The following is a 72,089-nucleotide window of genomic DNA, read 5'->3' as shown; positions in this document are numbered from 1 at the left end:
CTATCTTCTCCCATACATGGCTTGTTGCCGAGGAAACAGGCCAGAGAACGGTGTAGCATTTGCAGCTTTGCCTGGTGAATCAACTCACGCTGACATGCATTTGACAAACAACATACTGTATACTCGCTCTGCCATGTTCCCAAAATGTCACCACAATTTTACAAGCGCCTGTGGTCTTGCATGCAAAAAAAAGGTAACATTGCAGATGCAGTGTTGTGCTTGGTATGATCTAGTCCATCACAGTACAGTGAGATGAAGCTGTGCCGCTTTGGCTTGGTGGAGCAGAAAATCAACAATGGAGATGAAACTGCTGACACTAAAGGCTCCTGCTGTTTTACATCTGTAGGATGAATGACTGTGCTTGTCCAGCAGGGGACAGTGTGCGTGGCACAATACAAGTGCATCACTGCTTGTGGCTTGAGGTTAGACCAGCTTGATGAGTTAGAGTGGAACAGGGATCTGCAATCAGGCGCGGATTTAGAAGGGGGTGTGGGGAGGCACCCACGATTTTTTTTGCCTGATTCTGATGTATGTCCATAGGGACATGCATCAGACATGCATCTGAATTATGGGCGCGTGGTGGACGCATATGCCAGAATGCAACCGAGACGCATGCTATTCCTGAACCCACTGTCAGGCTGATAATTTACACTGGACATTGAACGTGTGCTGTACATGGCTATTCAGGTGGAGGTGCAAAATAAAGGTTCTGGCATCATGACTATAAGGAAAACTATTGTCTATTCTCAATGAAAATTAACCAGAAAAGCGATCCTCAGTGACATAAAATTATACTAAATATACTAAAAATTATACTAGTACCAGTAATTTTATGAATAGAATGTTTTGCAAAAACGATATATTCCAAGGATAAAAATACCAACAAACTCTTGAAATTAAGGGCATAAAATTGGCCTCAGATATCACCAGATTGCAGGAAATGAGGTCTAATTTTAAAAAAGTGCCCCCAGACCCTGCGCTCCATTTACAGCGCTTCGGCCTATGGCCGCGGCCACACCCCCCCTTTTCAAAAAAGCTAGATCCGCCCCTGGCAACCCGAGGCTCCGGAGCCGGAAGCAGCTCTTCAGCCTTGCTAATGAAGGTAGGCCACATAATGTTGAATACAGAACCTATATTCACTTCACAAGAAGTGCCTTGTTGAATCTTCCTAATCTTGTGACTGTATGCACATAACGTGTATGGAGACATATCACATTGTATTACTCCCTATACAGTACGTTACTATGTAATAAAACAACCTTGCATATATTTACATTTTTAGCTAATAAGATTTTTTGATGGTCATATTCTTGTTCAGCAGCCCAAAATTGACCAAGGGTGATATTTTTTTTATCTCAGAAGCAGACATTTTTTGAAAATTTGTAGACCAGTGTAACAGTACACCCCCCTCTTATAAGGTGACCCCTGGCAACCCCAAACAACCATTTTTCTGGCGTAGTGATGCAGCGCCTCATGCTGCACCGAGAGGTAGTGGGCCCACTCCAAAATAATGCGATAAGAGACCATTCTGTACTGACTAGGACACAAGAACAAGCATATGAACAACTACGAATAAATACGAATAAGTATTAGCCCACATTCCATGTTTTGTTTGTACACGGTTAGATGAACTGCATTGTGATATCATGTATGCACTCTATGTATCACAATCAATATCACGCTGACTTACTCGATGGACAGTTGTCTGTCTGGTCCAGCTGGTCTGGGGCGTCTAGTCAACGGACTAGTCAACCTCCACAAAAAATTGCAAAGCAGGATTAGGGTGAGTGACAATCCAAGCACTGGTAAAGAACTTATTGAGCAAGTTAAAAGCAGCCTCTGCTTCTGGGGTCCACACAATAGGTACTTTAGTGGATGTAAGCCTTGTAAAAGGTTCTGCCTTGCTACTGAAATTGTGACTTAAGCGCCTATAGAAATTGGCGAACCCCAAGAACCTCCTTGTTGTAGGAGAAGACCAATGGACCACTGCTTAAACCTTGGCAGCATCCGCTGTCAACTTCTTGAACTGTCAACTTCCCTTCTCCATGAAAAACCCCAGAAATGGGGTGGAAGTGGATACTTGACCGTAATTTCATTTAAAACCCTGATAGTCAAATCAGGGACGTAAGGATTGTGGTGGAAAATTCCTGATAGCACAATTGGAGAGAAGAAATAAACTGCTCAACAACAGATCTGTCTTTTCTGGTTATTTATTCTGCAGAGGGAGACCGTTGACAGTAGATCAGACAGGAGTCTGACACAAGTGTCTCCCCGAAGGGTGGGGAGGAAGTATAGTTATACAAAATCTATCAGGAAAGGAAATCAGGCGCAAGGATATATGCTGCCCAGTTAGCCTAAAGAATACCGCCAGACAAAGTTGTTTATGACAACTGGAAGCCTTGTTTTGAGGACAGAATGATTGTTTTCTCAGACAGAGAGATTTGTTCTAAGACAGAATGTCCCTCGCCTTGAGCAATGGATAAATGCATTATAATCCTTTCTTCTGAAAGCTAAGGCTATATGAATATGCACTACAGGAAGACTATCAAGTCATATACTGTAAGTATCTTAACACAGGCTCATAACTAACACTGCTAACTTTGAACGTTAATACTGATAGAACCTAAGCTTGCCACCTCAGCATTTATTATATCTTTCTATTCTACAAAGAAAAAACCTGTGCCCACCAGTGAGGAAGATGACCAAATGAGGCCGGAAGCAAGAGACGAAGAGATATAATCTTTTAATGCCTCTTGTTTTGGACTGGACACATTGTAAAGTTTGGCACTCGGCAAGGAGGCATCAGGAAGTAACTTAATAGCACAATAAGGCCGGTGTGGAGGAAGGGTTTGCGCCCGTTCCTTACTAAAAGAAGCAAATTGTGGTAGTCAGTTGGCACACCCAATAAATTAATGGCCTCAATATTTTGTTTGGAAGTTGACGTAGTAGGTACTGCAGAACACAAACTGGCATGACAGAAGGTACTCCAGTTGAGTATGTCAGTATTACTCCAATCAATAGACCGCTTATGTAATTTGGGCCAAGTGCGTCCTAACACCAATGGCACTGACTGAGACGGCCTAATGAAAAACTGAATAGTCTCGTGATGGTTACCAGACAGTTGTAAGGAGGGGAGTCAGTCTGGTAGGTAATGACCGCCAGGTGGCGCTCATCTAAAGAGTGAACCACCTTGGGGGAGTGAAGCTTGACTTTAGCAAATTTATGAAGGTGAACTAGAATCCACAAAACAATCAACTTCCCCAGAATTAATTAAAGCTGTTACTCAAATATTACTCCCTCCCCCAGGAAGTGTTCCATTAAGTTGCAGTCTGACATCAGTCTGACATCTTGCCGCAACTAGAAGTAAGTTCGAAGTGCGAAGTACTCACAGGACAAATCAGAAGGACGAGCCTTGGAGTCGATGCAGGGTCAGTTTCTCTAGAGATGTCGGGGGATGTGGAGCCGGACACTTGGAGATTTGGTGGTCTGGTTTCCCACAGTACAGGCATAAGTGAAGCTACCTGCGTCTAGATCGCTCTGTAGATGTGAGATGTCGTCCTCCAAGCAGAGTCGGCACCTCTGCGAGTTTCACCAGCTGGCTAGCAGGCAAGGAATCAAGAGGAATGATGACAAGGTCGACCACGGTGGGCGTCAATACCATCAATGCCGGTAAGGCGGAGAACGGCAACCTTCCTGAGCATGTTCCCTCTGACGCTCCCGTAGATAGTTATCTAATTGTCACGTATACGCCATCGTAACCGCTCTCAATGGCCAAGACTGTAATAACCTGCAACAGAGCGGTGCTACTGGGGGGTGCTACTGCCAATCATGCTGGTCAGAGGAACAGTGCTTGCCAGACTAATATGGGCATGAGCGTGCTCCATGTGCTGGTCGAGGGCTCCCACATTGGCCGTCAAAGGACTTCAATTATTTCCTGCAACGACTTGTCGTGGCCTCCAACTATATGGCCTTGGTGTGACAACGCTGAGCAAAAGTGCAAAAAAAACATTTATTTGAACAAAAATTAGCAAATTTGCGGGGCCATGCATGATGAATTGCGGATGAGCTGGGATCCACTGCAAACACTCTCAGACCACAATATTACGTACACTAATGGCATCTAATGGCCATCATGTATTAATGTACCTGTACTCTATATTTACATGTGGTAGTGTAGAACACCATAGTTTATCTCTGTACAGCTGCAGAATGTTTGATTGGTCCATTAAACTGAAATTAATTGATTTTTTACAGGAAGTTTTCTGCTGGACACAACAATACCAGATTAAAATCACTCCTTGTCTGGGATTTGACTGTACGTTGTGACATCACTATTATACTTAAGGATGGTCAATGAACTTGATGTTCGTGGTTGGTGTTCTTATAAGTGCACTGAATCATTGCTTGTGTTTCTTTATGAGTAAAAATAGATACAGATGTTGTTCCGCATGAAATGACACTTCCTCTTCTCTGCACAGACTTTATCAATATTCATTGTCAGTCATTGTGTCCCAACTGGGGCACACTCATGACATGACTGCGTATGATGCAATTCCTTGTAATAAATGATGTGCTGTAAGACAATGCAACTCAAGCAGTGCAAGTTAAATGAAGCTTTTTGGATGAAACCAATACATGCGTGAATATTATTCTTTTTAAAAGGCCTCATTAAGCTGTTTCCCTCCTCCCCACCTTCATTGTTGGACTTGATAACAGGCCCAGGGGTCACCTTTATTGAGATGATTGAGATGGCCTTCCTCATTGATCACCTGTCGCAGGTATAGATTAGAGCAGAGATCAATAGAGCAGTGTCGGGCTGTCTGAAGTGTCGTGCAGGGAGGCAGTGGCTGTATTTGATAATGGTCTGACCCTTGAGGTCCATCTGTCTGTTCTGATGTGGGTGAGCGAGTGCTTTTTGTGCCATGCTGCCTCTTAAGTTGGGCAGTGTGCTGACTGACCATCCTCTGTGACAGAAGGTTGACAAAGTGCCTTTGTCTGCTGGCTGAATGTTTTACAATTCCTCTTAAACACTAAGTTTATTTGTGGATCATCAGGGTCACGGGTGAGCTAGAGCCTATCCCAGAGGCCGGTTACACCCTGGGCTGGTCTTCAATTAACCTTAAGTGTATATTTTTGGAATGTGGGAGGAAACCAGAGTACCCAGGAGAAAACCGACACACGCAACATGCAAACTCCACACGTCCAGAGATTCAAACCTTTGATCTCCTGACCGTGGGGCCAACATTCTAAACACTGATCCACTGCGGCCCCGCCTTCCCCCATGCAGTTGTTTTGGTAATTTACTATAGGCATATACAGTGGAACCCACTGTATATACGCCTTGTATATATATATATATATATATATATATAGATTCAAGAGAGTTTTAATGTCATGTGCATGGTAAAACAGCAGTTATACTATGCAATGAAAATCTTATTCTGTTCATTCTCCCAAGAAAAGAAAGAAAACACAAGAAAGAATAAGAACACGAGAAACATAAACATAAATACCAATAAATTAAGCAACAACAACAGAAGAGACATTAATACAAATAAATAAATAAATAAATAAATAAATGAAAAAAGTGCTATGAGTGTGTGCGTGTGTTGTGTGCGGCGTGTGTGAGTGCTTCGTTGAGAAGCCTGATGGCCTGTGGGTAAAAGCTGTTTGCCAGCCTTGTGGTCCTGGACTTCAAACTCCTGTAGCGTCTGCCTGACGGTAGGAGTGTGAATAATGAGTGTTGTGGATGTGTGCTGTCCTTGATGAGGTTGTGTGTTCTGCGTAGGACTCTAGTTTTATAAATGTCTTGCAGTGAGGGGAGGGCTGCCCCAACAATGCTCTGTGAGGTCTTGATCACCGCTGGAGTGCCTTCCTATCACGTGTTGTACAGTTACCGTACCAAACAGTGATGGAGGCTGTAAGGACACTTTCGATAGTGCATCTGTAGAAGCAACTCAGGATTGAGGTGGACATGCCAAATTTCCTCAGTCTTCTCAGGAAGTACAGTCTCCTTTGGGACTTCTTCATAATTTGTTGGGTGTTGTGAGACCAGGTGAGGTCCTCGCTGATGTGTGTGCCAAGTATATATATATATATATATACAGTTAGAGTTAACGGAAATTCCCACTTTTTTGTTGACGAACGATTAACAGAACCAGGACACTCTGGCAAGAAATTGGCTACTGAAACAAGAACAAGACATTCCTGGAGCAGGGCGGAAAATATGTTATTGTTGGAGTGCTACTAGGGAAGAAACCCCAGCGAAAGAGTAAGAAACAGATACTCACACAGTGTTCAAATATTCGTAATAAGACGTTGCTATCACAGTCGGAGATTGATGAGGTACAATGTACTAACGTATAAAGATACTACGGCAAGGTGGACCCAGAGCAACAGATCAATATGGGGGTGGTTTCACCACCAAACATTAACATTGGGTACCAAAGACCAGGAACTTAACACAAGGGCAATTGACCTGAGAGAAGATCATAAAGTTCTGGGAGAAAAAAAAACGTCCTGGAAAAACCCAAATACCTCCTCCGTGCCAAGGCTACAGAAAGAAGTATCATCAGAATCCCTACTGGGCGATGTCAACAAAGCATTACTAAGTATCCCTACCGATAACATAACCCAGACCAATCAGCTGATATATGCAGTGGCATCAGTCATCCTAGAGATGGTTGGCTACAAAATGAACAGCACGAGTATTGTTGTGGATGGCAGTCTGAAAAACACTAACCCTCAATGTCCACAGTCCCAGAACTCAGTGGATGACACCTTATTTGAATATAAATGAACACCCAAGACAAAGTACGTTTTACCTTTTACTGATATATCGGGATACCAACAAGTTTACACACGCACCAGCAGGACACCCTGTCCTCACTGAAGTTGGTATAACTCGAAGGAAAAGAGAGCTCTATTTTATACTGTTTCTCTCCCGTCCCCTCCGTGTCTTCAGGAATGTTGTCTACTCCTCTCTTATCTGCCGTACCCCGCCATGACTGTCTGAAACCTGCTCGAAGGTCCTTGACCCATCCTGTTTGTTAATTACAGCTGCAGACACCTACGCATTCCTCAGAACACAGAGAACATCCTGTTTCTACTGAAAAGAAACTTAAAGCCTAAACTCTTTGGGATTCTCACAGTATCCAGAAGGAGGACAACCTCCATGGAAGAAAGGCTAGAGGCAAAAATAATGGCAACCAGGAGAGAAATTAGCTTCCTAACAGAGCTAAGCAAAGATGTGACTCTTAAGGGAAAGCTGCCCAAAAAAATACATCAAGATGTCCACAGCTGAGGCACTCGAGACTGCCAAACAAAGACTCCCAGCTTTAGCTACCCGCCTGAAGAGGTACACGAGAGGTAGAGACTCGGCGAATAAAGGTGATGTTCTCCAACAACCCACCTAAGGTCTGCTTTCAGTGGCAGGGTAGAAAGGCTGTAACAGACCCACCCAAGGCTGAGATTGAACAATACCGGAAGAGTATCTGGGAGAAGGAGGCGTTGCACAACACCAATGGCCAATGGCTGTCAAACATAACATGTGGAGTACAGCAACCTCCCAGAACAGGGCCGAGTAATCATAACAATGGCAGATAGCCGAGCAAAAGTGACTAAGATGAAGAGCTGGACAGAACACATGACCCAGATTCTAACATTCGGGACCCACTCAGAATTGTTAACCCAAGGTCGGAAGGGCCTCATCATGAAGGACTTCCAGAAGGGAACGGCAACATCAAACAAACCAATAACCTGCCTCAGCAACACATCGGAACTCTTATTAGGCACCATAGCGGCCAGAGTGAGTAGGCATATGGATCAATACATGAGCAAAGCACAGAAGGATATTGGCAGGTATCGGTTGATGGGGCAATCGTACGAGACTGAAGGACCAGAAGCACCAAACTGTGCACTGCCCGGATTGATTACAAGAAAGCTTACGACTCACTGCCATATACATGGATAGTGGAATGCCTGAAACCGTATAATATCAACAGGATGCTAAGAACCTTCATCATGAACTCAGTGGGGCTTGGAGGCCAACTCCAAGCCAATTGCACAGGTGAGCATCAAATGTGGCTTATTCCAAGGAGATGCTTTGTCCCCGCTGTTGTTTTCATAGGCCTGAACCCCCTCAATCAGATTATAACCAAGACTGGCTTTGGGTAACGATCATCTACCTCCTCTACATCGATGACATCAAGCTGTATGCCAAGAATGAGTGTGACATTGACTCCCTGATTCACCTCAGGATATACAGCAATGACATCGGTATGTCATTTGGACAAGGTAAGTGTGGGGAAATGATATCTAGACGAGGGAAGATGATCACTACTGAAGAGGGTGAACTGCCTGAAGGCAGCATAACGGCTGTACAGGACAGCTAGAAATACCTGGGGATCCCACAGGCAAATGGCAACCATGAGAAGGCAGCTCGGAGGGCAGCCACAGCCAAAAACCTACAGAGGGTGAGGCACATCCTGAAGACTCAGCTGAATAGCAAAAATAACATCAAGGCAATTAACACCTATGCCTTGCCAGTAGTCAGATACCCCACTGGCATATCACTGGGGCCCTGTCCACATGGGAACATTCCTGAGATTTATTTTTTTTTGGCGGGTTGAAAAAACTCACGTCCATACTGTGCAGGATTAGTAAATTGGTGCATCCAGACAGGAACGAATCACTGAGTGAAAACAAAGTAATACACAAGCACACCTACATGTGGCGCTGTGAACAAACAAGCGGGTGGAACTACGTGGCACACCAAACCATAGAAGAAGAACACATGCACATAAGTCCGTCTTCCGCTTTTCAAGACTTACGAAAAGTGGAATTACTGCCATTGGTAGTTCATTACTTCATTATGGAGTATAACACAACAAAATATGAGGAGAATATCGACTGGGTGAGTCATGTCTGTGGAAATATTCAGATATTACGTTGGTTTGTCGTCAAAGCTCACTTCTTGTCATGTGATGGTGACAAGCCGGCGGTGACGTCATCATTTTTGTATTACTTGTATACACGGCAAGGACAAGCCTGCGTTCTTAGATTTTCCCCTTCTGGAAGCCGTTTTCAAAAAATACCGGCAGGCCAAAATCCTGTGGGACTTCCAATTGCAGACAAACTGGTGATGACCAACCAGCCTGACATAGTGGTGGTGGATAAACATCAGAAGACAGCAGTAGTGATAGATGGAACAATCCCAAATGATAGCAACATCCTTAAAAAGGGACACGAAAAGTTGGAAAAATACCAACGTCATCTTGGAACTCTCCCATGCAGGCGGTTTTTGCCCAGTGTCTTTCTTATGGTGGAGTCATGAACACTGACCCTAACTGAGGCAAGTGAGGCCTGCAGTTTTGTGACCTCTTGGATGAATTGTTGCTGCACTCTTGGGGTAATTTTGGTTGGCCAGCCACTCCTAGGAAGGTTCACCACTGTTCCTTGTTTTCGCCTTGTAGATAATGGCTCCCACTGTGGTTTGCTGGAGTCCCATCCATCCATCCATCCATTTTCTACACCGCTTCTCATCATTAGGGTCGCAGGGTTATGCTGGAGCCTATCCCAGCTGACTTTGTGCGACAGGCGGGGTACTCCCTGGACAGGTTACCAGCCAATCACAGGGCACATATAGACAAACAACCATTCACACTCACATTCATACCTATGGACAATTTAGAGTCGCCAATTAACCTAACATGCATGTTTTTGGAATGTGGGAGGAAACCGGAGTACCTGGAGAACATGCAAACTTGGCACAGAAATGCCCAATGGAGATTCCAACCCAGGTCTTCCCGATCTCCTGACCTATGACTGTGTGGCCAACATGCTAACCACTAGACCACCATGCGGACCCGCTGGAGTCCCAAAGCTTTAGAAATGGCCTACAAATAACCTTTTCCAGACTGATAGATCGCAATTAATTTTCAAATTCTTACAACTTTAGTAGGCACATTTTTCCTGAAAATACTGGTTATATTCCAAAACCTAACAAGCATTGGACCTCATGTTCCTGTGTTGTTCTGTTTTTGGAATCATTTTTGTGATTGTTTTTGAATGTTCTTCCTTTGGAATTTGTGTCTTTGGTTATAGATATTATAATATAACAATTTTCTAACCATACAGAGGAGGCATACTTAAAACGTATTGAAGTTATAGGGCATCTTAGAGTAAACTTCGAGTGTCATTTAAGTATCTCATTGCAGGGCCAAGTGCCCTGGTTTTCCGTCATCAAAATAAGGTCACCCTATCACTGAAGTCTTACAAAAATCAAAATTTGACCAAACCTCCATGATCGCTGAGTTGAGAAATGCACAATTGTTTATTTTAATGTTCCCTAAATAACAAAATTACCTCAATCGAGTTGGCAAGAATTTTCCGCCTAAGCCAACAGCTAGTCTAGATTTTCCTCTTTATTTTCTGGGTTCCTGGCAGCACACTGCTGCCTCTTACAGGCCAGGCCAGGTACTACATCAGGTCATACAACATCTAGGAAAATGTGTTTCATCTTACTGTAGATGTGCCACTATATTTTATATTCTAGAGTGGTCCTAATAGATACATAGATGTAGATAGAAAGATAGATACAGTGTTTCCTCGTTTATCACAGGGATGGGTTGCCAAAATAGCCTGCAATAAGTGAAATCCGTGAAGTAGCCAAGTAGCCAGTATTATATGTGTTTTAAGGCTGTAAAACCCCTCACCATACACTTTATGCACTTTTCTCAGATAGGCATTAACATTTTTGCACATTTCTCTCTTCTTTAAACACTCTCAAAGTTCAAATTTCGTTTGAATTTTAATGATCAGTCTACTGGATTGGACACAAAATTATTAAGTGACTCACACATATTTCACTCCTCTGTCCGTGCCTCTCCGTCCTGCCGCTCCTTCGGCTGTAGCGTTTTCATATCCTTGTTAAAGCATATTGCTCCTGTTGTCGTATTTCACTTCTTCTCGTCGTCCTCCATGAACCTAAGATTCATTTACAGTATTCCATAGTGGCGCCCTACAGCCGCGTAACTTCTGCGTTCCTTCTACATGCACTTTTCATGTGATGGCTGGCTTCCTCTCCCTTCCGGGTGCAGAACGTTTCGTCGACATTATGGATTTTGTCGGGGAGAAAACTTGCAACCATCCAGTGCTCAGTCACACACAGTTAGCTTCTTCTGTTTCTTCTATTGTTTACAGTATTGGCGGTTAGTAAGCAGCTCACACGGTTAGCTCGTTTGCGAGCCATGACCACAGCAAGAGACGGCGCAAAGGAGATTGATTGACAGTGGTCTACAGCCAATCAGGACGCAGAAGACAATGGGCGGTGCAGACAGAAGAGAGAGAATCAAGAGACACCGCCCCCTCGTGCTAAAGCACAGAATTACAACACTCAACTTCCCACAATGCAGTTCTTCTTAAAGGGCCAAACTCGGCCTGAAACAGTGTTCATACGCTGTAAAAGGACTAAAATTGCAGTAAAAAAAAATTTACAAAACAGCGAGTCAGTGAAAGGTGAGCCGCGATGGAGAGAGAGAACACTGTATTGGAGATTTTATAGTTGAGATCAGGATCGTGTCCAAAGTATGACCAGGGGGCCATTTTTAGCTTGCAGTTTGTTTTCTGCATATTGTAAAAATAAATTAATCCATTATTAATAATATAATATTATTCGATATTAAACAAATTTGCTTTGTGACCTATAACACAGCTGAGATGTGGATGCTTTTTTCAGATAGCTTAGCATTTGTTGACCTACATTGGAATGGTTTTAGCATCTTTAATGCACATTATGTATCAAAGTGGCCCCCTGCATCCTTCCATTTTTATGTATGCGACACTCTGTGGAAAATGTTTGGACACCCCGGGTCTAGCAAAGTACATTCCAGTGTCTGTTCCCAATGATAACATTGTTCCTTGACTCAAAAGCTGTTTTTAATACAATTTTCAATGGGCAAACTTTTTTGTGTCATCACCAAAAAGTAATTAATTACTAGTTACTTTCCCAAACAAGCATTTGAATTAGTAATGGAATGACTCCTTCATAAATGCAATTAGTTACCAGAGAAAGGAATTAGTAATCCCTCATTTAATTGGTTCCAGACCCAACCCAAGTGAATTTCCATGAAGTAGGATTCCTTATTTATAAATGGAATATGTTGTAGAGAATAGAAAACAGCCTTCTATATACAGTTATTATTATTATTTTAATAATATATGTATATTTTTTATTAGAGCCCTCTAGACAACACCCCTATAGTCACCTTTACACTCCTATTACCAATATAGTGAACATAATAAGACGTATACTACATAAATAAGACAAACATGCAAAAAAGGTCCGTTGTTTTGGCAACCAAGTCTGGTGCCTGAGTGTCAAACGTTACAGTAACATTACTGACACCTAGTGACCAGTGTAGAATACTACATATCACAACATATTTGAATGCCTCAATGTCTTATAGTATTTCAGTTCATTTAGCCATTTTTATGCTTGAAAATGCTTAAGTTAGGCAAAAACATTTTTAACTTTGCTCACATATGCATATTTTTTCACTAATTCAACCATGAAACAGCAAATTTGAAGCTGAAAGTGGCGAGGGATTACTGTATCTTGATACTTTTTGAAAAACCTTCAAATATTTGAACGAATTAGAATTTAGCTTTGTCGTGGTGTGTGCCGTTGAGAGATATTTATAAGATTAGAGGGCTGAGCTCGTGACTTGCAATTATTTACCAAAACTCAATGGGGCAGTGTTTTTCTGAGAGGGAGCCACCACAACGCTCATCGACTAGCTATTTAGCTTCCGTGTAGTAGTAGTGACCAACGGCGACTGAAGCAACATCCAGCTCGTGGCTTTATCAGTGCATAGCAACGCATCGTATTTCACCATCTATAATGGTTTTAATGTGTCTTAACATTTGAAATTGTAATTATTTAGATTTCCCGTTACTGGAAATACAATAACACTGCGTGATTTTTAACATCGCTCCTCCCAACACTGCCCAACCCAAACCCATTTCATGCAAATGATATTTGTAATCGAACAACAGATAGAACACAACACGTAGACCCCACAAGATCTCTTGGTAAACATCACTTCCAGTCACAGAATGCTGTGAATGCAATCATTAACATAATCAATATGCTCCCATATTGACTGGCAGTGTGGATGAACGTGCACACATTCCAAGGAAGGCTGGCAGCATCCAGGAGGGAGACACCAGTGCAGAGAAACTACCTTTAGGACCCAGTGCGTGTCCTCCTCACTCAGCCTTTATAGTTTTTGTGTGGAGATGAGGGGTACTCAATGTGCTTCTTCTTGCTTATCACGACTCATATCGAGAGCTTCTAAGATGATGCTGCACAAGACCTTTTGAAAGCAGCAGCGGCGGCAGCAGCAGCATCTCTTTTCTTCTTACGTTTCCAAGCAGCGCGTTGACGTGGTGGGATTTTGCTCATGATGGCATTCCATCTGACCGGGAGTAGGATGTGTTTGTTCTCATGACACACGTTCATCATATCGGCACACAGCTGTCAATTGCTTGTCACTTTTTCTTTTCGGCGTCTTCGACGGTTTGAGTGGTTACTTGGTGCACTTGAGGTGAGTGTGTGTGCGGTGACACAAAAGACACACACATTCATTATCACGGCGTGGGTGAACGGAGACGCTTCATTTCTCTTTCTCTCTCTTTTTTTTTTTACATGTAATTGTTTAAATTATATTATTTTGTATGTATATTATAGCCTCATTTGATGAAAAATGGCTGCACTGACATGATCCATTATTTTTGGCAACAGCAGTGAGTGTGTGCGTGGGACGTGTCACGGAATACTAATTACTAAGGGTGGGCGGGTCGATCCAAATATCGGTAATGTGGATACCAACGGCGGTTTAATTATCTGATCGATACTGGCGTGATGAATTTGATATTTTTTAATATTTTTGCTGTATTTATTTGCATGTACTGGATGAGTGTTTTTTTTTGTTCCTTGGACACAGAGGGCTTTGAAGGATTTGATCCAATCGTAGTTGAGTTATTTTGCACTATTGACTTTATTTTGTACTGTTATATTGTGTTACATTGTTGTCTCGATATACTTGTAAGGTATCCTATTGTTTATTTCAGGGGTGTCCAGTGTGCTGCCTGGGGGCCATTTGTAGCCCACAGCTGTTTTTTAACGGCCTCACATTCTAAAAATAAAATTAAGCTGGAAAAATAAAGTATGCTACAAAAGAGCAGTAATTTTACAAAAATAATGTAAAAATATTAGAAGAATAAAGTTACAAGATAAAAGTGCTAATCTTAGGAGAAAAAAGTCATAATTTTGCAAGAATAAAGCATATTCGACGCATAAAGTTGAAACATTTAAGAAAAAAGTACATTATTTTTTCAAAACAAAACGAGAAAAAATGTGCAACTAGGTTCAGAAAAATGTTTTTGAGATAATAATTCTGAGAATAAAGTCAATATATTTTGGGATAAAGTAATAAAATATAATTTATATACTGTAATATAGAGAAGTTGAAATATTTAAAAAAATGTAAATGCTAAAATGACCAAAAATTGTATTGTAAGGAGAAAAAGTTAATGTTAATAATATTCTTCACCTATAACACAAAGCTTCAGACAGAGCCTGCCGTGTGTCAGAACCTTGGTTAGCATCATTAATTTGCTCCAGAAGGTCTGACTCTAACTGAAACAGACACTAACCGAATATATATTTCCCATAAGACACAATGTAAATCCAATTAATCTGTTCTAGAAAGCCAAAAACGATAACACGAAACCCATTTTTATAGTTTTTCAATTACAGTTTCACATGCAGAAAACGATTTTAAATGCATAAAAATACATATAAATGATGAATAAAAGAGATGAATAAACATTTAAGGTTACTTTTACCTCCAATGAAGATGTGATTCTTGACAACTGCGAGATCAACCACCACCACCTTCCTGTTTTGACATTGGCTGTTTCTTGAATTCAATAGTGTTTCTCACTTCAATACTGTAACCCAAAATGGAGCCAAAGGAAGTTGCGAGTGCCACAATTTTGATAAAGAAGTTGAGAAACACTATTGAATTCAAGAAATAACTCATGACAAAACAGGAAGATGGTGTCCATGCGGTGTCTTGCTGCCACATCGTGTCTTTGTGAACAGTAGTCTTCAATGAAGGTAAAAGCCACCTTAAATGTTCATTTATCCATTTCATTTGTCATTTATATGCTTTTTGAATTGCTTAATATATGTAAAACTACAATTATAAAACTATAAAATGTGTTTTGTGTTAACATTTTTGAGAGTCAACCACTGATTACGTTGTTGAGGGGCAACACAACTTCCGGTTCCGGTTGCCATTTTGTTCGCTAGCTAATAGGATGCTAACAAGGAGGAACGTTTTCTGATTTTTAAAAAAATATTAAGAATACAAATTGACTCAGGCACTGTATTAACAACATGACAAGACGCGTGTCATATTGTACACTAATGGAGAATGCAGGCAAACCAAGGCAAAACTGTGGCGTAAATTTTTGACGTTAGCTAAAAAACACGCTCACCTGCGTGGACGCTAACCGAGGTTCCACTGTATATTAAACGTCTTAGCATATCTAAATGGATTGCGTTACAAAATATACACACAAGCATATGGTGGGGGTCACGGTGGAAAAAGTCTGGGCAGCCCTGGTTTATTTGTTTTGGACATCAATGAGTTACATTGTGTGGTTACATTTGCACAATTCGACATGTTGGAAAAGGAGATCGGAGGAAGCAGAGCTTATTGAATCCTTCCCCTTTCTCCATATCTATTACTAATAACTCATTCCCTCCATATTTATTACATATTGACACTTATTTTGTCATTTAAAGGTTGTTCACTTCCTGTGTTTCTAATTAAAGAGAAACAGGTAAATAAACAAGTAAAGAATAAATTAAATATATTCAGGATAAATATGGCTCTTAAATTGTTGCATTTCTTACACATAACTTCATAAACATATTAATTTTCTTGTGTGTGTTTTTTCTGACACAAAACCATTCAACGAGCGTCACAAATGTCAGTATCGGCATCAGTGTCGATATCCGTAATTGTATCGAACCGATCCCAAAATGTGCAGTATCGGCCAAACCAACTAATTACCGCCAGTCGCATCTCCTCCTCCTCGTCCTCCTTCCTCTAGCTAGTTGTTTTCTGCATTGTTTGTTGATGAGCCGCATGCGATACATGAAAAGGATTCTTCTCGTGCTTCCAGTGGGCGTCCTAGTCGTGTCGGTGTTGAAGCAGCCATGTGGAGCAACAGCGCGCCTCTGCTCCTCTACTGCCTGGCGCTCACGGCTCTGTGGAGAACCAGGTGAGCCTTTTATTATTTCGAAAATATATCATTTAAAAGGGAGACACCTTGAAGAATGTGTTTGTGTGTCTCTGGGGACACGCAAAGGGCCGTCCTCCTTCCTCCTCGTTCAATATGTGTAGTCTCAGTCTGGCCATAACCTGGTCACATGCTGCTAATAAAACAGAAGGGACGTGTTACTGACTTGTTGGAAATGGACAATTAATCATGCACATGATGTCTAATAGTGTCTAATAGACTCCTGGATTTAATACATAACAATACATTCAAGTGAGACACAAATAACATACGTTTACTGTGTAGAGTATGGATATGCTTAACTGCAGAGAGTAACGGATGTTTAGGGTAAGGTGTTTATTGCAGTGGAACCCGCCTCTTGTCTTTGTGGACCGGACTGGTCCACCGTTTTGTTCGTATTACTAAAAAGTCTTTTGGCAATGTAAAATTTGTCGACATAAAATTTGAGAGCCAAAGGCAGATCAGTTAATGTTGACGTGGCGTCATCATTATTGCCAAGCTGCCTGTGTCTATGTTGACCAGTCCCGCTCCACAGTGTTCTTCTTATTACTAAAAAGTGCCTGCTTAAGTTGATGTCGACATACAGGTACATGGTCAATTGCTTTTGTCGACATAACATTTGTAAGCCTAAGGAGTCATTTCTCTGAAAAACAGGTCCCTTTATGTTGATGTGTGTTTAGTATTGTTAACTTAATCATTATTGCTAAACTGCCGAAGAGAGTCCTGTTTATGTCGATAACCTGTCAATATCGAACAAATCATCAAGTCTCGGTACACCGTATTCTTACTATTTTTTAAACGTGGTAAGTCGACATCAACATACAGTACATGGTCGACCGTTATTGTCGACATAAGATTTGAGAAACAAAGAGGTCTTTTCCATGAAAAACGGGTCTGTTTATGTTGACGTGTTGTAGTATTGTAAACTTCACCATCATTGCTAAGCTGCTTAAGACAGTCACGTTTATGTTGATAACCAGTCTGTGTCACACAACTGATCAAGTCCTGGTCCACCATGTTCCACCTATTACTAAAAAGTGCCTTATTTTGTGCCAGGAACACCAACCTGTCAAGTGCATCAGGCTTAGCAACTGTCTGACTTCATTGTATGTTTATGGTTTATGGAGTTTCTCGTGCAAAGTACGAGAAAGCTTGCTGTACATCCAGAGTCCATTGTTTTCAACAGGTTTTTAAAGGTTTTCCCACTGTTGCAACGGGGACTATATCCCTAGCAATGCGATGGGACACCGCTTTAGTAATAGCACACCACTTTGCACTTTTCCTTTCATGAGGAACGCAACGGGAAAAAGAAGCAAGCAGTGCGCTTTGTGTCGTGGCAGGAGTTTTGTAGAGTTGGAGTCTGTGCCAAGTTTTAAGATGGCGAAAAATATTTGTAGTGCTTCCGCACTTGACAGTCACTTTGGAGGCTCTGAATCCAAAGTACCTCCAAATTACTGAGCCACTGCTTTTTCCTTTCTGACCAGTTCTTCCACCGCAGACGCTGTCGCTTTCTTCATGTTTGTTGAAGACTGCAGGAGCCCCGCTCATTGGCGCTCACACATAGCGCAGAGTGATGAGTGAGACCTCCGCGTCAAATACCAAGAGTTACAGTACAAATCCAGTCTATATCGATTTGAACGATATTTTTATTTTGATATCGTGCTTAAAAGAAATATTGATATATTAATAATATCCATATGTCGCCCAGCTTTACATGAATACATGTGTCACTGTGTGTTCTTTACTTGCGTATCTTGCTTGCTGCTGTAACAAGTGAATTTCCCTGCTGTGGGATAAATAAAGTACAATACAATACAATACAATACAATAGTTTTAGTGCAGCTTAACTGTAAAAATTTTTTTTGTCTGACAAACACTATTTTAAAGTCATTAAGGAAACACAACATCTCACGTCTCTCAGGTACATCCAATCTATTAAGTAGAAGCATAACAAAAATAAATATTTAGTGTAGTGTTGTAGTCGTGACGTAACCATCGGAAAGAGACAGAGAATGACCCGGATAATGTTGAGCAGCGCGACAATGTTGACAATAAAGGACGTAAACTAAACACACGTCTCTTGATTGAATAACACAACATTTGGCATTTGAATAGAAAAATGATCACGTCTCTTACGAGGCACAGTTTTTTCTGCGAGAGTGGTGACGAACGAGGTGGCTTTGTTGTGTCGTCCGTGTGTCGTATTTTCGTGAGCCGTTTTGTACATCATGTGAAATCCAGCGTTGTCTCATCCATGCTATAAAAGCCAGAGTGAGTCCACGCTTGTGATTTCAACTATGCTTGGACATCTTTCACTTTTACTTCACCGCCCGAGTCCACCATAACGCGACATTGGTTTGTTTCTTCTTCTTCTGCTCTCTTTTCTTCTTCTGTGAGTTCCGCCCAATTTTCTGCCGCTCTTGGGAAGAGCTCCTCCTGAATGAGATGTAAAATGGCAACTCGGTGAGGAGGCACGGAAGACGTTTATAGCTGCTGTATTTTAATAATAATTTTAAAAAAAACAATACACAGTGAGAGGGTACTGATAATCCATCCTAGGGTTAAATATCATGATAGTTTGATATATCGATATTTCGTCACACGTACTGTTAACGTCATTATTGTCGCTGAGCATCGTGAAATGACAACAGCAACATAACTGACTCAGTCTCTAAATGGATGGTGGTTGGACACTATACACCAGGGGTCACCAACGTTTTTTTCTTGCGAGAGCTGCTTTGAGAAAATGAAAATGGCCACGAGCTACTCATTTTTGTAGAAATGATTTTCATACCTTATTTCAACCCAAACAAATCAAATATGCTTGTTTTACCAAAACATTCACAAAATGCTGGCATCCACAACTCACATTTTATGTTTCAGAATACTTTTCTTTCTAGTGTTCTCACATTATTAACTGAAAACCTGAATGAAAAGCAGGCTTGCGGGCACCTCATGTGGTCGTGGGGGGCTACCTGGTGCCCGCGGGCACCACGTTGGTGACCCCTGCTATACACAGAGTCCGGCTAGGGAATCCTTTAATCATTATTATGTGTGTGTGGTTGATTTATTTGTTCATAGAATGCACATGAACAACTCGGATCTGTCTCCTTCCTTCCTCCTAATATGCGCGCTGATTGCTGGTGAGGTGTTCAGGCGCACTGCGTATTTCTGAGTCTTGCTAACTCGCTGCGTCATTAAGTAGCACTCGCTTTAAACTCTGCTATAAAACGTCAGCTTTACGGATGCCATGTGGCGGCTGTCTCTTGTGTCGCTGCAGTGATCCTGTACAGTTGCACATTGTGGTGTAAACAAAGAATGATAAGAGTGTAAAGGTGACTATGGGGGTGTTATATCATGCCTACAGGACGCTAATAATGGTAAAAATTAGGGATGCTCTGATAGATCATCCACAAATCAATATGGGTTGATTTTTGGAAAAGCATGTGCTCGGCATATGCCAATAAACGCCTTTAAACGCTGATCACAAAAGCCGATCACCTCTGGCTAGTGCTATTGCAGCCTGCAGCCTTTCTCAATCCCTGTCTTGGAGAAGCGTCCCCCGCCCACTTTTCTTCACACTACGCAGGCGTGCCAAAGCCAAAACAAACATGTATGCCATGTGGAACTTACCTGCCGCCCGTATGTGCGTCAGAAAGCAAAGCAAACAACCCGAAAAATAATTTAATTAATAGGACTAGATGACCAGCCTTCCTCAGTGGTGGAAGACACCAGGTTCGCCGACTGCTCTCTCACTTGGAGACTACCTAAGTACTACCTGGACGTCCATCAGACATGATGTAATCTCACATCCAGTCTCCTTAAAGAAGTTGTCTTATCCTCTGTAAGTTTCACAAGTCACATACTGTATGTTCTCTTGAAAAAGTAAATGTGTTTTTTTCTAAATTAAGGTGAGTTTATGGTTCCTTTTTCAGATCGTACAGCCAACACAGAGTTTCCCCTAGGATTTTTTGAAGCAGTTGTGGTGGGCTGCATGGGAGCCGCGAAACAACAATTTTTCTGACTTATTTATTTATTAACTTATTTATTTATGTTTTTTCAACAACCAGCAGAACATGAACCGAGAACATTGCAAAAATGTAACGACAAAGTTGCTGAGTTCGGCAAAGTTACAAAGTTACCTGACCTATTTAGTCCAATCGTACTACTGTATGGGACTAGTACAAAAGTACAACATTTTGTACTATTTGACACAAACCTAATTTAATTTGATGCCTGTTTTAGAGTTTTAGAGTGTCCTGTATAAAGAGTATAAATTCAGAGTCCAAGGTTTTATAGCACAGGTGTATCCAACTTGCAGCATTATTAAAGCTACAAAATTTTATGTGACTGCCAACATTGAAATTGTACTTTATTTACAAAGCACATCTCCACTCAGTGTGCTCATTTGTCATTAAATACAGGTGCTATGTTTGAATAGAACACTTTAATACTAAGAGGCCAAGCAAATATTCTTTGGTGAACTACTCAACAACAGCTGGTGAGCTAATGCTAGCATACGAGCTACCTGTTGGAGACCCCTGGGACAGCATCAATATCTTAAAGCTGGACACACTACGTGTTTATGTTGAACAACTTAGACACACAACACGACAAGCCATAAGTATTATAATGACAACAAGAAGGCAAGATTGTTAAGTGACACTGTAAAAAGTTAGCATGTATGAACGTGATCGCCACGTGGGACAAAACCGAGCTAGCTAGCTGCCGCCGCAGAGGCAGTGAGAGCCAGGCAAATTGTGTAAACAAAGTCGAATGAGATTGAAACGTGAGCGATAAGCTTAGCCTGTGACAAGCTGTCGCCAGTTGACTAAACATTTTACGGATTATGGTGGTCGCTCCCTGCATGTGTGCACTTCCTGTGTCTTCTATAGGCTCGGAATTGGTGAGTTTTAGCACTGTGGGGGTAGGCATTGACTAGACGGCCCCGCGAACTCCCCCCTCCTTTCTGATTGGCCACTTTAATTGCCTAGTGTCTACAGGCAGACAAGGGCAGGTCATCATGACCGTCTTTCTCCCTCATAGTATATCTGTAAACCATCACGATTACTCCCAAGTTGTTCGTCCATCCATCCATTTTCTGTACCGCTTGTCCTCACTAGGGTTGCGGGTGTTCTGCAGCCTATCCGAGCTGTTTTCGAGTAAGAGGGAGGGTACACCCTTGACTGATCACCAGCCAATTGCAGCCAAGTTGTTCAATAAATTCGTAATGTAAATATGTATCTGTTCCATGTCTGTTCCATCTCAATCCCAAATTTTCAATCAAATTCTGCCACCATGATGACCTACCCTACTCTGCCTCGGATTGGCTGTGACCTGGAGACAGTTGGCGTTCTCAGAAGGAGAATTAGAAATCGGGGGGTTGTGGGGCCGTCTAGTCAATGCCCACCCCCAGAGTGCCAAAACTCAGCGACTCAGAGTGTGTAGAAAATACAGGGAGTGAGCGTGCGGGCGAAGCGGCAGCGAGCAGTTATTAGACAGTGCACGCGCAGAGAGTGGGCACAGAGCAGCAATGAGCAATTCAGACACCGCCAGCGTGAGGAGAGTGGTCTTTATGCGTGCTGATTAGGTTTTTTTTGCGCATGACTTTTGGACCGATTTGACGTCATATACGACGCACAAAGAAGTGTCAAGTTGAGTTATTTTCATATAAGGAATAGAATGAATCCCTGTTCATCCGCAATTCACCCCACAAACCCCACAAATTGTTGGCTCAAATTAATATTCAAATTTTTATTTTTCTCTCCGAAAATTGGCCATTTTTTTCCTGCATAAAACACATCTCATTCACCATAAGTTGGCAATAAGTTATAAATATGTGGTAACACAGGTAAAATCTACAGCATACACACTGTTGTTAAAAAAGCCCACAATTTTGACATGTTTATGTCTTTATGTCTCACTGATCATTTCTTTTTGTCGAGCGTTGAGATTTCGCACCTTGCTCAGCGGTCCTTCAATGCACCATAGTTGTGTGCTGTGACTGGCTACATAGTGACTCTGATTCCATCTGTTCTTTGATCATATACAGTATCATTCATAAGTGTTGAGTACTTATGTATTTTATACTTCAAATACGTCTAGTAAGTGTGTTAGGCATATATACAGCTTCGACCTGGATTGTGTATTTAGCATTCAGGTTGTTGGCATTTTGTCACTACTGAACAATGGCAATTGAATAGAAAGGGTTCTGTAGCAGAATCTAATCTAATAATGACAACAGTCACTTTTATTACAAATGTTGATCTGATATCGCAGGAGAACGTCAACGTCAAGCTAGCAGGAGGGTTTGGAGGGGGAGGCGTGAGCAGTGTGTCAAAACAGTTTTATGACCGTATCGATAACTTTTTGCTGTTCACTGGTATGTGTGTGACTCTGCCGTATGTATTTATTTTATGCTCACCAAATGTAACATATATATAACATCACACATCTGTGACATTTTTTCGAAAAAACATCACATATGTGTTCCGCTTGATCCGTGGTATATTCCCCATCACTTTAAGCACAAATTGGTCGACTGGTTATTATTTTACACTACAGCATAGGTACATTGATGACATAATTTGAGGAAAAGAATCATGAGCTATGCCAGAAAATACCTACTGTAGATGTGAACGATGATTCATTCTGTTTATACATTTCATTTTCCCTGCTTATATTAAAATATGCCATTGACCCAAGGCTGTTATTCCCAAGCTGACAACGTTGTTGATTATTTTTAGCATCAATGCAACACCTTATCTGAATTCATTTACCATGAATCCTCAGCTCCATTTACATATTATTCCATTTTGGCTCCAAGATGAGATGGTTTGTAAATATTGTGCCTTGAAATGGGTGGTCCATGTGGATGTATCATAAACCACCTCTTTTTGTTTCACCAGTCAGGTCTTTGGGGAAATTGTGGAGTCTGAATACATTGCAAATTCGCAGTTCCAACCGGTCACGTTGTTATCATGTGTGTGTTAACCAGAACGGTAAACGCCGATGCCACATCTGATGCCTTCAAAACCAACATCACCCTGTTTACGCGCATCCTAGACAGTCTGCTGGATGGTTACGATAACCGTCTACGCCCTGGTCTTGGAGGTAAGAAAACACTGGATCTGTACGTATGCATGTTCATAAATCAGCTCAACTCTAGCAAAAAATTTTGGATGATTCTGTCTTACTAACCAAACATTGTGAATCCCCACTTGTTGTGAAATCGTGTGTGTGTTGTTAACGGCTGATGGCTCATTTGAAGCGAATACACTTCAGTTAACATCAGTGTTCGTAGCATAGATAACCTTTGGCGTTAAATCCCCCCGCCCTGAATGAACTGACAAACATACCGCATGCACACAACAATGAATTATATAAGACCTCATTTCCTGGAAAGTAACACTTGTTAAAAAAAACAACATGTTTAACCCCTCTTTAACTATCAAAATGTGCATAAAATATATGACCTATATGGCAAGAGTGTCCAAACTTTGATAAGTATTGTGCATTAAAGATGCTAACGCCAATCAAAAGTAGGTCAATATGTAACGCTCCACTTGACATGTTGGAATCTTGTTTTTTGGGGTTTTTTTCTCTGCTCCGTCATTATTTCTGGTCTGTGCTTTTATTTTGTTATTTCTGTTTCCTGTCTGGCACCTCATGCAGGACCTGACCCGCAGCAGCTGAGAACTCGCCTGTTCGTGATTTGTAATTAGAGTTCTATGTAGTTCACCTGGGGTTTCTGCTAGTTGCTGTTTCACAGGGGGTTTTTTTGCCTGGGCTTGTGTTTTTGCTCTACCTTTCCTGGGACTCTTGTTACCTGTGTGTTGGATGCGTTCCATTGCATCTTTGTTAGCTGTTTACTTGTTTGCTGGTATTATTCTCCTGCTCAGGTGTATTCTTGTTTCCACCTCCCATGGTGAGTTTATGTTAGCTCTACCTGTGCCTCCTAGCCCACTTTGTTATTGTGGTTGTTGGTCTTTTTGTGTGAGCTGATCTTGTGTTACTAAAAGACTATTTAACTTTCCTGCCACCATGTCTCGGCATGGAGGGGTAGCGCATAATCAAATTATAGCAGAACGTGACACAATATATGCTAAGCTATCTGAACAAAACGTCCACACCTTAGCTTTCTGTTATAGGGCACAAAGCAGTATGTCTCATCGATAATACATTTTATTTTTACAATATGCCGAGGGCCAATAAAAAACATGCTGTAGGCCGAAAATGACTCCCAGGCTGCACTTTGGACACCCTTGATGATTCTTTATTCAGCTGATACTTTTATTACATGATGTATTTTTAGAGGAGCAGTTTGAGTAAAATGATGTGTTTAAAGTTTAATGCTTCTTTTAGTCCTGTTTTCAATCAAATATTATATGATGCAAACATTTATTAAATTCAAATATTCTCCTGTGGCGCGGATGTCGCCTTATCATGTAATGCTCGCCCCATCATCACAATTTTTCACGTCCCACTTTGCAGAGGAAGCAAAAGGTTTTGCATTTGGATAATTGAGGAGAGATTCATCTCCTCCAGCATGCCTGCTCATCCTCACCTCTTCCGTCATCTTCTCTGTTTGGCATCTCATTTCCAGCCGTCCCTTCACCCCAAAGACGAGCTCCTCCCTCAGGATTTGGTGCCATTTGAAATTCAAATTCCTGGGGCCATCAGCCCAGAAGCTGCCATATGGGGAACAGACCTTCTATATGGCCTGGCAGCATTCATGTACTGCTGCTTCGAAAGTCATACTGTATGTGCTGTTAGCATAGTTACTTTATATTTAAAAACGCTTTTTTTGGTTATGTTGACAACTGCTTACGTTGATGTGACATGCACTGTAGTATTGTCAACTTCCTCATCGCTTTTGCTTTTTGGCAAAAGCAGATTTGTGTTTATGTCAAAATCAATAAAAACCAACAAAGATGGGCAACAGGAAAGGAACACCTGCCTTCAAAGCTTTGGAAACGGACCAGTGGTCATTTAAAGAGAGAAGGGGAGTGTTATTGTGAACTAATCAGTGTGTTACAATGCTCACTTTTATTGCTCTGAACGAGTTGTAGACGCAGGTAATAATGTAAAAAATCTGGCCAATCAAAGCCTTTACGGTCCGTGTTGCTGCAGCGTAAGGTTAGATTTTTTTTTTTGGAGGTGCACATCCTGCAAGAGGGTTTGCAGAATAAGGAGCGAGCTGGTGTAGAGTATGCTGGTGCTAGAGAATAGCTAGCTTCGGTTATGTCAACAACTGCTTATGTTGATGTCAGTCAACCAATCCGAGGGATGTTGACCTAAACAGGTTCAACTACAGTCTTTTTAGTGCTCTGAAGTGTGAGGTTTGTTGATAAGTGTGTCATGTTTTGCAATGATTACAAGGTTTCTGCTACATGTAATTGATTGTGGCGGTGCACCACTACAAAATAAAAGCTGCCACACCTTAAAAATTAGTTAAAAAACGAAACAAAACTTGAACGGATATATGCTATACAGATACATATATAGATTATTATTGACCACAATTAGTTGGAAAACAATTTAAAATATCATAAAAATGTTTCACTATGCTTTAATTTGATAAGCATACACTGGAAACGACTGTCTACCTTGCTGGCACTTGCCCATCTGTGACCAGATACACGACACGTCTTGTTGACTTTATTGGGAGAATGAACAATAGCCCGTAAAATGTGTAGTCACATGCTAAGCCTTTCTATGCCAACGTGTGTGATTGCTCACGTTTCAATCTCATTCCACTTTCTGGCATTTTTGTCTACATGCCTGGCTGGCGGCATCCAGCTAGCTCGTTTTTGTCCCACTGGCGAGCTACAAGTACGAGCTATGATCATCATCACAACTTAATTTTTTAAGTGTTACTTAACAATCTCGCTCTCTTGGTATCATTATAATACTTAAGGCTTGTTTTCAAAACACTAGTTGTGTGTCGAAGTTGTGCAACAGAAACACGAAGTACAGCTTTAGACAGTGACGCCGTCACAGGGGTCTCCAACAGGTAGCTCACCAGCTGATGTTGAGTCATTCACCAAAGAATATTTGCTTCACGTCTTAGTGTTTTTATAAGTGTTCTATTCAAAGATGACGCCTGTATTTAATGACAAATGAGCACACCGAGTGGAGGTGTGCTTTGTAAGTAAAGTGCAGTTTAAATGTTGGCAGTGCTCTCTGCAACTTTGCCATTAAATGAACAATTTTGCAATGTTCTCGGTTCATGTTCTGCTAGTTGTTGAAAAAAGTTCAATAAATAATAAATAAGTCATAGAAAAATGCTATATGTTACTTGAAAAAAATGAAAACGCAGCAGTGGCACGATACAGCAGCGGCGGTCCACCCTCCCATGCAGCCCACCACCACAGCTTCAAAAATTCCTAGAGAGACCATGGATTTTGCTAGCGTCACTGCACGATGCGGAGACAGCTCACACAGAGCGAAATGGAAGAACAAAGTAGGCTAGGAGGTACAGGTAGGACTAATATAGCTGGAGCTGTAGCTGGAGTGAGCTTAACCAGCTACAACTCAACACCAGCAAGACAAAGGAGATGATCATTAACTTCCACAGGAAAACATCCCATTTCACACCGGTGAAGATCCAGGGTGCGGACATAGAGTTGGTAGCTACAAATTCCTGGGTGTTCACCTTAACAACAAACTGGACTGGTCTGTCAACACCCACGCCCTCTACAAGAAGGGCCAGAGTCGCCTCCACCTGCTGTGGAGATTGAGGTTCTTTGGTGTGTGCAGGACTCTCTTACGGACCTTTTATGACTCTGTGGTGGCCTCAGCCATTTTCTATGCTGTAGGCTGCTGCAGAGGGGGCAGCACGGACAGGGACAGGAGCAGGATCAATAGACTGATCAGGAGAGCGAGCTCTGTCCTGGACGGTCCTCTGGACTCCGTGGAGGAAGTGGGGGAGAGAAGGATGTTGGCTAAGCTGACATCTATCATGGACAACACCTCTCACCCGCTACATGACACTGTGGGTTCCCTTAGCAGCTCCTTCAGCAGCAGACTGTTACACCCACGGTGTAAGAAGGAGAGGTTCCGCAGGTCCTTCATACCGACCGCTGTCAGGCTCTACAACACCTGCACCACTTGAATCATGTTGTAGTCACTATGTATTCTTTACTTGCGTATCTTGCTTGCTGCTGTAACAAGTGGATTTCCCTGCTGTGGGATAAATAAAGTACAATACAATACAATATAAACTCACCATGGGAGGTGGAAGCAAGACTATGCCCGAGCAGGAGAAAACAGCTAATGATGATGCAACGGATTGCATCCAACACGCAAGTAACAAGAGTACCAGGAAAGGTCAAGCAGAAGCTAAAGTCAAGGCGAAAAACAACGGGGTGCATCAAGTACGAGCAAAAACAACAAACCAGCAACTAGCTGAATTACATATCACAAGCAGGTGTGCTCCAAGCTCCCTCAAACTAGTGTCAGTCGCATTTCTTATGTCACAGTAAATTCCATTTCTGGTTCCAACCTTACTGGGGTGTTCACCCTAGTCAAATAATCCATACATTAGGTGATGCACTGTATTGTATATTTGTGTGAATGCTGAAAATTCTACATCATTTTTCTTTTTCTTATTCTGACTTTTTTTTTTTCCTAACTCGTCCCACATTTCTCAGCTGATTCAAACCAATCAAACGTCAAAATGTTCAGCTCATTACATTAACTGTAATTTCCGATTTCCTGTGACAATTTTCCCATTGAAAATGAATGGGCAGTTAAACTAGCTGAGTGGTTTGTATGTTGGCCACACAGTCAGGAGATCGGGAAGACCTGGGTTCAAGTCTCCGTTGGGCATCTCTGTGTGGAGTTTGGGTGGGTTTTTCCCACGCCGGGTACTCCGGTTTGCTCCCACATTCCAAAAACATGCATTGGCGACTCTAAATTGTCCATAGGTAGGAATGTGAGCGTGAATGATTGTTTGTCTATATGTGCCCTGCGATTGGCTGGCGACCAGTCCAGGGTGTACCCGGCCGCCCCCCCGAAGTCAGCAGGGATAGGTTCCAGCATACCCCCGCGACCCTAATTAGGATAAGCGGCATAGAAAATGGAGGAGGAGTTTAACTAGCACCCTCTACTAGTGGAAAATAATTTTACATTACTGTAACATTCTGCTCATTCTACAGGGTGACGTGGCTCTGGAGGTAAAGTGGTTGCTGGTTGGATCCTCATTGGATCCTCATTCCCGCTGTAATCAATCCACTTATTTATACATTTCAACATTAGGTCTGCATTTGTACTTTCCAAGATTTCAAATTATGCCATTTTTAGTCCGCTCTTTCAGGACATGTAGGCTGTCTATCAGGACTTTCCTAAACATGAATGTACAGTTCCAATGTCACCCCTTATTGGTGGAAATTCATTTTACATTTAACATTACCTGTACCATTCTGCTTATTCTGTGCATGTTGGCATGACTTAGGTAGTAGAGTCTCCAACCTGATGGCTGCTGGTTCGATCCTCAGTTGGTGAATAGATTTCATTTCTAGGATATTTCAACACAGTTTACATTTCAGTTCAGCTTGAGCACGTCATCATTCACATGCAATTTCTACTCAAACCGCCTCCTCCTAACTGGGTATTTTTTGAAAAATGATTCTAGCAATTTACTACTTGGCAATACAATGGTTACAAAATTCATACAGCTTTTTATTCAAAGTGTGCTTACAGCCCCAAGTGCCTGTATTTGTATCACATTAATAATTTTTGGCCCCTTTACTCTATATGGTAAAGCCTTTTCATGTCGCAGTGCATAAAATTGACATCAGATGGGATTTTCCACATTGTAAACACATTAGATGCGTTTGTCTCATCTGTGGGAAAAGCACGTTAACGCTCCACCAGACTTTGGTTTATAGCATGTAATAGCTTAAAAACAGCCTGTCCATATCGCCTCGTTCTTCACATCAATCATTTATTCAGCCAATCTATCATTTATTCTCTCCATCATCACTTATTATTTCTTTACACATGTACTCATTTGAAAGTCTGACTGTGTTGTCTCCACTCTCGTTTTTTTTCATCCAAACATCCATTTTCCCAACGAATCCCAATGAATCAGCCGCAGGGCTGTGATCTAAAATCTAAACACAAGCTGTTGTTTGGTCATTGAGCTCCATTGTGTCATCTAGCACAAAACAACATGTATTAGTCAAATCATTCCACAGCTTTGAAGCTTTGACTAAATAATAAAGGTAGAAGAGAGAAATCTAGGGCAGAGGTTTTATAGATGAACCCACGTTTCCCCTTGAGGCAACTGGGAGGTTTCAAGGGAGAGAATGAAATGTTCTTATTTCAGCAGTGAACTGTGGGTCTAACAGCACTCATCGCTCCTGAATTCACTCACAACAAATACAACATATCAGGCTGGGAAATACTCCTCAGAAGAAAAGACAATTATTTATTTACGCAGCGTATTACTTTGGACTAAACCATTATCAAAATGCCTGCACTTGTTCTCCCCTTGTCTTCCGTTTCAAGTAGGGATTTGTGCTGACAATACCAATCAGCCAGGGCTGAAATCAACCGACACCCATACCGATCACATGGATTAATTATATATTTTACTAGGGGTGCTCCGGTCAATCGGCAACCGATCAGTATCGTCCAATTTCCGTGAAAAATCACAAATTTGGCATGTGCCGATACTTGCTTTTCAAAGCCGATCACAAAAGCCGATCACTATTGCAGCCCGCAGTGATCCTTTTGTGCAGTGTAGTGTCTTGACCTAACTAACATCTTTGGCAGCGTCGTCCCCCCATCTTCTCCTCCTACAAAACAATAACAAATCATGTCTGCCGTGTGGAACTTACTGTCTTGTGGGGGTAGCACATTAAAAAAGCTTTAATACGGCATTTAAATAACAAACAATTGACGGAGTATGATGAGTTTTGGAGGCTCACGGTGTGATCATTAGTCAAATGGCAGCTAATGCAGCCATGTGGACAGAACTCTCCCGTATGTGCGTGACAGTCAGAAGGCTAAGCAAATAACCACAAAAATAATTGAATTAATCGAACAAATTCGAACGAATTCACACACAGCAGACATGATTGTTTTTGTTTTGGCAGTGAAGGAAAGTGGGAGTAGGACGCTGCCCAAGACGTTAGTTAGAGCAAGACACTGCATGCACGCAGGGATCGCCGCGAGCTGCAATAGTATGAGCCACAGGTGATTTGTGATCGGTGTTGAAAGGCATTTATTGGCATATGCCGATCAGGTAATTTATCACAGAAATCAGCCGATGCTGATCGGTGGCCGATCGATCGGAGCATCCCCAGTTTCAAGTGGAAGCAACAGCAAGCTCCTCTAAGATGTGGTAACTGGTTTCAGCCACTTTAATTGATATGAAGCGGGCTGAGAGGAAATGCTGAAAGTACAATCTATACTTGCTGAGGCTGTCTGTAACATTGCATATCTATGAGCATAGACATCCTTAATGTGTTTTTAAGTGCTGTCTTTCCACACCCACATATTACATGAAGCTTCCAGTAAGAAACCAGCTTCATGTAATGCTACACGTTTCTCAAATTGGTGTCCAGGCTTAGTCATCCTTCAGCTTCAATATAGTCTTCACTGTACTGATACCATGGTTATGGTTTATTGTACATGCTTATATTATTTAACCTTGCAAAGCTGGTGGATTAACAACACTGCAAGGCTAATTCCATTTTGTCAAGCATTTGGCTGTTTTGATGGGGGTGATTAATTGGGGAACGTGGATGATCTTTGTAGGAAGGAGCAGGGATGCACATAGACCTGGTTATGCTATAAAGCCTGAATGGAAATGTTTTCAGTTATACAGTGGATACCTTTTATATTTGCGATTCAGCATTCACGACCTTGCAAATTTGCAGATTTGAAACTTTATTTTTTAATTGTAATCACCATAATTAGGCAGTTTATTGGTAGAAAACCCATCTCATTTACCCTACCTTGAAAAAGCCTGAGTTGCACAGAAAGTAGTCAGAGGCAAAGTTCATAATTTTTTTTTTTGTTGACTGGAAAGGACGTACATGGCAATGAAGATCTCTGCTGTTGATACTAGACTTTTGAACTATTTTGGTGCTTTCCTGACTACACTTCATGAACACAAGATCAGAACAGCTTGCTGACACCCTCAACTTTAACTCAGGCAGGCGAGACGTACAGATTCCTTAAAGTAAACAAGTCACAAGTGCTGACAGTTGCTAGCAAGCCAAGCTAACCGGCTAAGTTCAAAGCAGTTGCCTAGCAACAATGCTAAACACAAAGCGAAATGATGCCAAACCCTGGAAATCGGGGTTAAAAATCATAAACAGGGCTAGTCTGGATGTCAGATGAGGAGGATGGCACCTAGAATGTAAAACCAGTTCCAGAATTTGAAGATCTTTTCAAGAGCAATAATTTGATGTTATTTCGAGCCTTGAAGCGGGAGATGAGAGAGCTACAACAGCAAACTGCAGCATAAACCAAACAATATCTAAGAGGCCTGCTAATACAGATTGGATCTGTACAATCGCAGAAGCCTCTACAAACTCATGGAGATCCATGATGAAGTCACAAACCTTCAGGAGGAAAATAGAGCACTGCGCAAGGATACCAAGGCACTATGAGATGATATCAAGGTGCTACAAGATGGTAATGCTGCCTTGCGCGCTGCTCTTAAGGAGGTTAAAAACCCCACCAAAGGAAATAAGAGCACTACACAATGATATCAAGGTTCTACAGGATGATATGAAGACACTATTTGTTCTACTCAAAGTAAAGGAAAATATCACTGAGCAAATGAAAAATATAATTGATGAGATGGATCAGAATGCACGGATTAATGATGTGATCCTCACAGGGCTCTGAATTACACACAGGTCAAAAGACAGAGGAGAGGAGAATCAGATGAAATGGATGTTCCTTCAACAAGGCAACAAATTGCCAATTTCCTACAATCAAAGGAGCAGGGAAAGATACAAAGCACTTGGAGCATCAACGGCAAAATATACATCAAGCTAAATTGAGGACCAGCAGAAGCAAGAGTGCTTGTTAGATTGTCAAAGATATCAATGATCTGGATAAATATTAAAGATCATATTACTATGACAAAAAGGAAAAAGGAGTATACAACTCACAAAGGTGCAGTGAATCTGTCATGTCTTGGCTTTGACATTGTGCAATGCTCTGACAAACTAAGGCGCACGCACCTGAACTAAATATAACAACTAAAATTAGAAGCTGGTGCCGGAAAACAGAGAAGCAAAGTATGAGAACACAGAATGGAGCAGAAACGGAAGTAAATACAAATAAGGGCACACAAACCAGGCATCAGAGGAAAATAAACCAAACTGTCACTCATGGATCGTGATAGACTCAGCTTGATATTTACACCCTTACTCACACATCACAAACCAACAGTGAGCATATCAACCCCAATGCCCACCTCATTCACAGTGCAATATCACAGTATCAGATGTGGAACACACAATGTAACTGTACTACAGGGAGTATGCAGGTATCAAAATAGATGCTTACACACTAATATAAATGCAAAAATATACTATGTTATACAAATTTATAACCCTCAAGTCATTCTGGGAAGCTCACACGCACACCTCTGCAACAGGAAGTTAACCACAATGCCTTGCAAAGCATTGTAAATTTTTATTTCGTATCCGCTTAGTATGTGTGGTGCAGTTACAATGTGTGTTTCACATGTTTTACTTGTTGTGTTATTTTTGGTTGCACTGTGAGCCGGGCCCAGCCCGAAGAAGCCACACTGTAGACCCACCACCTGCGGGGGCGACCTGTTCTTAGGCGGCCAAATCTGGTTCTTGGTCAATGGAACATCACTTTGCTGGTGGGGTAGGAGCCCGAGCTTGTGCGAGAGGTTGAGACATTCCGACTAGAAATAGTTGGACTCACCTCGATCCACAGTTTGGGTTCTGGAACCAAACTCCTCAAGAGGGGCTGGACCTTGTTCTACTCTGGAGTTTCAGCAGAGGAGAGGCCACAAGCTGGTGTGGGCTTATTAACAGCCCGTCGGCTTGGTGCCTCTGTGTTGGAGTCATCCCTGGTGAACGAGAGGGTCACTTCCCTACGCCTTCGGGTTGAGGAAAGGGTCCTGTCTTTCGTTTGTGCGTAGGCGCCTAACAGCAGCTCAGAGTACCCAGCCTTCCTGGAGTCTATCAGAGGAGTGCTGGAGAGCATGTGACCTTCAGCATTTACTGCAGAGGTTTGCAGCTAAGTGTGAAGCATCTTTGATAAGACTCAGCAACTCCAAATCGGAGGCAATGGTTCTCAGTCGGAAAAGGGTGGATTGCATCTTCTGGGTTGGGAGTGAGATCTTGCCCCAGGTGGAGGAGTTCAAGTATCGTGGGGTCTTGTTCACAAGTGAGGGAGGGTTGGAGCATGAGGTCGACAGGCGGATCGGTGCAGCGTTTGCAGTAATACGGTCATTGTACTGGACTGTTGTGGTGAGGAGAAAGCAGAGCCGGAAGGTAAAGCTCTCTATTTATCGGTCAGTCTATGTTGCCACCCTCATCTAAGGTCATGAACTTTGGGGAACAAGCCCGTGGATACAAGTGGCCGAAATGAGTTTCCTCGATAGGCTCCATGCCTGGACTCACCCTAAAAGATAGGATGAGGAGCTCGGTCATTCGAGAGGGGCTCAAATTAGAGCCACTGCTCCTTCACATCAAGATGGGACCCAGTTGAGGTGGCTTGGGCATCTAGTCCTGATGCCTCCTGGACGCCTCCCTGGTGAGGTGTTCCGTGATACCCAGCCGAGCAGACCTAGGACACACTGGAGGGATTATGTCTCACAGCTGGCCTGGGAACACCTTGGTGTCCTCCCAGTGGAACTAGGAGAGGTGGCGAGAGGTGGCCGGAGGCCGGGACGTCTGGGCTTCCTTACTGAGACTGCTGCCCCCACGATCTGGACCCGGATAAGCGAAAGAAAATGGATGGATGAATGGATGTGAGTAAGGGACGCATTCGGTTTGATCACCTCTTGTTGGGTTGTGTCAGACATTTTTATGGATGTCTCAATTGCTTCCAGTTTTTTGCCATTCTCGGGTGGTAAGGAACATAAGGAACCATTGTGGAATGTAAGTCCCTCAAAAAGCCTGGCTGGTTTGTATTTAGTTTAGTTTAGTTGGTTTCGTTTCGTACCTGTTAGGGTTGTGAACCGATGCGGTTGGATATCCGGTTTGACAAGTGAATGTTGTCTTGCATTGATAAGAATCAGCCTTATCTTTAGATTACTTGACTGTGGAGACATGCACCGGATATCGCGAGAGAAGCAATCGGTTGACAGAGTGTTTTTAAAACAACGCGAGCGCCTGGGGTGCCGGGAAAAAGATTGTTGCACATGCTCCATAGCTGAAGCATAGCATACGTGACAATCCTAGCATAGCTGAAAACGAGAATGGATGTAAATAGTAGTAGGAGCGTTAGTTAGTCACCGCGAAAGATGTTCAGCACACCAGCAAACAAACAAACAAAAAGATGCTCATTCTGCAAGTCTTTTTTGGTCTGTGTCTTAATGTATGTACTTTATTTATCCCACAGCGGGGAAATTAACTTAACAATATACATTTGACATGTTGGGGATATGATTGGGGATATGATGTGCTCTTTTACAAATGTGAAAATACTGTAAGAATGACACTTTCGTATAATTGGCATCTTTATTTTATAATGTAAGATTAATGTCTACATCAACAAACATTAACCGCAGAATTGAATCGAATCGCATCGTTTGTATACTGCATCGAATCATATTAGATCGTTCATTTTTTAAAATATATTGTTTTTGAATCGTATCGTAACCTTTGTATCTAGATTCAAATCGAATCGTCTATCACAAAGAGATTTACATCCCTAGTACCTGTTTAAGTCGACAACCCATCTAAGTTGACCAACTCATCAAGTCCTGGTTCACTACACTCTTGTAGTGATTTTTCCTCAACCTTCCATGTTGAGCCAACGCAGCCTTTCTGTACTCTGTAGCCAGTCTTAGTTTTTTCTTTAGCCTCCTAGTATTTGTTTCTGTTAGTCATGCCGGTTTTTGTTAGAGCCCCTTTTTGTGAATAAGAGACTCTATTAACTACACCTACCATCATGTCTCCGCATCCTGTGGTAACGCACCAACAAACAGTAGTAAAAGGTGGCACTCTGGTTCGTTTTCCTGTTTGTGTAGTTTGTTTGGTCACGTACCACAAGTAGTAAACACAAGAAAGTGGTGACTTACAGAATCCATCTTGAGTGTAGCATGGAAGGTGGTTAGCATGCAAGTCAAAATGATCTACAAAATGATCTACAAGTATTTCACATTCACATTTTCAAACGTTACAAGTCATCAAAATAGTTTATGTCATAATTCAATTCAATGTGGCAACAACAATAATTACACACAATTCCTCAATGTACTGTTCATTATGCATACAGTTTATATACAGTATTACGTCCAATTAGCATTTGCTATTAAACATTACAGATCCATCCATCGCGGGGGTATGCAGGAGCCTATCCCAGCTGACTTTGGTCGAGAAGCAGGGTACACCCTGGATTGGTCGCCAGTCAATTGCAGGGCACATACAGACAAAAAAAACATTCACACTCACATTCATACCTATGGACAATGTATATAGATACTGTAGATAGTTTATTGATCTCCAAGAGAAATTAACATTTCCAGCAGCTTTGAAAAAGTTTTATAATGAACTTAATCACTTAAATCACAAAATAAAACGAAACAACCCAGGCAAGACATGAGAGACAAGAAAATAAGAAATAGAATAAGAATAAATAAACAAGTAAATAAATATGGGACAAATCATGTCAAATTTGTAGTGCAATAGTACATAATCAATAATAATAATAATACATCCATCCATCCATCCATTTTCTATGCCGCTTCTCACATCGTAATACTAATACATCAAAATTTAAGTCCAGTGTGTTATTGATGATTTGAGTTGTGCCGTGACTACTGTAACTTTTATCGTCTAGAAAATCAACAGCATTTAAACAGCTTGTGTAGCGGGCAACTTCCTGAGAAACTTTGGACATTTGGTGTAAAATACAATCACCTGCAAGGCTGGGATGTAGTCATGTGGAAATGATGCAGTGTTTCTTTCTGCATACATTATATCTAGATGAAAACAATGCTAGCAAATGTGGACGAAGGAGCCTTGCTCCTCTTCTGACCTGTTGTACAACAATAGATTGGTATTCTCTTTTCCTCAGTGAACGATAGTTAAATTGACATTTGGGAAGGTTCACAGTGGTCCCTGGATGGAGGCAGGTTTCAGCTGACCAATAACACACGATTCAGCACACCCATCTGTACCAAGAGACGAGGATTTTATGGAAAGACGTTTGACTGTTCTTGCTGAATAAATGAATGTACTGTAGGTATTGTCCTTGTGTTCCTAAAAATAACTGCTCCTGTTGTCCTCAGGCATTAAATGCACTCTGGATAATTTCAATTTGAAAACATTTTACTCCAGGGGGCCTGTGCTTTGATACTGCACGGGAGCACTGTTGGTTTGTTATGACAAGTGTTGCTATATGATGGATCTGGTTTTCTGCAGGTATTTGTTTATGCTCTAGTCTACTGTCCCCAAATAGGCAGCATCGGGCCTGTGAGACAAATATTTGAGGACCCTGATTTGATTCCTTCACATTCAGAGCATATATGAACTGGAAAATGGTGGATTTTGACCATCTACTGTAATTAGGCAGCTATCAATGCCAGCCACAATGTCGTGTGTGTAATTAAAACAGAAACATAGTATTTAGTAGGGGTGTCACAAGATCTCGCGAGATTATAATGTGACAAGATTTCTCATTCAGAAAAAAAGGTCTTGTGCGCACTAAGCCTGGGAAGATAATGAATGAATGAATCGCACAAAAAATGGAGAAAGAACTCCATCATTTTGCTGGCCTCAAAATATTGCCATATACGTGCATGTTTGTTTTGCTCTTCTCTTGCCACCAAACAGGCAGGAATAGGATTCACTCTGTGCATTGGTTTTAGCACTTTGGCGACTTTATTCCATAGAAAAACAGCATGAATGTAGTGAGCCTTTTTGTTAGTCATACAGTCTCTTTGTCTCGGTGAGAGGCTAGTGTACACCCAGATTGCAGAAGAGTGTAATGTAGTAGATTGCAATATATTGTCATGTTTTTTTTTTCATTGTACTTTTCTTAAAAGAGACCTATTATACACATTTTCGGGCCTTTGTATTGAGTTCTCGACTCCTATAAAGCAGCTACACACGATAACCCGCACGGAAAGCGTTTTAGATCTTCCAGACTCTGCACCTCTTCCTGCAGTGTTTGCTTGGGTTTCCTGCCTCCCGCCCAAACGGTCTGTGTAATTTACTCCACCCCCGGCCCTCCTCTAGGGACGCCTTCCGCCGAGCCCACTCCCTCCGCTCACAGTATGCACACTCTATAATGCTACACAAACAACCGCTTTTGTCCGATTACTTACACAAAATAAACAGTTAGGACTCGGATAAATTGTTACGTAGAGTTTGCTCTTCTGACTCTTCAACACCACCAATTAACTTTGGAAAGGCGTCAGACTTCAGCAACAGTTCGGCGGATTGTCCAGCTTTGTATCGGCCCATGTTCCCAAAACAGCCCCGTGTGAAGTGCCATTGACAGATGAGCATATTTTTCTCTTCCTGGCTGGGAATCAGCAACTCCAACTACTTCTGCCTGATGCTTGCCTCTTTAGGCACACCCGAACAAACATTTCCTGGGAGCCTTACGTGCTAACACGGTGAACAGAGCAGAGGGAAGCAGAGCGGGGGGAGGCTTACAGCGGGTGCCTAGGTATGCCCATATAAGGAAGTCCGGGTTGCGTTGACGTCAGTGGAACTCGATGTTAAAAAAAACACAGCGGGCAGAGCCATGCAAAACTGCTTTCAGGTCTCACTTCTAAATGCGCAAACCTCATTATCTGACACTCTGTCATTGTTTAACATGAGAATACAACATTTCTAGGTCAGAAAAGAGGAAACGCATAATAGGTCCCCTTTGAAAGTAATGATAAAATCTTGTCTCGGAGACCCAATCTCGTGTATCGTCTTGTTCCGGAAACTGTCTCGTGATACTCCTTGTATTTAGTGTTCTACTGAATTGAAAGCCCATTTTGTTGTTGTGAGTATAACTGTTATGGCATTTGACTTGACCAACTGTAATAAATTGATCTTTGCCTCATTGAACATTTTCTTTGCGGAGTACCCCTGATCTAGTCTCTACATACAGTACCCTCCAGAAGTATTGTAACAGTGTAGACTTGGTATAGACTGAAAATATTTGGGTTTGACATCACAGATGACTATGATACCAGAGAAACATTTCAGCTTTTATTTACAGCTATTTATATCTGGGTCGGATGCACAACTGAGAATATAGCACCTTGTGTTTGAACCCAACCCATTTTCCATGTGAGCAAAAGTATTGGAACATGTGACTGACAGGTCAGTTTTGTTGCCCGGGTGTGTCCTATTGCATTGCTCATTCAGCCAATAAATAGCACTGAATGTTTAGCTCAGTTACAGATTGGGTAGGATAAGATCTACAGAAAAAAATGGTCTCACTGTTACAATACGTCTGGTGGACACTGTATATTAATTCACTCATTTTCTACCACTTCATTTTCTACCACTCTGTCCACTTTTATGCGGAACTGAAGAATCCGTTGTGGCTGGTTGTTGTAGAGATGCTAGTCCGCTTCCTGAGTACTCTCTTAGTGACCTACCTCAACCCTCCACCCCATTCAAAAGTTGTTGGGGACATAACACTGTAACACACTAACCTTGGTTAGCGTCATTACAAAGGTCGGGCTCTAATCAAAACATCTAACCAAATCAATTTCTTCTTTAAGAAATAATATAAAGGTAATTAATCTGTTCCAGAAAGCCCAAAATGTTAACAGAAATCACATTTTTATAGTTTTACAATTATAGTTTTATAAATGCATATGAAAGGGATAAATAAACATTTAAGGTTACTTTTACCTTCATTGAAGACTTGATTGTTGCCAAAGACACGATGCGGCAGCGAGGTCAACACGCACACCATCTTCATGTTTTGCCATGAGTTACTTCTTGAATTCAAGAGTGTTTCTCACCTCAAGTCTCTGCTTTTCTTTTGATCACGGCTGCTAAATAACCCAAAATGGAGCCAAAGAAAGTTTGCAAGTGTCATCATTTTGATAAAGAAGGTGAGAAAGACTATTGAAGTCAATAAATAACTCATAGCAATGTTCTGAAATGGCTGGAAGCCGGAATAGGACCCCAAAGCAGCGACACACACAAAAAAAGGTTTTACTTTAAAAAAGGTTTTACTGAGTGGATAAAAGGTGAAAAAGGAAAACAAGAGTACAACAGAAAATGCCGGATGAAGCCACAGGTAAGAGGTAACTAAAGGAGCAAAAAAGGCAAGAATAGTTAATGCTAACAAAGAGAATTCACACAGTCCAGGAACAATTGTTGGCCAAAAAAGAACGACAGTCTGGCAACAAGAGTGAGTCCAAGCATGGCTTAAGAAGGCCTGATGAGAAGATTGCTCCCCGGTATGACCAGATGGCTTCGCCCCGGACGTGCCCCTCAGGTGCACTACAACAAAGAGCAGACAGGCGGCAGCTGAGTAGCTCAAGCAACACGTAACGAGCAAAGCACAAAGGTGGTGTCTGTGTTGATCTTGTTGCCACAGTGTGTGTTTGGGAACAATCACCTCTTCAATAAAGGTTAAAGTAACCTTAAATCATTTATCTCTTTTCTTCCTAATTAGTATGTATTTTTAATTGTTTTATGAATGTAAAACTATAATAGTAAAAATAGTCTGTTTTGTCTTAACATTTTTTTAAACTTGTGGCGTAACTGTATTAGTTAGCAAAGAACTACAGAGTCAACCACTGATGACATCATAGACGAGCAACGGCCCTGACTTCGGTTCCTGTTGCCATATATTAGCAACCTAATAGGATGCTAACAAGGACGTTTTGTGATAAAAACACATTAAGAATACAGTTGGACTCACACATTGTATTAATAACACAACAAGACATGCGCCATACTGTACGCTAACTGGAAAATTTACGCAAACCGAGGCAACAATTTAGCGTACATTTTCTGTGTCCTGTTTTATTTGTGGTGGGAGACAAATAAATGAATGTATGGGAAACACTGGCCGTCATATTTAGAATATTCAGGTGTTGCTGAAATGAGAGTAGGCAGCCTCCATAATTAGCTTCAAAGTAAATCACCATCCCCTTCAATGAAATGTGGGCCATCCCATTCAATGCTAAACACAATTAGTAGAATGCATGCTTTTGATGCAATGTTTCTTGTGTGCTTCACTCTCACCAAAGTAAATTCATCTAATGGAGGTCCCTAGTGTTACATCCACAAATCATCATATCTTTTGAGTGGGGCTGATTTATACACAGAGGTCTATATAAATAAATGTACCTTGCATTATGTCAACATAATTGGAACAAACCTGCGAGCGTCTATTTTCTTTTGATTTTACTAGCTTATAAATAAGAAAGCAAGCCATAATAATATGTCTTCCTGGAGGGATGCAGTGGTGGCTATCCTCGCAATGCATGAGAGCACTTTACTTTGGAATAATGATCTCTTTAGATTGTACGAGATAGAGTTTGCTGTGTAGTGTAGAGCGTTCGAGTAAAAGGGAAAGCTTTTTAAATTGACCGAGCATGAGAGATCGAGCTTCAGTAATTATTGAAAGAGACAGAGTGTAGAGGAAGCAAATGGACTTGATGTAGCAGCGCTGATGCAGTAGCACATTATCACATGAATAGGAAGCATATGAGGATTTGTTCGTCCTATCTGTCGCATCGATGTGAACATTTAGGACAAATTTCTTACGCTTAAAATCATAGTTGCGTGTCACTAAATCCAGTCCTGCAAGACCTGCTTGTGCAGAGTTTTACTCAGGTCAAATAAAGGTGACACAAGTTGGTACATAGTTTACATGAATCTGTGCCAAACAAATGCAAGATGGAAACAAGCAACATCAGCAACAAAGATACTAGAAGGATAGGGGGATATGCAGCTGAACCTGCTTAAGTTGCTCCCGCTGTCAACATACATAGTCGACGGCTTTTGTCGACATATAATGTAAGAGCCAAAGGGGACATTTCTAGGAAAAGGAGGCCATTGATGGGTTGCATGTGACGTCACATCCGGTCGCAGTTGGCACTGACTCAAACATTTGTGGCAAACAGGTGTAGTCGTAGCAAGAAGTCAAGTTCTCGCTTGTGGAAATTGTTCATTTCAGTAAAAGTTATTACAGAGTTCCGAAGACAGTCCATCACAAAAAAAAACTTCAAGAAACAACCGAACAGTTGGATGTTGTTTTGCTATATTTTGTCCAAGTTTATATTAAAGCTGTCTTGAACTAAGGATTTTCAAATCTGATTTGCTAGATTTTGCCTGTAGACAGCTAATCACCGAACATTTTTTTCAGAACAAAGCTAATGGGGGATCCCTACAAATAAACCGATCTCATTTGCTACTTTTTTCACCTCAAAGAAAAAAGCTAAAACATTCAAACAACAACAAATAAACATAGTAGGTGTGCAACAACAGTAACTTTATTTATTTAGTGATACAGAAAGCAAGACGAACAAAACCGAAATTTGGTCACTTTCACCAAATGGGCATATCACACATCAGAAAAGTGCACATAAAATAGCAACAGCATGGCTTGAAAAACAACAACTTGCCAAAACTCTCAGTGAGCAGCCCAATTTCTTGGATTAGATTAAAATCAACAGTCAGGATATAAAATGAAGTTGGCCCCTTTTAAATGATGACAAGTGACACAAGTGCCACTTTACTTTTTTGGGCTCATCTTTAACCTTTTCAAAATACTTCCGCACTTTGGATGATTTTTTAGTAACCATGATGAGACGTAGATGTTGACGGTCGTCCGAGTGCTTACGTCAGTTCCTTGGGTTTGTGTAACTGAAGCGGGTGTTTTTATTAATGCATGGTTAGTATTGGTCTTTTGTTCAACACACGCATAATTTTCAATTCTTTATTAAAACGTGTTTTGTATCAAAATAGGCTATTTATAGCAAAACATGTAAAAATGTATGCTCAGCAGCAAATTTCCCTTATGTTCAAATGCAAATGTTGACAGGTATGGGCCAAAGCCACAAGTAAATGTACAAGCAATGACTAGTTTCAGTTTCAATGTAAGTTATGCCAATCTCAGTTGCAGTCTCAACTGTAGTGGAGTGGAATCTACAAAGCTGACCACAACCCGTTTCGTCACACTGATTGACTTCCAATTTGTTCTAATTTCAGATAATTTTCGGGACAATACACAGTCATGGAGTGCTATATTTTCCTGGTATGCATGACACCACAGAGTACTTAAAAAAAACAAGCAAAAATGGCAATAAATAATCAAAATTTTTATGGACTAATCAAAGATAAGTCAAGTGGCGAGTTACTTTAGACCTGCCGAAAGAAAACCTGTCTTTGTTTTTCTGCGTTTGTGGTCATCTGCTGCTCTTTTGAAAGTGTAATTGTTGTTGTTGCCTTCCAGACAGGGTAACTGAGGTGAAGACAAACATCTACGTCACCAGCTTTGGACCTGTTTCTGACACAGACATGGTGAGAGAAGATATCACATTTTTCAGCACTGTGTTTAATGAATAATCTTTGCGAAAACTCCAGAGGATGTATATCTCAGTGTGTGTTTAAAAAAACGTGCATCATCATTTTGGTGGCTCACACTGCATACGCCACAGAACTGGGACGGGTGTTGGTTTCTGAAGCGTGACAGCTATTCATGCGATAAGATTCATCGTATTCACGTCAGTCTTTTGTTTATCCTGGGCTTTCCCTGCTTATCATTCTGAGACATGCACCCCCCCTTCACATCATATCATAAATGTCCCTCCCTTTGTGAAGAGCCATTTTCCAAGTGATTGAGCCGCTGATTTAATGGCTACAATGCGGCTGTTCAATTCTTTCCTCTCTGAATGATATGTAAATTAGAACTCACTCACTTGCACATGCAAATAGCCTGTGTGCACGTCTCACATACACACAGAATCTGTCATTTCTAAAAGACGAAATGTAAAAGCCTCTTTAATACAAAAAACCCCCTCAAAATTCTGACAAGAACCAACATCTGACTGGCCTGAAGGGATTCTGTCCACTGAATTTAGGCCAGATTTTTCCCCATGTCCTTTTTTCAACATGTCTCAATGAACCAGATGGACAGACACACTGTTGACAGGGGCTGTAAATACATTTAGTTGCAATTTTTTCTTAAAATAATAGCTCTAATATAAAGGTAACATGGAAAAAGGTGACAGCAGAGCAAGGATTTAGTGGACCAGCATGGACACCGTTCACATTTATATTTATATTCAGTGTTGGGCAAGTTACTTCTAAAAAACAATACAGTGGATTACGTATCCAAAGCGTACAATATGGCGCACGTCTTGTCGCGTTATTAATACACTGCGTGAGTACATCTGTGTTCTAAATGTATTCTTTCTCACAAAACGTCCTTGTTAGCAGCCTATAAGCTTGCTAATATATGGCAACAGGAACCAGAAGTCGGCTCAGTTGCCCGTCTATGATGTGATCACTGGTTGACTCTAGGGCTTTGCTAACTTACACAGTTAGACCGCAAGTCTCTGCGTTTCTTTTGATCACGGCTGCAAAATAAGCCACTATGGAGCCAAAGAAAGTTGCAAGTGCAATTTGATAAAGAAGGTGAGAAAAACTATTGAATTCAAGAAATAACTCACAGCAAAACACAAAGGTAACCTAGCTTCCACTGTACTGTCGTCCCTCTTTTATCGCGGTTAATTGGTTCCAAACCTGACTGTGATAAATGCATTTCCGCAAAGTAGGATTGCATATTAATAAATGGAATATTTTTGTAGTTAAAGCATAGAAAACCTGTTTATGACCTTGTAAATACGTTTTTTAACCATTGTTAAAGACCTGTACACATGAAATAACACCTTTACACTTGTATGATTATTTGCTTACAACACATTGTGCAACTCTTACTCGCAGGCTACGGGATCTCTGCAAGAGACGGACGCTTTAAGCATAGCAAGCTACCGAGCCAACTAGTTAGCCTCTCCAATATAAGGGTGTGAAACAGAGTGGGGAAGAAGGAGTAGAAGTAAGAAGCAAAAAATGTACCACTTCCACACAGACTGGGAGGATAACTTTTTTTTCACTCGGCATCCATGGCAGACTCCATGCAGTGCAAATTAAAAGTGCTCATGATGCCAAAAGAAGTTTGAACTAAATGAAAGTACTCACTTAATAAAACATTTTTGTCATGCCCCTGTCATGATATAAATAAACCACTATGAAATAGGAGTGAAACGATGTGGTGATTTTGACACCCCACCAGCGAGTTTTCTTAACGACGCCATCTTGGCTGTGACGTCACAGCCAGACTACAGTACGTTCCAGGAACTAGATTCAAACACATGCAGCCATGAACTCACGACAAAGCCAAGAAAGTGACATATTCACAACAATATCACAATAATAACACTCACAGATGTTGTGTTGTGAGAACTATGATATAACACACACAAATGGCTTTTTTGGCTGTCAGTAAGAGACACTGGCAGCTGCAAAATAAAAAAACAGACCTGGAATGAACCACCGTACTATTATCCTAATATTCCTACAATAGATCGAACAAAAAAAATCTTGATTTACTTACTGAAACTGACAGATCGACTGCAAGATAAGCTAGAAAGACAAGTGACAACAGTCCATGTTTTGCTCACAAGTCATGTGAAGAACACTTGCGGGTGACACCGATAACCAGGTGCGAAAGTGACAAGAAAGTGGCATATGCAAAACAATAATAATATTCACTAATATTGTGTTGTGAGGAGTATATGTTTTACTGGCAGTGATAGACGCCGCTACCAGCTTGCTCTTTGCACACTTCACAGAGCTGAAGACGAGAGACGATTGTTGTTTAGCAAGCAATTTGGCATGAAAACCCATATTATTATACTAAGATTCATAGTTACGCTGCAATCAAAAGTGACCCTTTGGATTTATTGTTGCATGCTACAACAGATACAGTACCACATTAGCTAGCGCATCAAATCACGTTTGTCACGTTTTAATCTCATGAGATCTTGTGACAGGAAATCTTGTGACACCCCTATCCATGACAAATGACTCCACAGCATCCCTTTTTAATGTAGCACTGCTGCTGGGAACATGAATTTCACTTGGAGATAAAGTATCTATCTATCTACTGTTCATGGAACATGACTATTTTCTTGTTTCCGTTTATTTGCCACCATTTAGTTTTAAATACTGTATGTTATTGATGGATTTCTCTAATTAATGACAATTTTTTTTAAGCACTTGTCTGAGCGTGGCTCCCACTTACTTTACTTTTTCTGTATGCGGCCCTCGGTGGAAAGCATTTGTACACCCCTGACCTAAGCGCCCTGGCTCCTTTCTAGCTCCCGCCCCTTAAAGGGGCCACACATGACACAACCTCTTCCTTGTCATTTCAACACACATTAATCTATTCCATAGATAATGTAATATGCATCATTTTTAGGGTTTCAAAATGAAGTGGTGGGCCGGATCTCCCAGTTTCGCACAGGAATACAATGTATTTGTGATGGTGGTAGGTTGGATAAATGAATGTATGGGAAACAGATGTGACACATAGATAGATTGATACTTTAATAATTTCCAAAGAGGAATCCACGCTGCACCCCTGCATGAATTCATTCACAATTTATAGAGCTGCTATACGTGTGTTTCACAGGAAGATATCAGCCTCATGTTGAAGGCTTTTCAACTGGAACAAAAAAGGATTTATCTTTTCTTCTCACTTCTTGGTGTGAATCAGGCAAACACACACGTAAACACACGTTTCCTCGTGCAGGGCTTTCTGCGCCGTCGTGTGTGCTTTCTTTTAACAACAGAGGATTACGGGTCAAGGGGTTGTCTCGGCCTCAGAGCCATCGTAGGAAAACCCCCCGTGCAGGGAGCTGTGAGGAACAAGGAGAGCACACTCTCAAATGAGCATTAACAAATAGATAAAGTCACCCAGTGCTCAGGTTGAAAGTAGCAGGTGATAAGGCACAGCAGTGGCACTGTGTTTTATTTCATTTTTCAACTCGGAATGGGAGTCACTTTCATCCACATAAACAGCAACATCTTGACTGATGAGATGACTTGTATATTTCTGCTAATCCATCTCCTCTTTCCCTTAGGAGTATACCATAGATGTTTTCTTCAGGCAAAGCTGGAAGGATGAGAGATTAAAATTTCATGGACCAATGAATATTTTGCCTCTTAACAACCTGATGGCGAGTAAAATCTGGACCCCGGATACCTTCTTCCATAATGGGAAAAAGTCGGTGGCTCATAACATGACGATGCCTAATAAATTGCTGAGGATCAAAGATGACGGGACATTGCTCTACACCATGAGGTAATTTATTGCTGTGATGTAGATTCAATCTCATTTTGGGAAAGATTTGCGCTCACCCCGACAGCTAGATGGGATAATCAATAACTCCCAGAGCCATCATTTTCTGCGGGACGCATGGATGTACTCCAAGTTTAGTTGCTTAGCAGGAAGACATAGGAACAGCTTAGCTTACAAAAGGACACCTTCGATCACCTTTTTATCCTGTAATAATGACAATATTTTCACACACATTCACAGTTCCTTATTAAATTATCGCAACTTATTTGTTTTTGCTGGTCTCTGCAGCACTGTGTTTATTTTTGCTTTGCTGAGTATAGCAAAAATGAATTATTTCTGTCTCAAGGCATTACAGATGGCAAGTGTCTTGAATAGTGCATGAGGCTTGTGAGTTAGATTTTTGGGCGTGTGTGTGTGTGTTTTTAAAGATGTTTGACGTTGTTGTTGTATTTTAGGCATTTGCAAAGTCTTGCTAATTTTCTGAAATTGGATGCAGGTTAACCGTGCACGCAGAGTGCCCAATGCATTTGGAGGATTTCCCCATGGACTTTCACTCCTGTCCACTTAAATTTGGCAGCTGTGAGTAACTCTAATGATAATTGTGCTGACTGTTTTTTTCTTTTTCCCACCCTCCACACTGGCTTTCTGGCAAATTAGCAGTGGAACTAAGAAAGGTTGAAATGCATGGGTTGGGTTTGTGGTAGAAGGCTCATTTCAGAATTGGAGGACATTACAGAAACAAAAAAACGTTTTCTCTCCTAATATTTCTGTTCACCCTTGATTGCCTCTGTTCATGCATGAAAGGCATATTTTTTTGACAGTAGAGCCTTGCTTTTCACGGGGGTTACGTTTTAGTAATTTGTACACCCATGAAAAGGTCCACTTTTAACACACTGCTCACTCCTACCTCTCCAAACCCTCCTGCTAGCTTGATGATAACATTCTCCTCCGATCAATTGTTGTAATTATTAGATTAGATTCAGTTCCAGAACCCTTCCCTTCTCTCTTCAATTGCCACTGTTCACTGGCTAACAAGCTAAATGCTAAATGCACAATCCAAGTTTAAACTCTAGATATGTCTCACAAAATTATTAAACGCATTTAAAATGTAAAATGTATAGGTATGATTGTAGTAGCCAACCCAGTGTTGTGCTACTGATGTGTTGGTCCGTAACTGCTGTGTTTTGACGCGCTGGATGCTTTTATTCATCTCCAACACAAATATATGTGCACAATGTCTTACAGTGTCCACTGTTCAAAATGTAGTGCGCTACAATATTCACATACTCCGCTCACAGCAGTCAGAAACTTTTTAATGGTAATGGATTAATTTATTTCCAACATGACGTACTTTGCCGTTTTGACCTGAAAACGTTTCCATGTGGACAGCCCAATAGACAAACAACCATTCACAATGAGGGACAATTTAAAGTCAAGGTCAAGTTTATTTATAGAGCACATTATAAAACAGCCACTACTGCCCCAAAGAGCTGTACAAGTCTAACAAAACGGTATGATAATAAAATATTATAATAACTACAAATGTTAAAACATAAGGCCAAAATCAAAACAAACAAGCAATAAAAATTGCTGAAAAGAGGTACAAATAAAAACATTTTTAAAAAAAATGTCCAGCTCAGCAGTGCAAACAAATGTCTTATGAGCATTGTTTTGAAACTCAAGGATGTAGGAGTTCTAAGTTTCAGAGAGAGAGCGTTTCAAAGTTTGGGACCCGCTACTAGAAAGGCTGTGTCTCCTCTAGTCTTCAGTCTGGACAGAGGGCATTCTAATAGACGCTGGTCACATGACCTTAGAGCTGTGATTGGAGTGCGTAAAGCAAGCAGGTTTGATAAATAAGGTGGATTGAGCCCCTGAACGGATTTAAAAACAAATCCCAAAATCTTAAACTGCATCCTAAAAACGAGCAGCCATTGGAAAGAAGTAGTCGTGCCTTTTGGTTCCTGTAATCAGGTGAGCAGCCGCATTTTGGACTAGTTGTAAGCAGCGAGCATGAAATGAGTGCAGCGCGTCATTATCCGTACTCGTGCTGAAGGAAAATCCTCATTGGGTAACTACTTACAGTATATATTCACTCGTCACGCTCTGTGATTGGCCAGTCACACACAGCGACCGCCCTTCCCTAGACAGGAAGAGCCATGCCTCACTCACGTACGCGGTGCATTTGACAAGACAAGAGTTGAAAACGGCTTGTGCCACGTTGGTCACTGCTTCCAGTCTCGCCCAAAGTCAGCTGGGACAGGCTCCAGCATACCCTAATGAGCAAGCGGCTGTCTTCATTCTGACATTTATTAAACAGGTCGGTTTTTATTGTATGCATATATTTAAAATAAATAATTCTTATTTCAGCCTCTGTAACTTTAATTTATCTCCTTGTTGGTGTAAACATGGAGCCCCTCCTTCTGGATTTGTCCTTTTCTCTTGTGAATTTAATGTTGTTTGGAGCGGCGCCATGACACCATGGAGACTGGCACACATGTAAAAACCTCACTCTGATGATAGCTGGATCAACGTGTACACATGCAAGAGAGAACTATATTCCAATTGCATATTCTGGGTATGTTAACCCGGCCTTTAAAAAAAAATCATGCAGTAAGTCGTTTTTTTTCTATGTATGTCATTTTTTTAAATGTAGACGTAGGATGCGTTTAGGTGCCAAAACATGGTACCGTTTCATTTGACGTGAATCAGTACTTCGTAGTACCAATGGACATACAGTAAGTACCAACACCAACACAAGTACCCACACCTAGATTCAGCTCATAACTGTGCAAATGTTTTAATTTTTTTTTTTTGTTTCTCTCTGAAAATAGGCTGTTTTTTGGCACAAAAAATCAGCTTATTCCCCCTAAACCCCACAACGGTTTTACAATTTAAAATGCATCTAATAAGTGTGTGAGACATAATTAGAAACCTGGATTGTGCTTTTATGCATTTAGCTTGTTAGCTTCCTTTGTCGTGAGCGAACAATTGCAATTGAGGAGAGCGGGGGGGAGTCACTTTTATTGCAAGTGTTGATCAGAAAACAGAGGAGAACATCAACGTCAAGCTGCCAGGATGGTTTGCAGGGGGAGGCGCACAGAGTCACCTTGTGCAGCAACATAATCCAGTCGTTATTATAGCGTCAAAAAATGTTTATGGGCGTCTCAGTTACGTATATTTATGTGACGTCTCGAAACATGACCCACACAAATAGCAGGGATCTATTGTATGTGTCACAATTACATAAATGTGATCATAGAAAATGTTCTTTATTGGTGGAGAAATATGAAAAAAATGGTTTCAATTCCTTTAATGGCATGTTTCATTGTTTTTTTTTCCTCCATGGCAAACATAGTTTTTACATGTCATTTGTGTCCCCGATCTTACTCATAGAAAATGATCAAGTAGTAGTAGCTGCCCCAGACTCATCCGCTGTGGTTTCTTTTTTTTTTTAGATGCCTACACAATCTCAGAAGTGACTTATGCTTGGACTCTCAATGCCTCTGATTCTGTGGTAGTGGAAGGAGAAAGCTCCCGCTTGAACCAGTATGACTTACTTGGCCAAACAGTGGGACAGGAAACAATTAAATCCAGCACAGGTAAGTTACTGCTGAGATGAGGCTAAAAAGAGTCTGGTGAAAGCAAATCAGCTGTCACCTCCATCTTCATGTTGAAAAACAACACCTTTTTCTCTGTCCGTCTTATTTCTACACACTTTAACCGTCAGTGTCGGTGTTCATTTCAAGAAAATGTAGGAAAAAAGTTTCTTCAGTTGGAAAACCTGACAGCTAAAAAGTGCTGAAAGTCATCACATCTCTCACTTTTGTTTTCCATGCGACGTGAGAAATCACGATGATATCAGCTCCAAACAGAGAGCATTTCAAACTGTGATTGTGTGCTTGTTTGGGTTGATATTGAACTTGTTCACCTCCCACATGTTGCAGGAGGCGGCAGTAGCTTGCTGTGAGAAGATCTATTTGGTCTTTTTGTTGCTCACTGCAGTATGTTTGCCTTGGAATAATCAGAAATATGTTATATTGTTACACAACAGAGATTAGAATCTTGGATTCTAGACTACCTTGCTTAATGCTAACCTGCATTCAGCTTAGACCAGAGACTCAACAGCAGCATGCTGCTGAGACAAGCCTTTCTATTTTCTGAAAGCTCCCTGTGGAGAAAGAAGATGGGTAGACCTTTAGGTGCAATTTTTTTCTGTGTCTTTATGTGTATGTGCATAGGGGGTGAGGGGAGGAAATTGATAGTGATAAAAAAAGCGCTGAGTGATGCTGATGTGAAACCAGAATCAAAGACAAAGGAAGTGCACCTGCCTGTTGCGACAGACAGGGATGCCCACATAGGAGACTGCTGTGCACGTCAATGATTTTAGTGTCCTGTGCCGGTGCCCAGGATTCTCAAGGCTATATCACCAAAGTGCAGCCAATTGGGTTTGCAAGTAAACTGGAGATTTAAATGAGCTGCAAGTGACACAAAGCTCATTTCCTGGCTTCATGGCTATTTAATGTGTGTGGAGAACCTTAGTCGTCCAGGTCGTGGTCATCCGCAAAGGTTGGATAGAGGAAACTGGACTCTGTTGAAGATGCTTCTTTCGTTCTAAAATTTGTGGTGTTGAGTTTACTTGGTGGGTTTGTCCCTTGGGGGTGGTCACAGTTTCCATTTATTTGACTTCTACACTTTTTTGCGGTTCTGGCAGCGTTCCTCTTTAACATTTTTTAATTGTTGTTGTTTTTGTTATGGGTGTCGCCGTCCCTGCCTGGTGTTCTTGCCTGGCTCGGTAGTGGCCAATCTTCCTATGGAATGAGACAATCTTTGTGGCTGAGATGTCTGGACATTTTTATAAGCAGATGACGATGGTGATGGCATGAAGTTCCAGTTTCAAAGAATCATGGGTACTCGACAAAGGCTCGAGTGTCACTGAATGAGGGTTACTCAACGAAGACACGTGATTGAATCATGGGTACTCGACGAAGACTCAATTTTTACTGAATCATGGGTACTCAACAAAGACTTTCACTGTTTCACGGGTAGTCGACGTAGACTCTTATTTTCACTGAATCATGGGTACTCGACGAATACTTGATTTTCACTGGATCACGGGTACTAGACGAAGACTTGAGTTTCACAGAATTACGGGTATTAGACGAATACTCGAGTTTCACTGACTCGCAGGCGAGTTTCAGCGCATGTGCTTTATGACGAGTGACTTGAGTGAGTCGAGTACCGGATTCACTTCAGTGAGTGATTCATTCGAACTAGAATTGGTAACAGGAATGGAGTTTACGAGTTTCCCATCACTACTCACTTGCACAACCTTTGAAAATGACCAATGTTCACTTAAAAAATAAGTTAAATGCTATTAAAGTTGAATTAACCACAGTGGCGTGAATTTGAATTAATCTTACAACTGTAGTAGAACAGACAAAAACCACCACAAACAGTGTGTGAAAATGTCACAAATTACTCCAGCAATAAGGATGTGAAACCATTAAGTGGTTTTTATGGTGAAAATTTTATGAGTCATTTGAGTTGTGTTTGGTGTTGTTAATGATGCTTGGATGATTGAGCTAATTGAGGGTCGGCAACCTTTACTATCAAGAGCTATTTTGCCCACTAAACAAAAGTAGTCTGCAGCCACAAAGCATAACACAGCGTATAAACTTTCACAACTTTTAATCTGCATTGTGATAGTACGTTGGTCAACACTGTTGCTGACACCTTAAGAAATGTGTGATTTGCCAACCTCTTCCTTTTAGCTTGCTGGCTAACACTGTTCCACTTAACTGTCAATCAGTGAACATACAGCATGTGCTCTCCGGTTTGAGCCCAGGTGTGCAGGGCTGGACTGTGGGGATGGCCACTGTTTTACATGTGTAGTCCTACTTTGAAATAAATTACTACTTTTCAGAAAATGTTTGTTTTGAAAGGTAGCAAAGAAATATACAAGACAAGTACCAATGCTGGGAATAATAACAATTATTATTTAATTTATTTATTTAATATTTAATTTATTTCTTCCCAAAATGTATTATGTCTAATATTTATATTAACTTTGTTCCCGGCAGCCATAATCACTCCACATTTGTTCTGACAGCTATTCTAACTATACTTGTTCTATCATTATAACTGCTAAAAAAACACACATCCTTATAAAGCCTACAGTGCTTAAATCCAGTGCTTTATTTCATCATCTGACAACCCTAATGTTATGAAGTTTCTTTTTACAGGAGTACACATTCACAAAAGATGTTTACTTTTGAAAAGTAGTGTACTTTGTTTGCTGCCTCAGTGTTGGTGTAAGCTATTTTTTATGACACTCTTATTTTGTACTAGTAAACAAACACTAGTAAACAGGATATGGCCCAAAGCGCTCTTATTTTGAAGGCCGGAAGTGTGTTGTGTGAGTTGAGAAGGTCCCTTGACCGTTGCTAACGGAGACAGACAAATGATGTGCAAATGATAAACTTGCCTCGATGTAGCTCCCGTCTTTTATTTACACTTCTACACCAGCTAGCATCCTGAAACCCTCGGTTACATTGACGTGAGACAGACGTCATTTATTGTTTGACCTCACTGATTCTGATTGCTTAGAGGATGCCCAACATAGCACATCCAAGACAATTTACTCTGTTATTTCTACACCATGAATGTGTTAACATTAATCATGTTGATCGTGCACCCTCCTTTGCATGATATCATTGTGTTGCGACCACTCTCTTTTTTTAATTACACCAAACTTTTTAGCCTCCTCTTCTTCCGATCGGCAAAATGGGCATCGAAACTAGGAATCGAAATAAAAACATTTGAAATATTACAGAAGAATCGGAATGTTAGTCCCGAATCCCATCGATGCTCGAGATTTGATGCCCAACCCTAGTTAAGAAGCGGATTTTTAAAAACTATTTTTTTACTATTTGACACAAACATTAATTTAATTTGATGCATGTTTTGGAGTAATATAGAAACATCGGAAATAAACTGTTAATAATAATTTTTGTAGTTCAAGATAATAAAATTAACAGAATAAAATAATACAAATGAATATCTTTATTAAATACAAATCTGTCTTGCTTAACTTGAAAGAGAATAAATTCAGTGTCCAGGTTGCAGGGGCATCCAACTTTCATCACTATTAGAGCTGTCAACTATTTGTGTTTTATTTGTGAATGGCAATAGTACACTATTTTATTTATCTAGCAGATCACCACCAAACAGTGTGACCATCGTCTTTATGCTATTTTGTGCTCATTTGCCATTATATAAAGGCATAAAGTTTGAAAGTCTGAACAGTTATAATAAAAAAATTTAAAAAATACAGACAGTTGAACCAAATATTCTTTGACCCTTTGGTGAGCTACTCAAAATCACCTGGCGATATAGGAGACCCTTGCCATAGTATCACCATCATAAGGCTGGACACACAATGTGTTTCTGTTAATTAAACAACGAGACACAAAGAGTGTTTTGAGGACAAGACATAATTAGTATAATGACAACAAGAGAGCAAAATTGTTCAGTGATGCTTGAAAAAGTTAGTACGTACACCATGAACGTGATATACACTGGTAGCTTTCCCGTGGGACAAAAATGAGCTCCAAACTAACCGCATGGCTTGTTTGTTTGTTTTAAAAATAAAATGTCACTGTGGTAAAAAGTCATATTTAGAGTCCGACGACGACAAGCTAGGCGAGTAAATCTAGATAGCGAGCTGCCGCGAGTGACAGCTAGGCAAAGCATGTAAACAAAGATGCAAGAAAAGTCGAACAGCAATAGGTTTGATAAGGACGTAATCAAACACGATGGCATCGATTGGCGTAGCCTGTGACAAGCTGAAGCCATTGAGGTTTTACAGACTAGTGTCTCATGGAAATACGGGACAAAGTGCCTCCCTTGTTGGTACGGTTATTGGCAACCCTATGTGACACAGCACACATGTAGGGTTTGCTGCCACACACCAATCGGTTTTTGTGATGGGATTTGAAAGGTATTTATCGGCATATGCCGATCATGTGTTTTTTACGGAAAGTGTCTGATATTAAACGGTGGCCGATCGATGGGCGCATCCCTAGTTTGTGGATAAAAACATATTGTTTATGAAATGTTCATTGACCTTGCTCTGTGCTGACGCATTGTGTTATTTTGCAACCATAACCTGAGTTGAAAATGTCCGCACTTTGGCTTGTGTGTCATTTAGGGGTGACGGTGGGTCCCAGAGCCAAACCAGTTGAGAACCGCTGATCTATACTATGCCACAGTTCTTTTTGTATTCACATTTCAAATAATTTGCTACCAAATCCTGTAGCACTCTTGCCCTCGTGTATGTATAATGTAATTCCCCAGTGGCTGCCTTCCCCTATCAAGGGAATCCCTACGTCAAATTCATTCAGTAAGAATATCCTTTCATGCACTAAATGCTCCTATCAAGGTTAAGTGGTGTATGATGCCTTCATAGCAGGCAAAATGCCTGCCAGTGACTGTTTCTTTGGTTTAGCTAGTCGCTCAACATTATCTGATTGGCTGACTCTAAATGAATCATTCATTAGTGGTGTGTCAGTGTTTGATGTAGCGTACTTGCAAACTAGGTCATTTGGCACGAGTGAATGTGCTCTCGGGCTTCACTGGGACGGACATCTTGCACAAGCATGTGAACGTAGCATCACACGCTTACAAAATTCCTACTATTGCGCCACACAGTCGTGTCCTACTTGTTACTTTAAAATGCAATGTTGTACACTTGGGTTTAGCAGCGTGCGTTACATACAAAACACATATCAGACGTGAGCTGAATTAATAATGTTGTTGAATCTGCGCTGTTTCGTGCAGTTAGCAGAGGATGTGACATTTCATGCCGTAAATAATAGAAGGATGTGAGTTGTGTACGTTTCACGGTCTTGCTTGGTTGTGATGTGCGTTCTGCCTCACTGCTGCAGTGTCATGATTTACTGGAACGCTTGAAGAGAAACCAACCCGGGAATGATAGATTTGAACTGACAGTTTTATACTCCGATTTTTTTACTGCAGACCGATGCCAAGAATGAACTTTTACCAAAAGTGTAACAGTGTATTTTTCTCAAACTACATTGTGGTGAGCAGCAGTTTTCACAGGCAGCAGAGAGCGCTACGACAAGGCAGACGAGACAGACGAGGCAGTCGATGAGTGCCCTTTATTAGAAAGCAGTGTTTCCCATACATTTATTTGTGTCGCCCTGCCACATAACTAATGCGCATGTGTGTGTTACGTAGGGTGTGCCTTGCAATGTCAGAGCAGGAAGAGGGCAGGATACACACATTCGAAGATTAGCACCCCCATGCAGTACCTAATCAAGCAAACTGGTTTAACATACAAAGTCACTGAAAACTATCTTGTTGGTAAAGAAAACTATTTTTTATTTTTACCATGATTTTATATATTTAAGCTATTTTAGATTTCATGTTTGTCTTAATTAAATGGAAAAGGTAGATTTTGGAATTTCATTATTCATTCATTCATTATACTAAAATATGAATTATCGTACTTAAAATACCATATTTTCCGGACTATAAGTTGCCTCGGAGTATAAGTCGCACCAGCCAAAAATGCAGAGGAAAAAGAGGAAATGACGAGGGAAAAAAAGCATACTGTATATAAGTTGCATTGGACTTTAAGTCGCATTTTTGGAGGGAAATTTATTTAATAAAATCAGAGGCCGAGAACAGACATTTCATCTCGAAAGGCAAGTTATAGTCATAACAAAAAAAGGGGGACCGGCTAAATAGGTGTCTATTAACGTAACGTGAATAGGTGGTATGTTAACGTAACATATAGTTACTCAGATAACTAAAGCCTCAACAACCCACAAAGTAATTTATATTCATCGCCTTGGCACCTGCCTAGGCGTGGAGACGTAATTTCCCTGCAGCACGTTGTTCAAGCACCCATTTTGCTTGCTCCGTTAGCTGTGGCCAGCTAGCTTTTAGCCCGTGATCAGCTTTGTTGTCTTCATTGCAGTTTGAGTATCCTCCGCTTTCCGCCAATCTCTCACAAGTTTCTCGTTCACTCCAAACTTTCTTTCGATTACCGTTTCCGGCTGCATATTTCACCACCTGCAGCTTGTAATCTGCTGAATATGATTTTCTTTTTGGGGGCATTTGCGTTCCGTCTTTCTACACCTACGTGTGGCGCTGTGAACAGGCGTAGATGGAACCACGTGACACTCCAAACCATAGAAGAAAGAACGGACGCGTGTAAGTCCATCGTCTTCCGCTTACGAAAAGTGGAATTGCTTCTGCAAGTCATTATGGAGTATAAGACAACAAAATATCAGGAGAATGTTGACTGAGGTGAGTCATGTCCATCTGATATTATGTCGGGTTGTCGACAAAGCTCACGTCTGGTCACGTGACGGCGACGAGACGGTGGTGGGTCGGTGACATCATCGTTCTTGTATCGCCTGTATAGGAGTAGCAGGTACCGGCTGTGATATCTTCATATATCAACTAAAAAGAGAGAACCTTATCTCTTGTTTGGGTGGCTTTATTTCGGAGCGGGTGGGAACATCTTGGCTCTAGCATAGCGACAGCACAACTGACAGCTCCTCCATACAAGACAAACTCCACAGATGCCTAACACATTTGTTCCATCTAGGGGCATTGAAGTGTAACAACATGACAAATACACTCAGTGGCACACAAGCCTAGAGCCCCCTGTCGCAGCTGTCAACGTGAAAAAAAAAGTCGCTCCAGAGTACAAGTCGCTGGAACAACCAAACCATGAAAAAAGTGTGACTTTTCGTCCGGAAAATATGGTAAAATAATCTGCCAATATGAGCTAAAATGGCCGAATATTTTGCTTGTTTTAAGAAGTATACAGTATGTCAGTTTTTAGTACTTAAAACTTTTGATAAGTAAATTGGTTTTATATAGAACATGCCTGGAAAGTAACTTAACGATATTTACTTTGCATTTGCATTTACTTTACATGTCCAATATAATTACAACAAATGACATAATATCATGTTTTGTATATTTCATTTCCAGCTGCGTCCGTCTGTGTTTTTTACCCGTGGGGTTGCACCTAAATTATAACAAGATTTTATTCCATGCCATTCCACCACTTTTTCACCTGTGGGCTAATAAGAAAATTAGATTCAATGTTAAATCAATAAACTACTTAATTCCAACATACGCACTGACTCAGCAGTTCTCTCTCTGCTTAGTTCTACATCATTTTTACTGTTTGGTTTGGTTTGGTTTCATTTTATTTGAACATACATGCAGGTTACAATGGAATACATCTCATGAATCATCCTTTCACAGTTCCACATGTCCAAAAGCAGGAAGAAGCAAAGTTTATTTAATCCTACCCCCCATTCGTTCCACATCTTGTACAGTACTTTTTATTCACTTCCTGTATTCCATGTAATATTATTCCATATAATAATCAGTGTAATAATAAATAAATAACAAAAACTAAATAAAAGCATGACAGAACAATAAATATAATAACTCGGATTAACTGTTCTGGACCAAAAAACTCAGAGTTTCCATTTTTGAGTTCAGGATTTAACTTATTTTTGAGATCATTGAATGAGTTTGTGATTTTTCCTTTAATTTGTGGATTGTGATTATAATCAGAATAATACACACAACAAACATTTCAGGAATGCAAAGAGCACTACATTGGGGAAACTAAGCAAATGCTCCAAAAAAGGCTTTATCAACATCGCAGGGACAATTCGAGTGGTCCTCAATCAGCAGTACATCTACACCTTAAAGCAACCAATCACTCTTTTGAGGACAGCGAGGTAAAGATTTTGGCCAAAGAAAACAGATGGTTTGAAAGAGGAGTAAAGGAAGCTATTTTTGTCAAACAGCAGAACCCATCATTGAATCGGAATGGTGGTTTGAGGTTTAATTTGGACCCTGTGTTCAGCAGGTTACTGAGACCAAAACCCACAGCTCTTAGTCTTGCAAGTGAGGTGAAGCCAGGGCCAAGCCAGAACAATAGATGCTAACTAGCCAGTATCAGAGTCGTTCATACCCAACTCAGGGAGCGACACTTCCCTTTTATCAGAGGTGTTAATAGCAGGATAGGATTATACCACTACTCCGCCCAGGCTTAGTGTAAGGAACCAATAGAAGGAGGGTGTTGGCACACCAATTCCGCCCACTCTTACTGTATTTAAGGCCTAGGCTACCAGCACTTATTAGTTCGCTGACGAAGCTCTTCGGATGAGGAGCGAAACGTCCGACACCTTCTTCACAGAAGTACAGATGACGTCTCAAGAAGCCTTTCCCTCGATGGACAACTCCTGTACGACTGAGAGCCTACACAGACGCATTTCAGCAAACAGAAAATGTTTTTTTAGAAATCAACTTATTTGTGAAAAATGTAACAATATATCAATACAATAACATAAGACAAAATGATACAATTATTCTCTTTTAATACATAAAGATTTTTGAGCGAGACTTCCTGTCTGCCCCCACTTATTTCCCCGGAACACAATTACAGGAACTGCAATTGGCTGGCGACCAGTCCAGGGTGTACCCTGCCTCTTGCCCGAGGTCAGCTGGGATAGGCTCCAGCATACCCCTGCAACCCTAATGGAGATAAGTGGCATAGAAAATGGATAGATGGATGGACATTTGCACGAGTATTATTTATGTCTTAAATTGATTATTTTTTGTTATTATGTCGACTATATTGGGTAATACAAGTGTAAAGGTGACTATTGAGCGTTTTTTCATGTCTAGAGGGCGCTAATAATATTACAATAAGCATTTAGAAGGTCATAGACAGGTTTTCTATGCTCTAACAACAAAAAATATAAAATTTATAAATAAGGAATTCTACGTTGCGGAAATTCACTTGATGATGGTCGGGTCTACAACGAATTAACCATGATAAAGGAGGATTACTGTACATACACTGTCCACAAGTAAATTTGAGCTGTACGGTCTCTGCTGAGAGATTGTGTGCCCTCTGCTGGACACTTCTATTTCTTGATGTGTCGTATTAGTGAGCTTTTCCATCAACATAAACATGAGATCTTGTTTCCAACATCTGTAGAATACTCTAATTATTGTCTTCCCTCTCAACAAGCGATCACAGGCTTCTCCTGAGAAAATCCAGCACACCCTTTGATTCCTTCCACACGCATGCTCCCGCCTCCTCCCCCCATTCCACCACACAGGCATAGACGCTGGCATGCAAATTAAATTACAGAAGATATACCACTCCATGGGATACCGCAAGTGCACTCTATTCCTCTAAATTCCACAGCCAAAGTGTGTGTATGGCGACTGACAGCAAATGAGTTTGCAGGCGATATATAAAAAAATCTTTGGGGATTAGCCCTTGGAATTGACACACACCCTCCCCCCCCTCCCCACCTCTAAGAAGAAGGACTTTCCTCTTGCCAAGAAGCAGCATGTAACTAGGCCTCCATTTCAGAATTGCTTCAAATGAGCTATGTTTCTCTGTTCTGTTGCCATGGGTAACACATCTTCTTCTCATGTCTAATCTTGGCTTCTCTTTGTGAAGCGTTTAGACGGCCTGCTTTACACTGCAGCACTTGCACTCTTAAGATATCCTATTGCTTTGCTTTCTGTGTGCGTTTTCATTAACTTGCATGTTTCACGTCATATCAAATGGAGTCTAAGTGGAACACAGTCTCTGGCATTTTGGTGCCATCCATATCAAGATGATATGCTGTATAGATGAATATAACTTACTCTGTCTGTGCTCCTGCCATTGGGAACAGATAGAATGAGTTAAGGTTGCTTTTTAATGACAATTAAAAGGTGTGTGCAAGGCCACATGTGGATATGTGAGTTCACATGTGAATGTGTGTCTTTATCCTTGTCCAGCTGTCCCCACTTCAACTCCCAGCTGAGAAGCTGCAGACATCTGTGCCCATAACAGCTTTGCATTGTTCACGCTACGCTTCAGACAGCTTTCTTATTGCTGCGTGCCCTTTGATGAGGAGTATTCTCTTCAACTAATGTCATCTCCATATACAGTAAGACTCAGATGGAATATAATTCGTTCAAATTTATTAACAAAATAATTCGTTCAGATTTACAGGTAAAATTGATATGAGAACGGAAATCTGTTTCAATTACATGTTTACACTTGCACTATTCAACATGTCCAAAATGGAGCAGGAAGAAGCTCAGCTTATTCAATAACAAAATAAATTAACTGACAGAAACATTGTATTATAAACAAATGTATTACTGTATAGACAAAGTACAAATGTATGAAAATGTTTAGTAAATAAACAATAAAGGATGAGTTAAGAATGAATACAGGATATAAAAAACTGAAACATTATGATGTCAATCAATAAATACCTGTACAGATTCTATAATTGATAAAACTGACTGTCTGGCCTCGACGTGAGGAGGTCCTTTGTGCCAATAGATGGTAATCACAGGAGGTGTGGATGTTGAGTGTGGCGTGGGAACTTTATCTCAGATGTAAATTTTGGGTCACATCATTAGTAGTGTACCTTTTCAATCAGTGGGTGTTTCGGCCTTTCAGCACTAGACACCCTCATGAAAGGCGGCCAAATACAGGGTGATCAAGCCTGAGCCTGTGTCCCATGCCCAATCATGAGTAAAGTAGTGCCTGGAAAGTGGAGGGAGATGAGCTACGCAGTAAGGTCCCGACCTGGGATAAAAAAAAAAAAAAAACTGCCCCGCCCCCCAGGTCATCGCTCAGCCTCCGCCCTTCCTCCCACGGCACACCCCTGAGTAAGGGCAGGAAGTGGGTGGGTTTAAAACTTCTTTAAGGTCGTCAGATGGGATGATAGGCCCATGACACCTCCAGAGAGCTCACCTGGGATAGCAGGTGTGCGCCCCCCCTGCTTTGAGCCCAGCAGTTGTCCTTGCGTTTGATCCATCCTTGCGCTTCTTTCAGCCGCTTCAGAGACTGATGTTATTGTTTGTCGCAGAGCCTGTCCAATGAATGCCAAGGTCTTTCATAAGCCTGATGGTAGAAGAAGCCACAAAACCTCTGCATCCTACTTCAGCTGGATAGACCTTGGCCTTCCATCCTCGTTGTTGTGCACCTGCTGCCAGATCTGTGTAGCGCAGTTTCTCTTGGTCTTAAGCCTCTTCAGTGGAATCCTCCCATGGGACCGTGAGCTCTATGATGTAGACCACCTTTAGTGAAGGGGACCATAGCCTGCCATGCCTCCAGGTCTAGCGGCCTTGTGTGAGGTTGGTCTTACAACTGGTCAAGATGTGTTTGAGAGTCTCTGAATTTGGGCGGAGGGCGCAGGTTGGGTCCTCTCCATGCCGCTGGTGAAGGTTTTTTGGGGATGGGAGCACAACATATGTAGCTCTTTTGATGAAGCTGATGTTTCTTGCTTCCATTTCCATTTAATTTTTGGAGAAAAAAAATACATGAAAATAATAGTTTTTTGGCCCGAAAATCCATTAATTTGCAGGGCCATCAATGCTGAATTGTGAATGTGCAGGGATCTACTGTATGTTAAATATTTGGTATGAGTATTTTGAGTATGAGCGGCAACAATTTATCAATGAATTGATGATTCAACGGTTATCCAAATAATCGAATAATTTGATTTAAAAATGTAAAAATCCTCTGATTTAGCTTCCCAAATGTCATTTTTTTATCTTTAAATCTGTTAAATGTTGGTTATTAGGTCTGAAACACCAATATTTTTTAAATGTGTTAGTTGAATTTCATATCCAATACATTAATAACATGTATGTCTGCTCCAAATCAGCGGCAGCAGTTCTGATGCTTTGAACTGACCTTTGCTTCTGCTCAGGTGAATACACCGTGATGACAGCTCATTTCCATCTGAAGAGGAAGATTGGCTATTTTGTCATCCAGACATACCTCCCGTGCATCATGACTGTCATTCTCTCCCAAGTGTCTTTCTGGCTGAATAGAGAATCAGTACCAGCAAGGACTGTATTTGGTAAGTGTGCGCATCAGTCATTAATATTCAGCTTACCATTTTGGTACAATCCGAAATATAATTAAACAATGCCAAACATAAAGCTATATGCATCCCCTGAATCTTACTCCTCAAAACACCTAATTTGTAAACATCACAAGCTTTAAGAAAAATCATAATTCTTGGCAAGGGCTTGAATAAAATACTAGGTACTGGTGATAAATGGACAGCACCGGAGTAAGGGTAACTCAAGAAGAGGAGACTTCAATCTTCAGTGTCCATCTATTACCACTTATCCAAGGTCGGGTTGCGGGGGCAGCAGCCTTAGCAGGGAAGCCGAGATATCCCTCTCCCTGGCCACTTTGTCCAGCTCCTCCCGGTGGATCCCTAGGCGTTCCCAGGCCATTTGAGAGACATAGTCTCTTTGACTTGTCCTGGGCCTTCCCCAGGGCCTCTCACCGGTCAGACGTTCCCGCAATGCCTCCCTGGGGAGGCGTCCGGGAGGCATCCTGACCAGATGTCCAAGCCACCTCATCTGGCTCTTCTCAATGCACAGGAGCAGTGTTTCTACTCCAAGTTTCTCCCGAATGACAGTGTTTCTCACCTTATCTCTGAGGGATTGCCCAGCCATCCTACGGAGCATTTCGTCCGCTTGTACACGCGATGTTGTCCTTTCGGTCACTACTCAAAGCTCATGACCATAGGTGAGGGGAGGAACGTAGATCGAATGATAAATTAAGAACTTTACCATTCAGCTCGGCTCCCTCTTCACCACAACGGACCGATGCAGAATCCGCATGATTGCAGACGCGGCACCAATTTGCCTGTCGATCTCACGTTCCATCCTTCCCTCACTCGTGAACAAGGCTCTGAGGTACTTCATGTCCTCCACGTGCCTCATCCCTAACCCGGAGATGGCACCCTTTTCCAGGCGAGAACCATGAACTCAGACTTGGAGGTGCTAATTGTCATGCCGGTCGCTTCACACTCAGCTGCGAATCGATCCAGTTATAGTTGAAGGTCACGGCTCGATGAAGCCAACAGGACCACATCATCTGCAAAAAGCAGAGATCCAACCCTGCCGAGAGTGCAGAGTTGGTCCACAGTTCCACGACCAGGACAAAAACCACATTGCTCCTCCTGAATCCAAAATTCAATGATCTGGCGGATCCTCCTCTTCAGAACTCCTGAATAGACCTTATCAGGAAGGCTGAGAAGTGTGATTGCACGATAGTTGGAAGACATCCTCCTGTCCCCCTTCTTAAAAAGGGGGACCACCACCCTAGTCTGCCAATCCAGAGGCACCTCCCCCAATGTCCACTCATTGCTGCAGAGTCGTGTCAACCAATACATGGCCATAGCATCCAGTGCCTTAAGGAACTCTGGGCATATCTCATCCATCCCTGGGGCCCTGCAACCAAGGAACCTTTTGACAACCTCGGCAACCTCAATCCCAGAGATAGGAGAGCCCACCGTGGTGTCCACAGGCACTGCTTCCTCATTGGAAGACGTGTCAGTGGGGTTGAGGTCTTCGAAATATTCCTTCCACCGGTCCACAACATCTCAAGTCGAGGTCAGCAGCACACCATCCCCGCAATACACGGTGTTGATTGTACACTGCCTCCCCTCCTGAGACAGCGGATGATGGTCCAGAATCTCTTTGAAGCCATCTGGAAGTCATTCTCCATGACTTCTCCGAACTCCTCCCATGTCCGAGTTTTTGCCTCAGCGACTGCCAGAGACGCAGACTCCTTGGCCTGACGGTCCCTGTCAGCTGCCTCCGGGGTCCCATGCTCTAAAAAGGCTCGATAGGACTCTTTCTTCAGCTTGACGGCATCCCTCACCACTGGTGTCCACCAACGAGTTCTGCCACGACTGGTACCAACCACCTTACGGTCACAGCTCGGACCAGCTGCCTCGACAATGGAGGCACGGAACATGGCCCATTCGGACAAAATGTCCACTCCCTCCCTCGGAACATGGTCGAAGTGCTCCGGGAGGTGGGAGTTGAAAGTCCATCTAACAGGGGACTCTGCCAGACATTCCCAGCAGACCCTCACAATGCATTTGGGCCTGCCAGGTCTGACCAGCCAGATCTGACCGGCATCCTCCCCTACCATCTGAGCCAACTCACCACCAGGTGGTGATCGGTTGACAGCTCCGCTTCACCCGAGTGTCCAAAACATGTGGCCACAAGTCCAATGACACGACCACAAAGTCAATCATCAAACTGCGGCCCAGGATGTCCTGGTGCCAAGTGCACATGTGGACACCCTTATGCTTGAACCTGGTGTTCGTTATGGACAATCAGTGACAGGCACAGAAGTCCAATAACAAAGCAACACTCGGATTTTGGGGGGCCGTTCCTCCCAATCACGCTTCTCCAGGTCTCACTGCCCTGCCAACATGAGCATTGAAGTCCCCCAGCAGAACAAAGGAATCCCCAGAGGGAGCACTGTGTCTTCAGTGTTTGACTGCTTTTTCTGTATAGCTGAACTTGTTTGTTATCCAAGTGGAAATAATAAAAGTGACCTAAGAATGGTTAGCTCGAGGAAGAAAACACACAAAGAAGACAGTACTACTGTCCTCTCAGCAAAACTATTGAATATTCATGATAGTCAGGCACGTGCTGTAAAATTCCATGGAGGCGGTAGTGGCTGACTCTTCTTTTGAATTCTTTTAAATCATAACAATACACAAACCAGTGCAAGGCGAGGAAGTATTGATGGCTTCCAACGTTACTGAGATGACAAGCAGATCCCACATGGGATGTTTTCCACACGGCACAGTGAACGGGACGCCACCATGATATGGCTGCTTTTTCCTTCAATTGAAAAATGGAGCTTCAGGTTGTGCAGGGGAGTCAAACAACAGCTGGCTATGTGGAGATGTTGCAGGGGGCATCCCTCATGACTGAAGGCCCTCGTCTGTGTGGTAATGACTGGGTTTTTCAACAGGACAATGCTGCAGTTCGCAATGCCCGCCTGACAAAGGACTTCTTCCAAAGGAATAAGCTCACTCTTTTGGACCATCCTGCGTGTTCCTCTAAATCCAAATGAGAACATTTGGGGATGAATGGCAAGGGAGGTTTACAAAAATGGACATCAGTTCCAGACAGTGGATGCCGTCCGTGAAGCCATCTTCACCACCTGGAGCGGTGGTTCTCAGTTATTTTCTGTCATGCCCCCACACCCCATAATTTAAAATACTATTGAGAAACTGATCATATCTATTTTTTATCTGTCCTGTACAGACTGAACTCTAAACTGAAGAGCTGTGAAGCATACAAGCATAGTTCAAGAGTCAAATTGCATGTTGACTACGATAAATTTGTACATGTTGGCAGGTCTGCACTAATATTGAAAGTACTCCCTGCCTCTGACGCCCCCCTGACAGTTCACCGCACCCCCCCCAAACACCAAACCAATGGAGTAAAATTAATATTTCAACTTTATGCTACTAAAATGACACTATTTTTTCCTCATATTACAACATTCTTATCACCAAATTATTATATTGTCATTAGATTACAGCTTTTCTTTTAATATTTTTACTTTAATCTTTTAAAATGACTATTTATCAATTTTTGCTGTTGTTTTAATTTTTCTTCAGTTTTCTTGTTAAATTCTATTTTTAGAATGTGCTGCTGGCCAATAAGAAAACAGCTGCATGCTTAAAATGGATTTTAACTACTAACAACTATAAATGTAGAACACTGTATTGGGCATGAAATATGAAATATCGCATCTATTGTGTCACACTGCTGTGTGATCTTCAGCTAATCGCGTTAAAGAAATCATTGTTTTATTTCTTGATTTTAAAAAACGTCCAGTGGTCTGGATAGATACGTATTCCAGCAATATTCCAAGCTTCTCCAAAAGATGAGCTTCAGATCCCAACTAGGCCAATGCAGACAGCAAAGCCCAGGAGAGCGAAAATATATTCAAAACAGTTAAAAATGAATTTCTTTGGTTTAGTGGAGCCGCGATTTCTTCTTGCATGTGTAGTATGCTCCGTCTGGTCGTAATCCATAGATTGTTTCTTTGTGCTTCCAGGTGTAACCACTGTGCTCACGATGACAACACTGAGTATAAGCGCTCGCAACTCCCTCCCCAAGGTCGCGTACGCCACCGCCATGGACTGGTTCATTGCTGTCTGCTACGCTTTTGTCTTCTCCGCTTTGATTGAGTTTGCCACTGTCAATTACTTCACCAAGCGCGGCTGGGCCTGGGATGGAAAGAGCGTGGTGACTGACAAGGTGATGAGGAGGAAAACATCTTTTGACAGGTTCCATCTTGAGAAAGGATGACATGAACAATATGCTGTCTTCGGAGGGATTTATAATATTTAGTATACATTCACTAATTCTATACACAGTATTCATTGCAGGTTACTTTGTCGACCATCAAGGACTATTTTATTAGTGTGATAATGATAAAAAGTGACAATAGAGCTAAAAATAATTCAACATTCAAGTCGAAAAGTGTCCCTGACACTGCTGCAAAGGTTTAACTATTCAAACCAACTACAACTGTCATGATGTATTTCTAGTAGTAATTGTACTGTAGACATGCATGTACTGTAGATTCCCACATTTCGTGGGGGTTAAGGACCACCAGGGAATGGCAAAAATCTATTAGAAATTGATACACCCATAAAAATGTCTATTTTTGACAAACTGTCATACAAGTGTAAAAAGATGTTAAAGGAAAAGTGTTTTTTTTTTTTTAAATTGCCTATCATCCACAATCCTTATGGAAGACATGAACACACACGTCTTTCTGTTTCCTGTGTGTTCTAAAGAACAGCTAAAAAGAGGAAGGTAATTAATGCATGTACAAACACCTCCAAAAACCTCCCGTTTTATGGTTTCATTTACTGGCTGTCACCATGTAGTAACAGGTACTGTACATTCGTGATAACATGTAATACTTACAGTATTCTGTCAGTTTAAGCATTACTATAACTTCCTTCCTGGGTGCATTGATTTCACATAGCAACATAGAAACGAACGCTACCTAGCGTTAACTTTTCCAAACTCAAAAACACAGCTGTAGTGGTGGCAGGTCCAATATGCAGCGTTACCTGTCGGTAGTGGCCTGAGGCATTGTAAGCGGCCCTGTGTGGTTAAGCTAGTAGCTAGCCGGTGCGGTGTGTCACTACACCAGTACTGTATTTCTTTGGCGTAACAATGCTAGCAATAAAAATAACAATGTCGTTGTAGCTTGGTCAATATACAGGCCTCGTTATGTAAATGAAGTGCTGATTTTGGAGGGTTTTTTCAGAAGGCTTCAGAGGTGGAATAGGTGCATCCCATTACGTCCGTTCTTAGCTGCCTCTTTTCATCTGTTTTTTATATCTTTAGAACGCACGGAAAAGAGAAAGACGGGTGTTCATGTCTCATATTAGGATTGTGGATGATGGGCAAAATTCCTAAAAAAGTGCACTTTTCCTTTAAGGCTGTACATTAATCCCTAATTGCGATAAGTGAAGTAGGATTCCTTATTTATACATTGAATATTTTTGTAGTCAGAGCATAGAAAACCTGTTTACAACCTTCTAAATACCTTTTTTAAGATTATTAGAACGCTCCCGACATGAAATAACACCCCTATAGTCACCTTTACACTTGTATTACCCAATATAGTAGACATAATAAGAGAAAATAAGAAATAATATAGACTTACAAATTAGCACTGGGAGAGTTCCTTGTTCTTTTTTTACTTCCTGTACTGTATAGTACTTCCTGCCGTCACTAATGTCTCATCAGTGTAACATTACTGACACCAAGGCTGAATCCCAATTCTACCCCTCAGCCCTTCCCCTTCGTCTTACCCCTTGTCTGACCCCCTCCCCAGCCCCTTAAACCTAGGGTCAAGGGGAAGAAGCCACCCAGAAATGGGTCACCGCTTGATTCTCATTACATCATCACTTCACAACTTGCTGCCTGTGACGTAGGCAGATGAGTTGTATTATTGTTTACAATACATGTTTCCTTCCAAGGTGCATACATTTCTACATTATTTCAATGTTATATAGCCTCCCCAACAACACCTTTTTTAAAAATACTTACAAAAGGTTTTACAAACTGTGAACAACAAACGACTCTAAAAAATAACAACTTACAAGCTGCACTGTAACGTTCATAAAATTAGAATGGAAGAAATTAAGATGTTTTACTGTGTGCTTATTGTGGTTTACGTTTTTTTAAGTGTGCAGGAGTAGGGGGTACCTGGCTTAAGGTCAAATGTGTGAAGGGGTGCACAACTGTGAAAAGTTTGGGAATCACGGTATTCCATGTAATCAGTTGTCCTTTGTACATTTTCGTCAATTCTTTGGGTGTCTCAACAGAAAAAGGAGCGGGCGTCCGTCATCAAGAAGAACAACGCCTACGCTGTAGCAGTGGCCAATTACGCGCCGAATATCACCAAGGACTCCAGCACGCTCCCGACCATCGCCAAAGGAGGCTCTTCGGAACCCAACAAGGCCAAAGCAGACGGCAAAGCCCAGGAGAGCAAGAAAACGTTCAATAGCGTTAGCAAAATTGACAGGATGTCAAGGATTTTGTTTCCAGTCCTCTTTGGCTCCTTCAACCTCGTTTACTGGGCCACGTACTTAAACAGAGAACCCGTCATCAAGGACATGGTGCCCTCCACCTAAGAGGCCAGCTTTATGGAGTTCTGGTCTGAGGACTGAGAACCAAATACCTCCAGCAACTGTGTGTACATACTTTTGCAGAGTGACGTCCTGGATTGCAGCGTTGATCCTCTATCTCCGCCTATTTTCTACACCGTCTGCAGCACTTTTGACAACTCTGGCTTTTGTAAATGTGTATGTCTATTTATATTCAATGTTTCATTGTGTGATGACTTCAATTAGAATATGTTTCCGGTGTAAGTATGTGACCACTGTACATACGGTATCAATATAGACACTGACTTTCATTTGAATTGACTTCTGAATACTTTGAATTTCGTTGTAGTGTCCATTCACTTGGTGTTTCTATATATGCTTTGGAGTGAAAGGGATTTGATTTTCTTTTGCCATTTCAAAGTGGCCTCACGTTTTCCCGTCCAAGCCAATGCAAAAACCCCCTTGTATAGTATTGTTCAAGAATAAAAGTTTTAATAGCTGTGACTATGGGTATGGGGCTCCCAATCACCGATCAAAACATACTCAATGTGTTCAAGGCTAGAAGATTGAAATCATATTATAGATTATGTTAGGTAGCATGTACGTCTGTATCCCTGCATCCCTCCATATTCAACAATCACAAATTTGCAGATTTTTGATCAAAACATTTTTTGGAATTGTGAGAAACCCGAATTTTTGTGCTACATTGGTAAAGGCTGCGATGCACAGGAAGTGGTCAGCGGCAAACAATGAATTTCCACCCTAACACGTTACAAACCAACAGGAGCTTATCGACCTCACTCACAGTTCAACCAAAAATAACACAAGCAACACGTGTGGAACACACAATGTAACTGTACCACACTTAACACTTGCACACTAATATACTGTACATGCAAAACAATACGATTTTATACTTATTTATAACCCTCTAGCATGCTGAGAAGCCCATGCGCCCACTTCCCCAACGGGGAGTTACCCAGCATCTGTTCAGGGTTATAAATTAGTAAACAACAGTATTATTTTGCATGTATGTTAGTGTGTAAGGCTAACTTAAAAACACACCTGTTCTGCACTGCTTTTAACTTCTAATTCTAAAACTTACATATTTAATAATACTTCACATGACAACTTTTCATCTTGCCTTTGTATGCACTTTTTTGCTGCATTTATTCTGAACTCAACAGTTGTTTTTTAGTTTTACTCTTGTTTGCTATTTTGCACACTCATATTTGTTTGCTTGTAACGCATTTGAGTTTTTGAAAAGCGTTTTATAAATGTATCATTATAAGCATTTATTGTGATACCGGTATAGCCCGTGTGGTACAGTTGTTGTGTTATTGTTGGTTGCACCGTGAGAGGGGCAGGTGTCTATATAATATATGATATGATATAATGTACAGTAGCACCATAGACATAGCCCAGGGTTGATAAGAGTGTCAAAAATAGACATTTTTATGCGCGTCCCAATTACTCGCATCTTCGTTTTCGCTCATCTGTGACCGCAACCCCCCCCCCCCGGCAAATAGCGGGAATCTACGGTTAACTACAGGTTGTTGACTTTTCATTCATTTTGATGCATTTCTACAGGTGGTCACTAGGGGGCGGAAAAAAACATGAACAACAGCTGATTGGGAAAAAAAAAAACTATTTGATTTGATATTTTTCACACCCTGTGTCTTTGCTTTGAGGAAGTTGTGCGACTAAACCATAACATTGAAACACTGCATTTGTAACATTCTTGTTCAATTATGTATTCCCTACGTAGATCGTTTTGATTCATTGTTGAAGTTTCAAGTTCAAATAGTTCCCTCGTGAACTATTTTTTGTCACAATCCGTTGCTGGTGTTAAAGTGAGAGGCTACTGCAGTATTGATTAATTGTGTCGTGTGAAACACTTCATCTGACATCTCAGAGGGGATGAAACACCCTCAGCCCCATATCTGGAGTCACACATCAGAATATTCTGCTTTACCTATCAGTTTGATCCTTTTTGATTTTGGTTTGTTTAATCAAAACGTTGCATGACGTGCAAATCTTGCTTGCTTTCATTTCCGATCTTGCCCAGTTTTTACACATGTTCTTAAACATTCCAGATAAGAATGATTGTTCACAATGTGGATGCTTGATTCAGTGCACACTTTCTAATAAAACACATCACATGGACCTGCGTTATTTGGTTCTCAACTAACGATGACCTTTTTATATGTCCATCTATAAGCTTGAACATAATGCCTTTGGAAATAATGGAAGGCAGAATCAATCATAACCATGCAGTCATATTTAACATCAACATGTTTACCTGTCATACAAGTGTAAAAAGAAGTTCAGCACTGCAGGTATTAGTCGGCTAAAAGTTACAGCAAAAACAAGAAAATGAACAGGCAGACTTAACATTAATGACAATAACGAGAAGGTCATGCAACTCTTCTTTAGAAGTGCAAAAAGAAGTTAAGCACTGCTCATAGTAAAATGTTTGGCAACAAAAGATGAACTCTGATAGCAAGTGATGCTTGCTAAAGTCTGCATGTTTGAACTCCAAAGGTTTGTAGCATTATACACGCATACTTTCCAGGAAATGCTGCTTGAATTTTAGAGCACTCCCTGTAGTGTTTAACCATACAG

The 72,089-nt window shown here is 41.3% G+C and overlaps 1 protein-coding gene across 2 annotated transcripts; it reads left to right on the top strand.

The window, feature by feature from the left end:
* The first annotated feature begins 13,561 nt into the window (after positions 1-13,561).
* LOC129190389 (gamma-aminobutyric acid receptor subunit alpha-2-like) lies at positions 13,562-71,795 on the top strand. 2 transcript variants are annotated; one of them, XM_054793059.1, is made up of 10 exons: positions 13,562-13,607; positions 16,261-16,359; positions 23,375-23,490; positions 42,988-43,055; positions 46,682-46,902; positions 47,396-47,478; positions 50,355-50,498; positions 62,700-62,852; positions 66,887-67,089; positions 69,183-71,795. In XM_054793059.1, the coding sequence occupies exons 2-10, from the start codon at positions 16,295-16,297 to the stop codon at positions 69,489-69,491; spliced, it is 1,362 nt and encodes a 453-aa protein (XP_054649034.1). In that variant the 5' UTR covers positions 13,562-13,607; positions 16,261-16,294; the 3' UTR covers positions 69,492-71,795. The 2 variants fall into 2 exon arrangements, with proteins under 2 accessions (XP_054649034.1, XP_054649033.1); XM_054793058.1 differs by lacking the exon at positions 13,562-13,607 and adding an exon at positions 15,165-15,184.
* Positions 71,796-72,089: the final 294 nt, after the last annotated feature.

Source organism: Dunckerocampus dactyliophorus, chromosome 11, assembly GCF_027744805.1.
Source record: "Dunckerocampus dactyliophorus isolate RoL2022-P2 chromosome 11, RoL_Ddac_1.1, whole genome shotgun sequence".
Lineage (NCBI taxonomy): Eukaryota > Metazoa > Chordata > Actinopteri > Syngnathiformes > Syngnathidae > Dunckerocampus > Dunckerocampus dactyliophorus.
The sequence above is the reverse complement of the archived record's forward strand: the minus strand, read 5'-3'. Positions and strand labels throughout refer to the sequence as shown.

Coding starts and splice junctions, on each gene's coding strand:
- LOC129190389 (XM_054793059.1), top strand. CDS start 16,295: ATGTGGAGCAACAGCGCGCCTCTGCTCCTCTACTGCCTGGCGCTCACG. Junction 16,360..23,374: donor ACGGCTCTGTGGAGAACCAG/GTGAGCCTTTTA, acceptor TGTGTTAACCAG/AACGGTAAACGCCGATGCCA. Junction 43,056..46,681: donor CTGTTTCTGACACAGACATG/GTGAGAGAAGAT, acceptor TCTTTCCCTTAG/GAGTATACCATAGATGTTTT.